This window comes from Manihot esculenta, chromosome 10, assembly GCF_001659605.2.
Source record: "Manihot esculenta cultivar AM560-2 chromosome 10, M.esculenta_v8, whole genome shotgun sequence".
NCBI lineage: Eukaryota > Viridiplantae > Streptophyta > Magnoliopsida > Malpighiales > Euphorbiaceae > Manihot > Manihot esculenta.
Window position 1 is genome coordinate 5393146 of NC_035170.2, and position 72089 is coordinate 5465234.

General features: G+C 32.8%; 5 protein-coding genes across 16 annotated transcripts in view; 1 reads left to right on the forward strand and 4 right to left on the reverse strand.

The window, feature by feature from the left end:
• The window catches only part of LOC110624911 (OVARIAN TUMOR DOMAIN-containing deubiquitinating enzyme 9), an 8970-nt gene extending 8056 nt beyond the window's left edge, over window positions 1-914 (forward strand). For 3 of the 4 annotated variants that reach the window (XM_021770345.2, XM_021770350.2, XM_021770346.2), the window contains 2 exons: window positions 265-321; window positions 512-914. In XM_021770345.2, the coding sequence (XP_021626037.1) occupies window positions 265-321; window positions 512-561 (107 nt within the window). In that variant the 3' untranslated portion in view covers window positions 562-914. Of the gene's footprint in view, window positions 1-264; window positions 322-511 lie in introns of those variants that run through there. The other variant, XR_006352325.1, reaches the window with a different exon arrangement.
• A 3965-nt stretch (window positions 915-4879) lies between these two features.
• Window positions 4880-22362, reverse strand: LOC110624694 (pumilio homolog 4). 3 transcript variants are annotated; one of them, XM_021769939.2, is made up of 12 exons: window positions 22206-22231; window positions 21933-22021; window positions 20524-21209; window positions 12708-13458; window positions 11980-12544; window positions 11755-11896; window positions 11566-11673; window positions 10595-10807; window positions 10400-10510; window positions 9075-9269; window positions 6567-6741; window positions 4880-5097 (listed from the first exon to the last, which is right to left on the reverse strand). In XM_021769939.2, the coding sequence occupies exons 1-12, from the start codon at window positions 22214-22216 to the stop codon at window positions 5060-5062; spliced, it is 3084 nt and encodes a 1027-aa protein (XP_021625631.1). In that variant the 5' UTR covers window positions 22217-22231; the 3' UTR covers window positions 4880-5059. The 3 variants fall into 3 exon arrangements, with proteins under 3 accessions (XP_021625631.1, XP_021625632.1, XP_021625633.1); XM_021769940.2 differs by lacking the exon at window positions 21933-22021 and having other exon boundaries at window positions 22206-22362; XM_021769941.2 differs by lacking the exon at window positions 6567-6741.
• Window positions 22363-25496: 3134 nt separating this feature from the next.
• Window positions 25497-29741, reverse strand: LOC110625327 (thioredoxin-like 3-2, chloroplastic). Of its 5 annotated transcripts, XR_006352393.1 has the most exons (6): window positions 29046-29740; window positions 28633-28707; window positions 27797-27863; window positions 27594-27711; window positions 26285-26302; window positions 25857-25976 (listed from the first exon to the last, which is right to left on the reverse strand). XR_006352393.1 is itself a non-coding variant. In XM_021770944.2 (5 exons), the coding sequence occupies exons 1-5, from the start codon at window positions 29399-29401 to the stop codon at window positions 25872-25874; spliced, it is 621 nt and encodes a 206-aa protein (XP_021626636.1). In that variant the 5' UTR covers window positions 29402-29738; the 3' UTR covers window positions 25497-25871. The 5 variants fall into 5 exon arrangements, 3 of the variants coding, with proteins under 3 accessions (XP_021626636.1, XP_021626637.1, XP_021626638.1); XM_021770944.2 differs by lacking the exon at window positions 27594-27711 and having other exon boundaries at window positions 25497-25976; window positions 29046-29738; XR_002489568.2 differs by lacking the exons at window positions 25857-25976; window positions 26285-26302 and adding an exon at window positions 27098-27433 and having other exon boundaries at window positions 27505-27711.
• Window positions 29742-35490: 5749 nt separating this feature from the next.
• Window positions 35491-40625, reverse strand: LOC110623898 (amino acid transporter AVT1C). 3 transcript variants are annotated; one of them, XM_021768921.2, is made up of 12 exons: window positions 40414-40625; window positions 39556-39778; window positions 38651-38973; window positions 37554-37768; window positions 37434-37457; window positions 37008-37188; window positions 36526-36745; window positions 36291-36426; window positions 36042-36207; window positions 35884-35927; window positions 35729-35791; window positions 35491-35592 (listed from the first exon to the last, which is right to left on the reverse strand). In XM_021768921.2, exons 2-12 carry the CDS (start codon window positions 39741-39743, stop codon window positions 35494-35496), a joined length of 1659 nt encoding a protein of 552 aa, XP_021624613.1. In that variant the 5' UTR covers window positions 39744-39778; window positions 40414-40625; the 3' UTR covers window positions 35491-35493. The 3 variants fall into 3 exon arrangements, with proteins under 3 accessions (XP_021624613.1, XP_021624612.1, XP_021624611.1); XM_021768920.2 differs by having other exon boundaries at window positions 40364-40625; XM_021768919.2 differs by having other exon boundaries at window positions 39928-40625.
• A 9552-nt stretch (window positions 40626-50177) lies between these two features.
• Window positions 50178-54786, reverse strand: LOC110624006 (probable protein S-acyltransferase 15). Its single transcript, XM_021769051.2, has 7 exons — window positions 54264-54786; window positions 52973-53065; window positions 52773-52874; window positions 52616-52687; window positions 51420-51518; window positions 51042-51137; window positions 50178-50826 (listed from the first exon to the last, which is right to left on the reverse strand). The coding sequence occupies exons 1-7, from the start codon at window positions 54534-54536 to the stop codon at window positions 50734-50736; spliced, it is 828 nt and encodes a 275-aa protein (XP_021624743.1). The 5' UTR covers window positions 54537-54786; the 3' UTR covers window positions 50178-50733.
• Window positions 54787-72089: the final 17303 nt, after the last annotated feature.

Here is a 72089-nt window from a genome sequence, read left to right on the forward strand (position 1 = left end):
CAAGCCCAACCCAGCAGATTTCGGTTTGAACCGAACCGAATCGAACCGAACCGATTTTATCGGTTTGATTCGGTTCGGTTATATCTTTATAATCGGTTTTTTCGGTTTTTAAAATTTTAACAATTCGATTTTCGGTTTTATCGGTTCGGTTCGGAACCGAACCGACCGATTGCACAGCCCTGGTTTTTAGAGTGTCCTTTTGTTTTTCCATATCCGGCCCAAATAAGATGCTGACTTTTATAGTTACACCTTTGTTCTGGGCAGTTATTTTCTTGAGCTTTTGGGCAGAGGTGCACTACAATTCAATATATCCAGAAGGAGGTAAGCAATCTTTTTCATCAAGTGTAATAAAGCTGAGAACATCTGAGTTCCTGCATCTGGAACAAAAGTTGTCTTCTCATATGTATTATCATACTATTGTATTGTCAGACTAACTGTTTCAAAGATTTTTGTATACAGAGGTTCTGTTTATTTCTGATAATTTGTGCTATTTCTTTCTTTGGGCATACAGAGTTACCTCATTATGAAACTAAGAAAAAGAAGAAATGGTGGATACTTTGAAGCTAAATATCTACAGTTGTAAATCTCTTATGTGGACGGATCTTTATTATTCGATGCCTCGTGGCTTGTGCAGCAACTTGGTGAACTGGGAAAGAATGAATATGGCAGATGGCATTAGAGTGCTTGTACATATCCAATTTAACACCCATTTATCAGATTGATTGTGATAGTTTCATCCAACTGCTCTAATTATTCGTTGATTCTTTTCTGACCCTTTTCTTTTATGATCATTGTACATAATAGGTCATAGACAGATCTTGATGGTTGAACTGTTGAACATACTTGATATAGTAAGGATACTACTTGCCTGCTTTTTTTGCATGGTGTCCGCCATTAATGTTCTTGCGTTTTAAGATCTATCCTGCAACTAACATATTGAAAAATGGTTAAACATCAGAGTTCTTCTTAAGGAATAATAGTTTGTTTGATAAGAACTTTTCTCTTTTTTATTTTTTATTTTTAAATTTTTTTGTAGTTTCATATGTTGAATTTATATATATGTTCATTTTTCTACTTGTTCTTTTTATGTTAGTTTCTAATATTTTCAGAGAGTTCCAATTTTTCTAAACCCGATTGGTTGGTTTTACTGTTTGAATCGGTTTTATTTCAAAATGGTTTTGGTTCAAAATGATTATGGTTCAAATTAGTTTTAGTTCAGTTCTAATTTTTGTTTTGGCCTTTGTTTGAAGACTGACAACATTAATATTCTATGTATTATAATATATAAATTTATAAAACATAACACATTATTTATTTATTTTTCATAGTAAAGAAAATTCTGGTCCGTTTATGAAACCATTTGACCAATTATGATAGCCAAGTCAATTTCCATGTGTCATCAATTTAATTTATTTTTAATTTTATTAAATTATATTTTATTAAAATATATAATTTAATTAATAATTATATATTTAGGAAAATAATAATAAAAATTGTAAGTATATATACATGCGTATATATATAATTTAATTTTAATAATTTATATTTTATTTGTATAAATTAAAATTAATTTGATTTCATTAATTTATATTTTATTTATATAAATTAAGGTTAATTAAATTATATCATTATAAATATTTAATAATTAATTAGTAGTCAAAATTAGGGATGGCAGGCGGGCGGGTTTTCACGGGTACCCGATCCGCTCAAACCCTATTAGGACGGATTTGGGTATTTACAAAACGGATTTGGGCGGATTCGGATTTGAAAAATTTTACCCGTCTCGGATTCGGGTAGGGTTCGGGATTAGGTGATCGGATACCCGTTACCCGAACCCGTTTAGCTATACTAACCCTAATTACTTATCCCTAATTTATTTTCTCATTTTACTCGAGCTTCTCTCTCTATCGGCGCCTCTCTCCCCCCTTTCCTTCCCATAATTTCCAATCGACGCCTCTCTCCCACTTCAACGACTGCCGGCAGCCCAATCGGCACCGGCGACATCTGCTTCCTCTCCCCAGTCAGCGATATCTCCTTCTCTCTCTCCAGTCGGCGATATCTCCCACTTCCCAGTCAACGCATCTCTCCCCCACTTCACTTGACGAGTGTCGGCAGCTCAGTCGGCACCGGCAACGTCTCCTTTCTCTCCCCAGTTGACGATAAATCTTCTCTCTCCGGTCAATGATATCTCCTTCTCTTCAGTGTGGCGACATCTCCCACTTCCCGATCGGAGACAACACTTCACTTACCAGGTTAATGTATTTTCCAGTTTAAATGTTATGCAGATAAACTTTACATCTTTTGGCACATTGATATATTTAGTCTCATGGATTGATTTTTTGAGCATCTTTTGTCAGGGGTTTTCCTAACCTTTCTTTTTGCTGTTGTCATCTTCTCTTGTGGTTTTTTTGGATGCTTGGCATTTGTCAATATTGTTTTGAATATTATACTGCAAACTGGGGGTTTTGGTTGACATGCTTGTTGTAGTCAGTAACTATCTATTTTCGAAACTGCTAGTTTAGTAGTAAAGTAACACATACTGGAATTATGCTAGAAACATGAAAGAAAAAATACTCTTTTCTTTTTTCAGGCACTTAAAATGGTTTTGGAAAAGGAAAATTGGCTGAAATTACAATCAGATACTGTAAAAACAATCAGTTTTGATGGGCTTGTTGGGGATGGGGCACCCTTGATCGTTCCATCAGATGGTGACTCCACTAATATCAGATTGTGTCATTCTCATAAATCATTGAATCTGGTTGACCCTACTGCTTAGAAGAATGGTTTTACAAGTCGGTCGGATCCCGGTAGTGTGCGGGTATTGCTAAACGGATTTGGAACGGGTACGGGTAGTAAAATTAAAACACTAAATGGATTTGGAACTGGTTTGGGAATTTTATATATAATCGGGTTCGGATTTGGGTACTCCCAATTTCGCGGGTACCCTACCGTTGCCATCCCTAGTCAAAATACATAATAATTTTATATTATTTTTATTATTAACAATCATAAATATGTATATACAAATATTAATATATATAATTATTTTAATAGTTTTATTAATATTAAGGTAGTATACATAATTTAACTAATTAAATTATATTTTTATAAATTATTATTTTTAAAAATTAAAGAATTAAAAGTTTAGTTTCGATTTTAACTCTCAGCAAAAACAGTATCAAAACCGAAATCCAACAGGTCCACCGAGAACTGATCATGGTAAATTTTATTCCATAGCGTCATCCTGAAAAGAAAAAATAAATTTCCAAAGAAGTTAAAAGACCTGCCAATACTCTCTTTTTTCTGCCATAAGTTTATTCTTTAGTTCTCCACTCTCAAGTAAGATAGATAGTCTTATTGGAAACATTGAGGAAACCCAAGTATGTGAATGCCTAGAGGAAGCTAAGCACAATTTAAGTTTTAATTTTTTAAAGGAAACCTCCTTTTCCCTTTTCTGCACTTCATCTTTCTTTGGCGCAGGCCTTGTGTTTAAGCTTTAGAACCCTCAGCATAAATATTTACATCTTGCCTTCAAAAACTAGTCTGATAAACATTGCTATTGAAGGTGACGTTGATAAAACTACCCTTTTTTAAAATGATATTTAATATATTGTAGTAACAAAAAACTTTTTCCAACAACATTTAAAATAATTTTTTTAAAAAAAAAAAATAGGTTTTTTAACCCTTTGACATTATTTTGCAAGAATAGTGGGAATTCTTTATGGAGTTGACTTTATTCATTGAGCGTTCAGCTGAAAGAAAAGCTTTTTTAAATTCTGAATTGCCCAGAAGTGTTGAATTTTTATGAGGCCAAGTAGGATAACAGAACTTGATTAGACTTCGAACTTTTGCATTGAAGTTGAAAATTAGAAGAGTACGTTTCCGAAAAAAAGTATCATTTTAAATGTTATTGAAATAAATAGTTTTAAAAAAACTGATTTTCTTAATAATAACTCCAACAACAATTTCATGCAATGAAAATAAAAGGGAATCAAACAGATAAAAAGTAAAGACCTCGGTACAAACAAGGGCCAAGAGAAAGGCCCCATTCTGCAATACCTTCTCAACTCTTTACTATCAAAATTATTCACGTACACAGCCAAAACAAATAATATTTCTTTCCCTTCCTTTCCTTTCCATCCACCTCTCTCAAAACAAACAAAGGATCAAAAGCATGACTTGCACTGTAATTCTAAAGGAGACGTGTGAACTAATTACAAAGCCTCCAATACTGAGCTTTTTCAATTTTTTTTTCTTTATTAGTAATGATAGTTCTTTTTTAAGCATGAAGTATATCATTGATTCAGATATGTTCAACTCCCTTTGGTGGAAATTGTTTACCAGCTATTCTCAGCTTGAAAGAACTAGTGTCTGAAGTTCTTTAGCTCGGCCTATCTGATAGGTAAGATAGCAACCCATATGAATATCAAAGAGAGCTTTTGTAATGCCACTAGTTTCACAAATGGTAGATAACATTTGAACTGAGTTCAATGATCAACACGATTCCCACTCGTCTACAACATTTACGTATGCAAAAGATAAATGTATATAAAAATAAATTCCTTTGCAAGGGATATCTATTTTCTTCTTCAAAATGTTGATGGGTATAGACACAGGAGCATATTTATGTACTTTATGAATTTTATCCCCATCTATATTCTGATTATTTGGCAGGAAAAACTCTTGAGAAATCAAAAGAAAGAAGAAAAAAAAAAATTTACACCTATCTTCTTTCCAGCTGAAAAGTGCATTTACAATTGATCCTCTTTTTACATACTATAGACATTGTGCTCATAAAAAGAGTAAGCAACGGTTAATTGTCTATCTGATCTCTACCTAATTGCTTGTTAAGTCCCAATTATAGAGAGAATCTTGAATATACAATAAGAATATTAACATTAGGATCTTATTATGTAGGCTTGAAAATAGTGTTTATTTACAATTATAATATTTGCATAAAAATAAAGATGAGACGACAAACTTTGTGAAAATCGCCTTCCATTGTTACCTGTACAGAAAGTATGTCCTCTTTTCCTTCCACGTTACTAGTTAAAGTACCTTATGAGGATAACGAGGATGAGAGTCCTATGCGTCTTTCTGCAATGATGAAAAAAGATTTAAAAGCAACCTAATTACATGTATACTTTGCATAATAAAGTTGACCAAAAAAAGAAAAATCCTTGCATAATAAAGAAGCATATATATTTACAAGTCTATTTGCATGTAAAATCTAAATTTTTTTGCTATTTTCTAATTTAATCTAAAATTTCAAAAGTTAGTAAAATTATTCAAAATTACTAACTTTACAATTATATCTAAACTTAAAATTTGAATCGGAGAGAATGTGTCTTGCAGACATGGCAAGATAATGTAAATTATTTTATTATATTCATATTCCACATAACTTTAACTTTATTTAATTTACCACTAGTTCCAACAAAAATTGCAACATGTCTCAAATTTATTAATTTCTTATTTTTTAAATATTTTATTAGATGTCCATCATAATAAATTTCAATATATTTATTATAAAAAACCATGTTAATGTAATAAAAAATAGAAATTATAGTTATACTGTTTACGGTTATGCTATTAACATTCTCTTACAGCTAAATGCCAGCACTTGGAGACACATGCAGAGTCATTGTATTAAGAGTAGATATGATTAAAACTCAAAAGAACTAAGAGAATCATAACTAAAAAAATAGAAAAAAGTCCTATTATATTTTCTTGCACCAAAGAGATAGAAATGAAATATAATAATAAAATCTTAGAGATTTGGAGATTTAATAGTGAATGAGAATAAAGTTAGGAATTTTGAATTGAATTATATTAATTTTTAAAGTTTTAAATTAAATCGTAAAATAACTAAAGATTTTAAATTTTTTTTTTATTAATAGCATTTATTTATGTGTCATATAAATATAATAAACTGTCACCTCATCAAAACACACTCTCCAAGTTTGAAGCTTGAATAAATTTGAACTTTACCGACTTTTAAAATTTTAGATTAAATTGTAAAGTAATGAAAATTTTTAAATTTTTCTGCAAATAGCCCATATTTGTACGGGCATAATTTAGTTTTTAATCTAATTTTCAAGTCTTGGTATAATAGTCCAAATGCTTAAAATTAGTTGCAAATTTATACAATTTTGAAATTCACTTTGGAGGAAGTACGCAAGATCTAACATTGCAAAACAATTGAAATTTTTTATATTTTTAAAAATATAAAACCATGGTTAACCAATTAACTAAATACGATTGTTGTAAAATTCTCAAAGAAAAAAAAAAACTAATTTTACCACAAATTCATTTATAATAAATGTCGTGTGAAATCTATGAATAATTTTTTTTTTTTAAAAAATCAGTTTTAACATGTGATTATACATACTTCCTCCGAATTGAATTTCATAAATAGATAAAACTGCATTCAATTTTAAAAATCTGGACTATTATGCTAAAATTTAAAAAAGCTGGATTAAATCACCAAAACATAAGGTTCGGCTTTCTAATTCCAATAGGCCATTTACATATATCAGCCCAAAGGAAATGCAAAAATCACTCACCTCCAGTGGTGATGAGTTTCTCAACACGAGAAACTATATGTTTACCAAAAGTGTACCGCTTCAAGGCATTTAAGTGAAGTCTGATACGAGAAAGAATTAACTCAAGATTCTGATCATCACATGTCTCCAGAACTTTTTGCACAACATAATTTCCAAATGGATCTTTCATCATGGCCTGCAGTTTCCCATTTCATAAATCATGGTGATCCAATAAGCACAAAATTGGATGCATAAAAGGAATCAAAGTTTCAAAATCAACAAGGTTACTACAATTTTAGTGAGCGTTTCAATGAAAAATGTCATTCAATTTAATAGGCGAAAGCTCACAGAACTTTGAACTCTACCAATTGTACATTCATAAAGCTCCAAATGAATCCTCGCCTAATAATATTATGTTTTGTAAATTTAAGAATTTTTTACCGTCTCTTATTCTTGTATTTTTAATGTTAATTAAAAATACCAAATTTTTTAATATTTAAAATTATAAAAAATAATAGAATAAATTACACTTTAATCCTTAAATTTTAAGGTAATCAATGAATCAATCCCTATAATTTTAGAACCGAACACATAAATCCTGTATTTTTATTTCGTCCAAACTGAAAGTCCTTCCATCCTAAAATCTGTTAAAAAGAGAAATAATTTAAATTTTATAAACACTTATTATATATCAAAAGGCTTATATAGTTCATGGTGGGTTTCTATTTTTGTTAGTTTGTTTTGCTAAATAAAGTCCAGTCATAATACAGATGCAGATCTTCGTTAAGACTCTCACTGGAAAAACCATTAACTCTTGAGGTCGAGTGCAGCGACACCATCGACAACATCAAAGCCAAAATCTAGGACAAAGAAGGAATCCCACCAGACCAGCAGCGTCTCATCTTCGCCGGAAAGCAACTTGAGGACGGCTGTACCTTGGCCAATTACAACATGCAAAAGGAGTCGACCTACACCTCGTCCTCTGTCTCCGTGGTGGCATGCAGATTTTTGTGAAAACCTTGACCGAAAAGACTATTACCCTTAAAGTCGAGAGCAACGACACCAATGATACCGTTAAGGCTAAGATTCAAGACAAGAAAGGAATTCCTCAAAATCAGCAAAAGCTGATCTTTGCTGAAAAACAACTGGAGGATAACTGCACATTGGCCAATTATAACATTCAGAAAGAATCTACCCTTCACCCCGTGCTTCGTCTGCGTGGAGGAGTGCAGATTTTCGTTAAGACCTTGACTGGAAAAACTATTACCTTGGAAGTGGAGAGCAGCGACACCATTGATAATGTCAAGGCAAAAATTCAGGACAAAGAAGGTATTCCACCAAACCAGCAGAGGCTGATCTTTGCCGGGAAGCAGCTGAAAGACAGCCAGACTTTGGCTGATCACAACATTCAGAAGGAATCCACTCTCCACCTAGCGCTCAGGCTTCGTGGAGGAATGCATCTCTTTGTCAAGACCTTGACCGGAAAGTCACTTTGGAGGTGGAGAGTAGCGACACAATCAATAATGTGAAGACGAAGTTTCAGGATAAGGAGAGCATTCCTCCAGATCAGCAGAGGCTTATCTTTGCTGAAAAGCAACTGGAGGATGGAATGACTCTTGCTGATTATAACATCGAGAAAGAGTCGACCCTTCACCTTGTCCTGCGTCTGCATTGTGAATTCTGAATGGTTTCTATGTTTCTATTATCAATTTGTTGTTTATGAGAGATCTTAATTAAAGGATCTCTCTTGTTTTAAGATGTGATGATGTGTGATTGGCCTCTTTATAGCCTAGTGAATGATGTTGATTTTTACTTAACGTTTATTAAATAAAAATTTATCTGTTTCTGTTCTGCTCATTTGTGGTAATTGATATTTTGTGATTAAGTTCATGATTTTGCTGTTGACATATCCTTACAAGTCTTTTGATTCATAGATTCATATTAAGGATGTTTTTAGAATTTAAAATATTTCTCTCTTTTTTAACAGATTTTTTTAACAGATTTTAAGACGGAAGGACCTTCCATTTGGATGGAATAACTGGAGTTTAAGTATTCAATTCTAAAAATAGAGAGACTGATATGTTAATTATACTAAAACTCAAAAACTAAAATATAATTTATCCAAAATAATATTATATTAGAGTAAATTCAGGGTATTGAGCTTATTTGGACTTTGATGAAAAGCTAAGGGCTGATTTGAATTCATATATATCAGAATCAACAAATTGTCCCTCTAGTTTTAGAACTCTAGAATTTAGTCTCTATATATCCCTCAATTTTTTTAAAAAAAAAAATTAAATGGTTTAATTCCTATATTTCGATTTACAAACTGAAAATTGAAAAGAAAAAAACAACACTATTTTCAAATATGGATAGAGGAGGGACCTTCAATTAGACAATCAAAATATAAAAACCAAATAGTGGCATGTATTGATTTTTGCATAATTTTTATATAATATAGATATGAAAAAAATGATCTATTTTAGTAATAATAATAAACATTTGCATGAAGTCAAGGGTAAAATGGACCTGCAAGGGCTCATTTTCGTCTGTGGAACCAAGCATCTCATTCACCAAAATTTGACGCTCCTCAGGACCCCCAAAAGTTAGGCACTTCTCCACAACATTAGAAGCAAATTTCTGCTGACTCATCTTTACAATTTGTCCAGCAAGCTTGCTAATAATAGCAGATCGTTCGTTTGGTTTTCCATGTTCAATTACATGCTATGAATAACATGCATAAACATCAGAACAATAACATTGCAAAATAATATATAAGAATAACTCGAGGAAAAACACAAATAACATACTCCAAAGTCTTAAAAATTAAAATTTGAGTTAACAGATGCACAGAAATATTCTTTCTTCAAGATGGATAAGCAGAATAGAATCAAGATGTATAATCTCCAATCAGTATCAAATTATAAAGCGGACATGAAAGTATGAGCTTTTGCAGAATAATCTGGTCTCAACGGAACTAAGAATTGAACTATGCAGAACTAGATATCACACCTGAACCAAATCATCAAGCATTATAGCTGGCTAATGCCTCAAGCAGCTCCATTAACAAAATGGGTGCTAGGATCCCATCCTATGGAGTGAAAAAAATTTACGTGTATATTTTTATGAGGAAACATTATATATATATATATATATATAGACACACACACATATATATATATATATATATATACATATATATATATATATATATATATATATATATATATATATATATATATATATATATATATATATATATAGACACACACATATACATATATATATATATATATATATAGACACACACATATACATATATATATACACACAATACACGTTAGATTTTATTTTGGCCCTTGTATTTCACTTCTGGCTCTGTCGTTGGGCGGCTCCACCTCACTCAGGTGGGTTTGATACCAATCATAATAGCTTAGCTTCAACTGATACAAATAACTTTTGAAACCTTTTTCTACTTAGTCTAAAATAGTTGATCCAAGTTACTTTTAGTAATTGAAACTAAGTTATAAAAACGCATCTCTTTTTCCTTCCCCACCAATGTGGGACGGTTGCACCACTTGGAGCAAGTGGGATGTTACTACTTTTGTGATAAACAGATCGTTGCTGCTTATTTTTTTTCTTATTCTTGTATTAACTTGATATTCTCATCAACTCGAGGAAATCAATTACTCCATGTTCTTAAAATGAAAAATATATGCAAGTATTGTTAAATCTTGAAAGTAAGGTAATGGCAGAATATGAAAGCCAACAGCAAAAACACCACAAGTACCAAGGACTTAATTTCCGAATCATATGCATGTGTAGGAGAAAATCTAAGAGGAGACTTCCAATACCTGAATAACATAATTCCCATACTGATCTTGTGCCAGAATGCAAACAGATTGCATAATCTCATCCATAATAAGTTGCTGGGTTTTCATGTTCTCACAGTGTTCCAGGACCCTCTGTTGGCATCAAAAAGGAAATTAATAACTCAAGAATGGCATAAATCCCCACCAGTAAGGTACACAGAAACTATATATTTCAACCTGAATGACGCGACAACCATAAGGATGAGTGGAAAGTGCCACAACTTGTCCATAGAAAGCTGAGATAATAAACTGAATTCGATCTTCAGGTACACACTCTATACACTTTTGAATAACATGATTACCATTCTGATCACGAACACATTTCATAACAGAACCGTCAAGCTCTGCTACCATCTGAGTCTGCTGATCCACATCAACCACCTCCAAGGCCTGAAATCATTTCTACAGTATTGGGTGCTTTTCCACAGCCAAAATAAATAGAAGTAACAATAATCATCTCATAAGTTTATGTGGCACATCTATACTATTACTAAATGATTATATTTTTCATTTTTCAGGTTAAGATAAAAAGCCAGACATATTGAAACTAAATAAGGATAAAGGGGTTCACAGACGTATAATAAGTTTCCTCAACCATATTAATGGAATCTGTCTACATACCAAAATACCATGCTATAAACCACATGAAAGATAGATGTACTAATAATCTGAAAATAATTTATAGAAGTTGCTTATGATGATCAAGCATAAAGCTCTAATACAAGTAACGATACATGCATAGAAGAACTACACATGAGACTAACATCATTTCATTTAGAATTCCTGATGATTAACCAAGTATTTATTAGAGTTCAGGGGAGTGGGTCCTCTGCAGCATTTAAAGAAGCTTCACCTAAAAAGGGTGGAAGGGATAAAGAATAAATGAATGAGAACAATTGTTGATTGATACTTTATGAAACAAGACATTCTTGGAACCAACTCTCCTAACCAAAGGTGGATGCTACCATATACAAGGATAGATTTTAATTATTGGGAAGCATTAAAGACATTAACAAAGTAAAGAGGAGGAAATCATCAAAGCACAAATAGGTTATCAAGCAAAACCCTTCGAGTATTATTCCAGAGAGAAAAAAGGCAGGCCTATATGCGTATGCATGTGTTAGACTTAATCGGTGTGGAAAACACACCTTCTGAATTACCCTGCACCCATACATTTGAAGGCTGAGAGGTAAAACATGACCAGTAAGCTGGCTGGCTAACTCTGTTCTTTGACATTCTGTGCCATGTTCAAAAAACTGCATTCAAACACAGGCAAATAAATAAATAATTTGAGATGTGATGAATATTGAAGAGTATTTCAAACTAAAGAGTAATACTTTCTGTATGACGTAATTTCCAAATACATCCGTCATCAAGGTCCGAGCATGTGGTACAACTTCAGGAAATATCTTGTTCTTTTCTTCCACTGTGGCAGTTTCTAGTTTCTGCTGAATAAAGCGACTTCCATACTGATCCATACTGCATCATTCGAGGACATTAGGCTGAACACTGCAATTTCTTCATGAGTGAAACAAACACAAAAGGCAAGCACATGAAAATACCTGAATTCAACAACATGATCAACAATGTCTGACAGATCAAAAGACCTGGTCTTGTTGTTCTTGAACTCATCTAATACTGATGAGACATATCTTCTTTCCACATTGTTCCCAACATCAGAGTGCCAGGGCCCAATAGATCCTCCCATTGAGTTTCTCACCATAGAAGTTAAGTGTGCAACTCGCTCATCCTGAAAACTTCCAGATCCAACAGAAGGAATAAGCATAGAGTTTGCCATTGAATTCCCCAAATGTGGCATGCCAAGACCATATGATGAATTCATGTGGTGCTCCTGATTCAAATTGCCAGACTTAACTACTGCAGTCTCGTATAGTTGGTTTTGTTGAGCAAGCAACGCTTCAAGGTATGCTTTCTGAATCCCATCTAGGTCTCCATGTGAAGTTGGAAAACAGTTTCTAACCTGAGGACCATTTGCATGTGTTGCATAGTCAGAAGTTCTTTGCAAGTACTGAATATAGCGTGCGTCCATAACAGGAAAATGAAAATCAGTCCCTGTTTGATTTCCTTCTCTATTCAAACTGTGTCTGATTCCACTACCACCTAAAGCTGAACATGAAGCAAAAAGAAAATGTCAAACAGTGGACACAAGTTTCTGCAAAGCTTCACAAAGAAAAATACAGCTAATCTGCATCAACATGGTCTTTCAGCACTGAATCCAGCTTCTGATTGATGGCATAGGCACCAGGTACATGAACATCAAAATCCATACCTGGAACTTTTGCATTTTGATTATGACCATCTGATCTTTCCAAACCTCCAAAGCCAGAGGATTTTGAGTGAAGGTTTGCAAAAGTAGTTCTTTTGGGAATACTAACTTCCCCATGAGAAATAAATTCAGAAGCATTAAGGTTTGGCAAGCCCCCATTTTTTCTTGCTACATCAATGTAGTTGGAAGAGAATGAGAGATTTTCTGCATTGGACATTTGTATGAGTTGTTGCTGCAGATGATTATGACCGTTGGACGTGTTGAAGAGGAAATCTGGCTGCTTGTTCAGATGTACATGACCATCCTGCTCAGCATGCCTAATATTTGACAGGTTTAAACCAGACAATGTAGCTGCAATTTCACCAAGTTCATTTATGCCAGAAGAATGACCATTTTGGTTAGTCGAACCAACAACATTCCTTTTCTCAAGTGGGGCAACTCTGCTCCCCAAAGGGGGAAGACCAGGACTAGGAGACCTCCCAACTAGCTTCTGTTCAGGTGTTGTACTTCTTGACAGCGATGAACCGAGCGCAGATGAGAAAGAATGAGAAACAGCTGATCCATGGCTTTGAACTCTTACCATTCCAAGAGAAGCAGATCCAGAACCCAAGCCCTCTAAGGAATCCAGTCCCCCACATAAACCAGGTTGATATGGATCACACATCCCCATTGTGCCCACAAGATCACCAAAGGCATTATGACTAGCTGGGCTTGATAGATGGCCTGATAAAGATGCGGGTCTATCACTTCCTTCCTGCAAACCATATTAATGTCAGTTCTCAACCATCACAGTAAAGAAAGAACAAAAGTACCTAATAAAATATTCACAACAGAAATAAGCAACACTCAAGCGCTCGTAAGGATAATGACAAGAAAAAATGATGTGAATGAATTCTACGAAAGCCATACATTCATTACTTGATTGAACAACCTGAAATTCAGAAATATGAACTGCACTAAATGAAAATTACAGGCACAAGGTGCAGCAAGGCACAAGGAGTCTTAGAGCCCAGACACAAATCTAGTGGTGGACAGAAATTTTATTTAGGAGGAATTCACTTTAAAAAAAGTTATTGGATGAAAAAGTTTAAATCAATGACTATTTTATTAATTAAACAAAACCTCAGGAATTACATTGTAATCTATCAGTAATTTTTTCCAATTTTAATTAGGAAAATTTAATATTTAGTCCCTATGTCATGGAAAACTCATCAATTGATCCCTTTATTTTGAAGACATTTTAAAAAGTCTACTTATTAGTTCTTCCATTAATTTTAGTCCTTCCATTAATTAGTCCTTCAATTTTGTAAAAAGTTTATTAATTAGTCTCTCCATATCGATGTCATTTTGGACCTTTTTGCAATACTTAACAATTAAAATTAATACAGAGACTAATTAGTAAACTTTTTAAGACATCAAGAACATTTTAATGTATTTTCAAAATCAAGAGACCAACTAATGAGTTTTCTTATAATAAAGAAACTAAATAGTAATTTTCCCATTTAATTACTCTGTGGCTAAAATTGTGACTAATTGAAAAGCCTCAACTTATTGTCCAAAATTTATCATTATTTTTTTTGCTATAAAAATTAAGCAATGCAAAAGTTGGGACTTTTTAAGTGCAACATGCCTTTAAATAAAATAAATAAATATATTTCATATATAGATAGATAGATATATAAATTGAGACTATAATTTTTTCAATTAATAAAAAAATTCTAATTTTAATATATTGATAAATTTGTTATTGGCTTAAATTCTGAGGATTGCCTATTCTTTCAATTACCTCAACTTTAATATTACTATAAAAAAGTGAGAAATTAGAGAATTTTGCATAAAACTGTATATCCAATTCTCTAAACTTTTTTACCAATTCACTGAATTATATAATTTAAAAAATTCACTAAACCTAGTAAAATATTACAATGATTGAATCAGAGAGATTATGTACCACAATCGATATTTTCTTATTCATTTACCAAAAACATTAAGGATTGGATTGAAAGTTCTATTTCAGTTGCTTTATAATATGTTTAGTGGAATACAAACTTTGAAAATATATGACATGTTAAAATGACAAATCCCATAATTTTTAGTGTAGATTTCTTTATTTATTTTTCAAATATTTCAGTTAAAAACTCTAAATATATCATTTTATCCAAAGAGAAATGGATTCTCTTTTATTAGGGAAAATAGTTAAACTTATTAAAAACTATTTAGATTCACACTTGCATCTCAAATTTTAAGAATTCTTTTATTACATTTTAATCCCTTATTCTTTAAGTTGAATAACTTTGTAGTCTATTTTTAAAGATAAAATAACATTTTTATCTCTTATATTTTATTTTTCTTCAAAAGTAAGAATTAGTTTTATCAAAAAATTTAAGAACTAAAATGTTACCTAAATGTGCCTTAAGATTTAAAAGTTGAGCAGTAATTCATGTCCAAAATAAAAAGGCTTAAATGTGATTTTATTAAAAGTTAGAGGCCTTCGTGTAATTTAATATTTCTATTGTTTAGAAGACTATGCATTTGATAGAGGTGAGGCACAGATTGAAAAAAAAAATCCTAAAAATTAGTTAAGAGTAAATATTCATACAACAATAATGACTAAACCTTAATCCCAAATTTATTGGGATCCGGTATATGGATCTTTTTTTTCGCTTTTCAACTCCAACAAAGACTAGTTTAGCATCAAAATAAAGAGTAAATATTCATAATACAATCAATATGTTATAGTCATGGTAACAAATATTTAAAGTCTATAAGTAGAATAAAAAAAAGGACTAGAGATTCAAAAAATTCATAATACAATCAACATGCGTAAACCTTCTCACTTTGCTTAGATGAGGAAAAAAAATTCGCATAGGCATTTATTGACTTTTGTTCAAGGCCCAAGTAGGAATTTTATGCTCTTCAAATTGGTTTGTAAATACGGTCTAGCATCAAGTTTCCCGCCCCTCCCCCCCCCTTCTCTCTTTTTAGGGAGAATCTATCATGTTCTTTGAGCCCCATTCTAGGGTAGTGAGAATATATTTTAATAATCAATTTGCTATTTAAAAAAGAGAGAGAAACTGTAATATGGCAGGAGGACAGAGAAATGAAGTAGGAGAACAATGAAAAGAGGAATATTGGCAGCTAGTACAGAGCATTGTTTGGTTTAGGCAGGTATGGAGAACCAAATAAACTAAATCTAAAAGCTCAAACAAAACTGAACCAAACCACATCAAACAAAATTAAAAACCGAACTAAATTTGTTTGGTTTGGCTCAGTTCCTCATTTTTGTGTTTCATATGTAGTTGCAAGAAAGAACGTGAGTACTGATGCCCCTACACAATTTCTGTATTGCAGTTTCTTTTCTTGTATCGTTCTCACGTGTTTACACTTATTTCATGTACCACTATTAAAAAAAAGGGCGCATCAAATCATGAATTACAAGCTTCTCTCTATTATCCTATGGCTATACTTACAAATATGAAAATTTTAAAAAGTTCCCAACAGGAAAAATGGAAATAGAACAAAGTTGAAGGTATAAGACGAGATTAAAAAGATAACTGAACAATATCACAACAACAATTCACAATGAAAGAGAAGAAGAATCAATTTTATGAACATATAGAGCTTCAGTCTCATATTTGTTCTATGACAAAATTTAAAATAGCTGGCAACATATAGGAAACTCCCTATTTATTAACAGTAACACTATTCTCACATTTGCTTAATTCCAAGAGATCCTCATTCATATACGTAAGAAAAAGGCCCACATTTGCACTGCAATGTACAGGGCTCACCATGAGCTACCATATAAACCATAATAAACTGAATTTTCATCCACAAACAATGCAAAAGTGTGAGGAGAGAGAATTACTTCCATTTACTCATTGAGAGGCAATAGCTCAGAAATGTTTCAATACCTTAGAGCTTAGAACTAGTGCTTAAAAATTGAGACTCGAGAAGGGTGAGATGAGTCTATGCCCAACCAACAAGTCTGTGTTTCACAATCAAGGGCGACAACAAATGAGAACAGAGGGGCGAGGATGAAGAAATTGAGAGCAATGGCCAACAAGAACAGATAGGATAGAGGAAAGAAATCAATGATGACTGTCAATAAGGAGGAGCAATGGGGAAAGTAATCCAGGGGCCAAAAAGCAAAAGTCTAAGGCTAATGGGTCTGGGGTCAGGCAGTGTTTTTGCAAGAAGAGATAACAAAAAACCTAAACCCCATATCACAAAACACAACTTCAACACATTTTGATCCAATTTGGTTTCTCCAAAAAAATATTCCTTTAATAACCGAACTGAATAAACCACACTTTTCATATTTAAAACTGAACCAAACCAAATTTCCAAGTTAAAGCATTTCAGTGCAAAATTTTGGTTCAAATCAATTAATAACCCTAACGATAGTTGCACAAATTGCTATTTATAGGTTCTTTTAGCTTGTGAAACCTATTTTTTAAAGGGAAAAAATGTAGCTGTAATGGCCATTAAGCAACAGTAATGATCCCTCACCTCCTTTTTCCTTTCCAGATGGGCAGCAACTCTTCTTCATAATTTGCTTTTGGTTAAGAGATTTAAACAGATGTGTCTCACTTTCTCCCTCTACTTTCCATCTAGAATTTTCTATCTTTCTACAGATCTTTTACTACTTGTTTCTTGAACTAAGATCGTAAACTACCTTTCAAGTTCTACACAACCATAAGTTGCAAAAACTGAGTTGCTTTTTCTAAATTTTGGTGCTTTTTGCTTATTTATTAATGAAATTACATTTGATGCTAGATTTTTGTTGAATTTATAGCATGAAGCATTAGTTTCCCTAATCTATAGAACTTTTTTTTTTTTAATTTTAAAATATTTTCAACATTAAGTTTAGTAAAATATACAGGTAATTAGAAAATAACATCAGAGAAACTTTCAGACTTTATTAATGTTTGTTGAGTATCAGATTAGTTTTGTACTATCTACATAGTTATTTTAGCCTTTTAAATTGATTACTTCTGATAATGTCCAAGAATGATGGTTTCAATGTTTTTATTTGATGTATTTATTTTTATTAGTCTTTTTTAACGTGCCTTGTACATTATTTGTAATCGTTATACATATTAATTATTTATTTTTTATGTATATATCATTATCATCTTGAATAGCAAATTAAATTTGGTCTTCCATTATCATAATACAAAATTATTATCAATGTAATTTATATAAAATTAAAGTTAGCTAAAAAGATTATAATAAAATAAAATTAAGAAGATATGTTACTGAATTTTATTATTATAAATAAAATATTATAAATACGATAGTAGAATACAAATTCTTTTATTTTATTCACAAATTTTTTATTTTTGATAAAATTATTACTGACATATATTTTTCAAAAAAACTATTATAGTTCAATTATAATAAAGATTTTAGTTTTAAAAAAAAACTTTATCCTATTGCAAATGAATTTCAAGATTAATAATTTTTCTTTTTATTTTACTTAAAATTATTGATTTTCAATAATAGGTTATACTTAGTCCTTTATAATTTAAAAAAACATGACTATTTTTTTCACTTTTCAGCATTTATAATTTTTTATTGTTAATTATTTGATTTTAATATAATAAGTATCATGTACAAAGTTTTATTATTATTAAAAAAATTTAAAAATCTTCTATTTTGATATTTTATTTTAATAGCATTAAAATTTTAATTATCATAAATAAAAATTAATATATTAAAATTATTTAAAAATAATAAAATTTCAAATGGTTAAATTAACTAAATATATTTTGCATGTTCAATTTTAATTGTTTTTTGTTTTATTATTATTAGTATTAACAAAAATTGAAAATACATAAAAAAATTTTGTATGTATTTAATAGACATTATATTAGATTACAACTTATAAGTACTATATTATTTTCGCTCTATTAAAAGTAAAAAAATTTTATTATTACATTATTTTTGCTCTATTAAAAGTAAAAAAATTTTATTATTATATTATTTTTGCTCTATTAAAAGTAAAAATATAATTGAATAATAACATTTTCATTTTTATATTTTTATCATAATATTAAAAAACAAATTTTATACCTATTATATTTGCAAAACAAATATTTGTTGCCAAAAATTATTAGCAATAGATTATTTGTCACTAAATATTTTCACAACGAACCTAATATGTATAACTAACATTCTTGTCATCGCTAAACCTTATTATTAGCAATGAATTCATATATCTGTCACTAAAAATACTACTTCTGTAGTTATTTAAAATATGAAATTTAAATTTCAGTTAGTTATTTTTTATAAAATTTTGTTATGGACTATAATAAGATTTAATTGCATAGAATTTAAATGTTAAAATAGTTTTTCAACCAATTTGAATTTAAATAGAACACCAATATAATTAACTAATTAAATTAAAGATTTTTAAATAAAAATAAAATAAAATAAATTTGTAATTATATGTAGGTATATATTTAGAAATCTCAATATACCCCTCCTCTTCCTACTTTTACATAATATATTGTTTATTTATGTATACTATACATATTTATATTTTTAAATATCAATTTGATTAGAGAACTTTGCAAATCTTTCAAAAAAAAATAGAAATTTACCAATAGGTCATTTCTATTATGTTAGAGCTATTACAAGCCTATTCCCCTCATCCTCGAGGGTGACCTCGATTTTAGTCCATGTAGCAGTGCTACTTGGTGTTGGTGTTTAAGCGTTGGCACTAGACTCTAGCATATTACGAAGCTATTTTTCAGGTGGCAATGGTCTTCACCGGCAAAGGACCTAGATAGCAAAAGAGGCCAGGGAGATGCTCAAACCTTGCACCTCAAAAAGGCATTCACCTAGAGCAACACGGTGCCCGCCACTATGACGGCCGACAAAAGCAATGACCTAGGTCCTAGTGCACCATTAACAACTTCTAAATTGGTCAAGAACCTCCAATCTATGCCCCCCTCTATAATATGAATTGTTGATCTACTGATTTTGCCTCGATAATAGGCTCACAATTTAATTATGTGCCATTATATACAAGCAACAAGATCTAATAGATGGGCCCATCTGATTTTGACAATCAGCATAGCTTCGTTTGGAAGTATAGCCCTTTCACATGGATCATAATGCCACCAATTTTTATGGAAAACAAGATGCTCCATTAGAAAAAGGCTCCATTAAACATTCATTACAAAAAGGGACCCGGTAGCAACGCAGGGAACAAGGCTGGGCTTTAATTCAAGGCAGCAATAAGGAAACTAGAAAGCATACAACACCACCACCATGCATGTGATAGCAACCAACCTTAAAAACAATGATGCAAAACCACCTCTACTCCTCCCTCAAAATAGTTTGAATAACTTCATCGAATCGAATTGCCATACAGGAAACCAACAATGCATCCACGCAACTTCAGCAACTTTATAAGGGCTACAATCTCAGGGAAACCTTATACAATTCACAGGAGCATTAACTTAAGGTATAAATGGATTTCTTCAAATTAAGAATTTTTTTATTGAAATTGCTTGTGATTTGCACTCTGGCTGGGGTACTACCATGTGATTTTACACTCAATTAATTTGGACTTTTTAGAGAAGCACATAGAGCATGCATCCTTCAAGAGAAGTAGACAGTACAAATTTAAGTTCACAAGAAATCACCCAGAGTAGTAGAATTATCAAGATTCCAGCACATACAAAGAGGACACAATATACAAATATAGTGACAACAAATCCATCAAAAAGAATCTCACACCATGCATCAAAAGCTGTTACATTACATGTTAACAGGTAATGAACACAGGAAGAGCAAGATATGTTACCTGAACAATGTCAGCAAAACTCTTCCTCCTCCCACCAATCCCAGCACCCTGCAATCCAGTTAAACCACCTGAGCCCCTATCAAGCCACTCAGCTGAGTTCTGCATAGAGAAATTACTTCTATTGGGATTCCTTAATTCCATCAAATCAGTCTCCAGCTTCTGTACAGAAAGCCCTGGCTGCATTGAAAAAAGTGATGAACCATTGCCCTCATCAACCAACTTCTTCTTCCTCAAGTCCCCACTGCCTCCTCTCAAAGCCCCACCAGCCTGAAACCTTTGGGCAACACGCCAGTCCTCCTTCGACAACAATGGTGGAGGTAGTCTCGGATTTATGTTATCATGAGAATAATAATAGGAAAGGTATGCTGGATGCGAGCGAATCTCATCATCAGAAAGAACTAAATTATTACCGCTGTTATTACTAATGCTATTAATGTCACTAAAATTGGAGTTCCTCAAAAGACTACCCACAGCACTTAATGATCCCTCAACAGTTGGTGGAGCGCTTCCACTCCTAAATATATTGAGATTCCTATCTCGATCAATTACGCGCTGATTTTGCTGCGATTGCAGTATTAATTCTAGCTCATTCTGCAAATTATCCTCTAAATTGCCACTGGGCCCTTGCAGACGATCATCTAGGCTCAGTAGCATCTCTATGTTGCTCCCAGTGACCATCTCTGAAACTGCATTTAGTCCAAGCAAATAAATAAACAAATAAAAGAATACACCACATACCAAATAGAAAATAAAAATAATAATAACTTTGGCAATAATTTTCTGCTTGATTTAGGATTACTTCCAAGAAATGATGAAGTAATCTCTCATTCATGTACTGCTAGTTCCCACAAAGTTGAAAATCTAACTAGCAGAACTACCAAAATTAAACAAAGTCAAGTATCGGCATAAAACTTTAGGCTCCAAATAACTGATAATTAAAAAATAAGATAAATTGCACTACATATTGACATGCTTGTGCAAATCCATACATAATAAAATCGAACCCATAGGAAATTAACCAAACTTTTTTCCTTGAAAAATAAATAAATAAACTCAAATTATCTCTTGTAGAAAATTATATACAAAATAAAAAATAAATTAAAAAAAAAAAAGCGAAACACACACATGCACACCCACACAATAGTTCAATTAGGGCACAACTGAGACTTCACAATTCTCGTATTATACATATGCTCTCTTATTTTCTTGCATTTTCTTAGCAGCCAAACAGTGGTTAAACCAAATCATCAAAAATCAAACCACCAAATCACAAAATCACGTAGACAAAGATTATTTACCTTTTAACCAATCTCAATATGAACTCGACCAAAGTACAAAATAAACCAATCCTTATCAAGAAACTGAAAATCTCCAAAAAAAAAAAAAAATTAAAAACTATATCTACATACGCGCACAAAAATTCCTGAGAATTAAGCGATGCTCAATGAAAGATTGATAAAACCACGCCGTATAAACAATGGCGAAAAGCTGCTTCCAACTGAAATCAATGCACGAAAAGTTTATAATGATTTGTTCAATTGTGAAATCCTTGAACCACAATCAACAAAGAGAGAGAGAGAGAAGGAAAGTTAAGATCGTAGATATAGGGAGAATTCAGAACAGATTTCGAACAATCGAAGGGGAGAGAGAGAGAGAGAGATAGAGAGAGAGAGAGAGCTTACAGAGCAAACATGGAGAACGGAGATTTTGCGAAACGGTCACTGCTTGCCTTTTCTTTTAGTTAATATTAATTTTAATTTTCGGAGAGAAAATGTTTGTTTATACATGTAGAGACATATGTATGTATTCACACACAAAACAGTGAAATTAAAGGAAATCTGGACTGTTGGATGGAGAATTCGTAGGTGATGGACGGTAGTTTTTCTGAACTGCGTGATGGACGGTAGTTGCTTTCGTCAGCGTTATTACAGTACATATTCGTATGGTACTGTTATACGGTACTGGAAGTTTTATTTATTTACTATATTTATTTTGAAAATATTTATTTATTCTTTCCAACAAGATATCTATTTTTTTTTTCCAAAGGATGATTTTTTTAAATAAATAAATAAAGTTTCGTTAAGAGGCCTATGTCCAAATAGATACATTCCAATTACAATAAGTAAAACAATAAGCATAGGGTACAAAGTTTCAGAAGCCTAAGAAAATACAGCTCCAGAAAACTGAAGGTCCAAAGCCCAATAAGCAAATCTTAAACCATCGACGCTTGATTTGGCTTTTCACGAACAGAGGGCATGAAAAAATAGTCTCCTCCCAAAACCATCCTAGAAATAAAAACTAATCACAAATGGAATAGAGAAATTAAACAAATGTCATATAATTTAAAGTATTTAGATTTAATATTTACTGTAATCCTACTTTAAATCAAGATTTTATATAATGAAAGAATTTTAATGCTTGATAATTTAAGATCATGAAAGTAATTACAAGAATATATGGGATATAATTTAGGAGTATGAAAGTAATTATTCATTTATATTATCTTTTTTTTACATATTGATTAGTATGTAATAATCCTATGAACACAAGTGTTGTGCTGATGGTTGAGTGTTGATTCTTGAGTGCTTGTTGGATGAGGTTTAACAAAAAAAATTAGATAGATTGTAAGGATAAATTTTAAAATTGGTGATTTTGTCAAAACCATGAAATTGCTTTGGCTGTCTGTATTGGGCAAGGTTACTGGGACCTTTGAAGACAACCTTCAGCCGCTCCTCAAATTCTCCTCTATAATTTGTGCCCTCTAAAGCACCCATATCTAATGCAATAAGTCTCACATCAGCGAGGTCACTTGGTACATCTTCTCACACAATCTTTTGAGCCAAATCGTCTACCAGAATAGGCTTAATTGACTCCAGGCTCAATAATTAGAACTAGTTGTTCTTGATCCTCTGTGATAAGATTCTTACAACTCTCCTAATCTGTTCATCTCTTCCAATGAGAGGGTCAAGAACAACTGATTCTACTCCTTGAATCTAATTATATAAATTCCAACATTTACAATTGAATCAGTTGCAATTGACTGTGATAAGATTTTTACACTTAAATCTAATTTTATATATATATATATATATATATTTAAAGCTGTATTTTAAAATAGGTTATGAAAAGATTGACCAGTAGCATATTTAGATTTATATAATTATGTCATGTGATATTTTTAAACTTGTATATTTGTATCAAGTGGAATACTATGTTTTATTTTTATTTTTATTTTTAATAATAAATAAATTACAAAAATAATAATAATGTTAGTTTATTGATTTGATAATTTTTTAATCATATTTAATATAATTTAATTAATAAATGTTATATATTTTTATTATTCATATAAATAATTATATAGAATAAATATATATAATTAATTAAAATTATTATAAAAATTATTAATTATGATAAAGTATAAAAATTAATAAAACTAATTATATAAAATATTATCAAACTAAAATTTTATTTAATTTAAATAAATTATAAAAAATAAATAATTAAAATCTAATAAAAAGTGAAATAGTTTTATATTTTAAAATTTTCTTTTATTATTTTTTTTATATTTAGTATGAAATGCGTAGTTATATAATACTTCCTAGTTAACTCAATTCTCATCAATAAAAATTGATTGAGAGTTATTCAAATGTTGAAATTCTTTTATTCAAATGAAGTTTACTCCACTGCCGCCACCAATGCTATCACTATCACTGCTATTCATAATTAAAGTTTAGTAAATTTTAATTTTTCTAAAAATATAACTTCAAAATGAAATCAATATTAATAATATATGATAATAAATACTAAAATTTTTAATTTTTTTTATACAGTTAAATATGTTGATGCATGATTTTATATTTAATTAATATTTTAAAATTTTAAAATTTTTATTTTAAAATTAAAAATTATGCATATTAGTTGGATTTTTAATTCTCTAATTATTTTATTTATTTTATGAAAATAAATTATATATAAAATATTTTTAATATCCACATACTATGCGGACAAACGATTAATTTACAGACAAACGATTAGTTTAATTAATAAAAATCAAAACCCTTTTAAACCTATGTGAATACTCAAGGCCAACTTATATCAATTATTTTAGTTCATTTAAACTTATGACATATGAAATAAATAGTAAATAAGGTCGAATTTGAATAATTATAAATAGTAAATAAGGTCGAATTTGAATAATTATAGACCAAAGGAGGATTAAAAAACCAAGTGAAGGGCACATGATAGATAGATATTTATATGTTGTTCCTTTCAACACACTCAAAACTCATTATTCTCTCTCTAAATCTCTCAAAACTCTATGTTGTCTTGTGGCTCGAGGAAAATAGCTTCATACTCTTCAACTAGTCGTTCAACAAGCTATTTCAGAGGCAACTCAAGAAGAAGTTTTATGAAAGAGAATTTACCCTAATGATGTGTTTTTTGCAGTATTCATGCTAGGATTTGGACATCTTAGCAAGAATCGAATTCAGGGAGAAGATTTTGTACTAGGTATATGTTTAATATGTAATTGTATTTTAGAAGATTGATAAGTTTTCTGTGTTAGTATTGTGGTTTTGTAATCGATGGTTTATTATGACTTGCAGAATATACAGAAAAGGGGTTGTAGGTTCTTTGAATGGATAAATTGCGATGCGCCAGAATGGGCAAGGGAAATTATAATTGAACTTGTTAAGCAAAAGAAAGTATTGCAGATTGAGAATATTGAGCTAAGAAATCTGAATACGATGGAACAATTCTTGATGAGATAAACAATGTTGGGAAGGAGTTAAGTACTTTGAAGGAAGAGCAAGACAAAGTTATTAATGAAGCACATTCCAAGCAAAGAATAAGATCTATACGCCTTTACTTTTGGATTTTTTCTCAATTGGTTTAGCTTCTGCAATTGCTTTTATTTGTTATCAGCTTGTTATTTGACCTAGAACATGAAAAGTTAAATAACATTTGGGATGTAGCTTGAAAATTTACAATAACCCATCAAGAACTAAATAAATCAATCCAAAAAAGCTCAAGATTCTATTTGGACAAAAGTTAGAACTTGAACTTGCAAAGACAAAGATCAAAAGAACACTTGTTCAATCGTTAGTTTCCTTGCAGCAATAAGCTCATCCAACAAGCTGTTAGTGACTTAACAAGGAAAAGGGATGGAAACCATAAACAGGCAGCCAAAAATAAATGTTTTTCACTGTATAATTCTGCATGTGAGGTTACATGAAGAAAGGAGATGGATGGCAAAATAGGAGTGATATTTATTCTCTATGCTGAAAATTTTTGCAGGTTTAATTTTTCGATGAAAAAAAAAGGAAGTTGAGATAGGATTGGATAATTCACAAGGTAGACTCATTTTCAATCATTTCACGAACTTCATTAATGACTATATGTGCTTTGTGGCCGCCGATCACCTCTGCCTGTTTCTTGCTATCCTTCCATAGCTGCAAGTAACCCAGGAATTGTATTAGTATTTTTCCTCCAAATTATTTTAGATAAATGGGAGACAGAAACAGAGGTCTAATAGCCCAGTTAGGGATTTGTCTATAATAATAAACAAGCCGATCAAACCAGCTGCTTGATTAAATATCCTACTCTTTAATAAATTCTGTAACTAAAGTTTAACATGGGATGGTTTAATCTCTAATATGGCAGCAAGAGTTTTGAGCTTGCATAGACTATTTTCAGTTGTTGGTTCATTTATAAGCCCAAAAACAGTATCTTTAACCCATCCAATGGAGATGAGAATTACCTGTATAGTAGGCATTTTCTGCAGAAGTTTTGTAGCCCACATTCAAATACATGAAAAGAGATAATTGAGTGTTAATCAGAAACGGTGAGATATGCATTACTCAAGCAAGAAGTATTATATATGACTCCCATATCAGTAAAGACAATATAACCAAAAAAGATAAAAGAGGAAAGGGTTAAGAATTTATAGTAAAGTATCTTTTAACAAGATTGAAGTTATAAATCCTTCATGTTTGTTCAATGGTTCATACAAGCTACAAAGACTGGAGAGATTATATTAAACCAGTAATGAGCTGATATTGGAAAGGTTACAGTGACCAACCATCAACATACATGGAATCCAACATATTTCAATAGAAATTAGCTAGTCTTATTAAATATATACCTAGTGAATTATGCTTTATGGAGAACCAGAGGCCAATAGGCCATTAACTTCAAGAAAGAAAAATTTCTGTAAGGCGGCATTGATTAAGCAAGACATACCAAGAAACCTCATGCATCAAAAAGGGCATTTAAAAGTGCGTGTGCTTGGAAAAGAGAGAGAGAGTGAGAGAGAGAGAGAGAGAGAGATGTGAGATCATGACTTGAATAAGCTACCCATTTTATGTACTAGAACCAAAACGCAATCGAGTTGTATGTTCCATATTGTTTGCCAGTAATCCTACATGTAATATTCTACTGACGATTCATCTAAAATTCTTTTCAAAACCTAACTTAGCAGTATGTTTATTTAACAACCAAAAATTAGGATTTTAGCAGAGCATATGAATTTCAAACAACAATTCATCCAAACCAACACAATAGTGCTTGTGAATATCAGGATATATACATATATTCATTCAAGTACCCTTGTTAGTAACTATGAATACATTGAGTAGATTTATGAATTCTTTGGTTTCACCAGTGGATGTCTTTATCTAACATGTTCAAGTTAGCCAAATTAATCTTAACCCCAAATTCCCTCTCTAATTGGAGTTGGTCACATGGATCCTTGTTTAGAGCTTCTTCTTTACAAAGTTCTACTGCCGTTCAAATCCTTCTTTACTACCTTATCCCTTATCTTCCTTCCTCCGTGTTCAATATGCTTGACCTTTTTCCCTCTGGCTGTCATTTATATCGGCCCCCTTCCTTTCTCCATGCTTGCAATTAGCTATGCATGACCTTACTAAAGTTAGAATCACTGATAGGTGCGGAGTTGGAAAATTTGCAAATGCAACTTACATATTTAAACTGTAACCTTAGATGAGAGTTTTTGCACTAGCAATTACTCCAACAATGGAATCTGCAACTAGGAATAGAGAAGAGTGTACCCCGAACAATACTAGATTATTCAGCAAGAAGTTGGAGTTCTATGCAATTAAGTAGGCTCCAAGAAGGAATAATTCGCTCTTCTGTCCCTCTCAAAAGATTGCCTTTTCAACTATTAAGCTATAACCAAATATTAGAGGTTTTGACAGTATTAGACGGCAAGATAATTGCACAAAACATAAGTTATATGGAACTGTGAACTTACAGTGATTCCTGCATAAGCAACGAGCTTATGGGGAACATTATTGACGTCAGCACAATAGAATCGCAATCTGCAAGACATAATTGAATGAAAAGAAAGGCATTATAATTCCAAAGAAACTAGCCCAACATCAAGTGTTGAAATCCATCAATAGCTGGCTGATACTTATTTTTATTTCTCTTATTTATTCCGTTAACACTTAACATTGCTTCTTTTATGTAATTACAAAAGCAGAAGCTTATCTGCATGTATGTACATGTGTGTGTGTGCGCGTGAGAGAGAGAGAGAGAGAGAGAGAGAGAGAGAGAGAGAGAGAGAGAGCCATTCTAGTGGTCATTGAACAAGTAAAGAATTCAGGAATGATAAAATGGAAATGAAATGAGGCCCCAAAAGCGAATATAGAAGATGAAGCAAGGAGGCAAGAGGACAACTGATAAAGAAATGCATCATGTATAAAGATACCAAAACACAAGGACGCCTATGATAAACACTTTCAACATACCAGTTTTGCCTACTACTAATGCCAGAAGGGATCAAATTTTCCTAAGGCAGACTTCCATTTTTGTAGCGCAAATGTTACTAGAAATTCTATAACACCAGTTCATTTGATGCCTTCAAGCTAGTATATGGAATTCCAAGTCTATGAAAGAGGGGAAAAAACTAAGAATCCTCTGAGTTAAAAGCCCCATCTATACTTGGTAGAACATACAATTAGTTACAAATTTCAACTCTTTAAAAGAATTTGGCATTAAGTTTTCAAATGTTCAATTAACCAATATCTCTTAATGATGCTAGAGATGAAAAAATGAAAATAAAAAAGCAAAAAAGAAGGAGAGTACCTTGGATAGTAATCAGCTGCTAACTTTTCCAATTTCGGTTTCAAATATATACATTTTCTGCACCAACTCGCCATCCTACAATTACAAATTACTTTGCTAAGCTGAGAAAGAGATAGAGAGTTTTGGGGTGGGGGGTTGTTTATTATTAGCAGCGTTTGCCAAAATCATACAAAATCCACCAAGGATTAGAGACTGCAGTTTGGCAAATAGCCCATTGACACCAAAAAGGAATTAGAAAACATCCTATCAAGACTGTAGGACTAAAATCTAATGACTGCATTCCATTTCCCACAAATTTTCATCAAACAGAGGAAAACACAGATGCAGAAATAGGCCAAACACAACTAAAATTTCACCAATTTAAACAAAACCCTGAAGAAAATCACCATCCAGAAGAAAAGAGACTAAAATACCAAACAACAATAATCGATTCCTCAAGTTGTTGTGCTTCTGCTATGACCCGATCGAACTGGCTCTCGCTACAAATGGGTTCCAGCTCAACAGAAACAGGCGAGTCATCCAGCTCCTGCAAAGACCCTTCTCCGTTCCAAGCACTAATCACCTCGATTTTCTCCCCAAACACATGAAAATTCCCGGGAAAATGAAAACCCACTAATTTTCTAGGTAAAGAAAGTGTTCTGAAGATTGGCGATGAGAGATTTTGACATAAATTGAACTGTGAAAAGTCGCGGGACAGATGAAAACTAAATGGGGTTGTTCTTGACGGTAAAATTTTGAAAGAGAAAGAGAACCGGATGGTTTCGGCCATGTTTGCTTGAAAAGTGAAGGGTAAAGAAACGGAGGTGAAGAAACAGGGAAGCTCGTTAAACCCAGGAAGCAGCCAAAAATGGCTGTGAGGTGGGTCCAAAAGATATTTAGCTGACAAAAATTTCTAGGACCAACACAACTGATTGGTCTCCCTTATGCGTCCAAATACAAACATTGAGTTCATCTTGTACGAGGATATGTCTTGCGGTTGCTGATCTTGCTGTGGAATCTGCAAGCAAGTTCCATTTTCAACGAAATGATTTTGTTACCTCCGTGGAAGAGCTCCATTTCTATAATGGAAAGGGCAAAAAGCATAACCCATTTTTCAAGTTATTTTCTTCCGTCGCTGATCTTATTTTCTCCCCATTATATTTTTTTTTGCTAAATATATACTTGAACAGCTGAATTTTAATGACTTAATAAATATTTAAATTTTAAAAAAATATTATTTTTAATTACAATTTAATTAATTCATAATTTTAATATTGTATTTAATAGTAAGTTTTTAAAAATTTAAAAATAATATTTTATAAAATTTAAATATTTGAAAATAATATTTTTTAAATTTAGATTTTTATTAAATCATAATTAAAATTAAAGTATCTAATTAAAATTATAGAATTTAATACGTACAAAATATTAAGATATAAATATTCAAATATATATTTAATCATACATTTTTTTTATAATATAAAATATAATACTGATTATTAATTATTTTATTTTTACCGTTTTCATGTATTAACATCTATATATTAAATTTTTAATTTTAGACTACTAAAATAAATCTTTAATTTATCATAATTTTAATTATAGTTAAAATAAATTTTGATCAAGACTGTGATTGGACATTTCATATGATTTTTTTTAATTAATTATATTTTTTAATTCGTTAGATAAAATAATTTAAATTTTTTTATAAATTTATATTTATATTTCAATTTTTTAATATATTAAATAAAATAACTTAAATTTTTTTATAAATTTATATTTATATCTCAATATTTTAATTTTGTATATAATTATTGAGATATCTAAAAAATCAATAATTATATCATTATCAAACCACGAAGAAAAAATCAAATTAGTTAGCAGCTTAAATAAAGGAAATAATAATAACTAAACAAATAAAGTGTCCATAAAAAAAATAAATAAAAGAAGGAAAAAATAATTATTTATTTCTTACAAATTATCCAACTAAAAATTAGAGTGAGAGTAACATTCAATGCTAAATCCATCGTACCACCTTCACAAACCCTCCTGACATGAGCAAATAGATATTAACGACGATTTAAAATTAAATTAAATTAAATTGAATAAAATAAAATTTTAAAATTTATAAAAGTTAATTGAATTAAAAAACGTCTATTTGAATTGAAATGATTCTATTCAAATCAATTGATTTAATTTTTTAATAAAATTTTTAATTTTTACGCTTAATTTAATATTTTAAAATTTAATTTAGTATTTTAATCTTGTTTAAGATATCATCTCCATATATTATTAAAATAACATATTATTATTAACTAATTAATTCAATTTAATTCTATAAAAAATTTATTATTAAAATTAAATCGAACTGAATAAAAATAATCAATTTTTTAAAAATTAAAAACAAATTAAAAAAATATAAAATTAAATTGAACTTTTAAATTGATTCGACTGATCAGAATACTCTCACCTCTAATTATTAATTATTATTAATTATTTTAGTCGTTATTCTTATAGCAGTTAGTAATATATTATAAAAATTAACTTTCATAATCCATCCTAAATTCGAAATATTAGTATTTTGATTAAATTTCAATATTAAATATTATTTTAAGAGAAGAGTATAAAGAAATTTTTAGAGTATCTCATTCTTATTTTAAAATTTGTGGTTAAATTTATATTAAAATAATATCTCATAGTATTATATAATTAAAAAATAACGATAATTTTTAAATACGGCTAGAAATATTAATTTCATAAAAAAATATAATTATTTATTAAAAAATATAAAAAATATCTTATAATTTCATTTATTTTCACTAAAAAATTTATAGTTGACTTTATTTTTGTTTAATAATAGTATAATAGCATAAAATACTATTTGGATACATATTAAACCATTGAACCTAAAGTGAAAAGCTAATAGGATTCCATAGTATCCTTATCGGCCACTAGCTAGTAAATCAAAATAGAGGCTAGCATGAGTTGCGCTTTTCAAGGTTTCATGCCATATAAAGCAGTGTAATTTTTCTAATTAGATTGTATTACATAAAACCCCCCTTCTAATTCCCTGAACACAATGGAGAATACCCTCTAAAGGGGGAAACAAGTGCCACCACCCAGTCCACCAAATACAAATTTTAGAAAAAGCTTATTGCCACTGCTTGGTGGGATTGTTAAAACTGCTATTGAAAGAATTATTTTTTAAAATATATCAATTAAAAATATATATAATTAACTGAGTTGCATTATTTTTAAGTGCTATTTTATAATTATGTTTTATTATATTCAATAGTTTAGCTTGTTCTCTTTTAAGGACTCTGTGTTTTTTTTTCTTTTGAACTGTGACTTGCACACGAGGTGCGCTTAGTATAAATAGTTCGACATTTCTTGTACAGAAGTAATTTTTAATATCAGAGGTATTTTTCATGAGAGCTTTTCTCTCTCTTCATATGGGATCATCCAAGGCCATTGAGTGGAGCATCCAAGATCATTGATGATATGAACAATAAGAATACACTTATGCAGTTCTTGAAAGGACTGAATGAGAATTTTAATTTTGTGAGAGATTAAATCTTAGTTCTTGGTCATTTGCCTTCAATAAACAGGGCATATTCTGTGGCCCTTAAACATGAGTCTCAAAAAGAGGTAATGAGTAAAAGAAATCCAAAATATATTGAAATCTTGGTGCTATTTAATTAGACACAGGGACAATCACAGAGAGGCAAATAAAAGAAATATAATCCCAATAAGGGATACTATAATTATTGTAATATGGATGATCATGTTAAAGATGCCTATAGCCGGTTTTAATTGGAAAAGTTCTTATGAAAGGTTATTTAAAAGAAAATCTTATTACACTCGCTGAAGAAAATTTGGTTGCTTATGCTTTGTAATTAAAGTTGGTCCCCATAAGGACAAATTTGACTCAAGATAGGATATGCAGGGGCACATAAAGCATATAAACTATATGATTTACAAATTGGTACCATCCTAATTAGCATGGATGTCCTTTTCTTTTCTGTGAAGACATATTTGCTTATGCAAACACTAAAATCTCATAATATTCTACTGTACTTCCTATTTTTGTTTCTAAGCCTGACATGAATGATAGGTTCACTGAAATTTCTAATCCTATTATAGCAAGAAACCAAAGTACCCATTCCACCTCACCTTCTCACACATCACAACCACCTTCTATTGTACAGGTCAAGAGATCCACTAAAGTTAGAAATAAGTCCGCTTGGTTGCAGGACTTTATTAGTTTTGCTTTTACTACATCACAGTCCACCTCAAATATACGTTTTAATTCACATCATCAATTTTTTGTCTATAATGTAGCAACTATTCTTAAGCCATCCACTTATGCACAAGTATCACTTGATGCATAGTGGATTGCAGCTATGCAGCAAGAGCTGCTAGCTCTAGAAAAGAATGATACTTAGGTGATTACTGATTTACCTAAGGGAAAAAAGGCCATTAGGAGTAAATGGATTTATAAAGTAAAATACAAATCCAATGGTAAAGTTGAAAGATTTAAGATACGTTTAGTTGCCAAAGGTTATAATCAAATTGAGGGTTTGGAATATAAAGACAGGATTTCACCTTACCACTGTTAGAATTCTTATTGCCTTAGCTACTACAAAACAGTGGCTTATTTTTCAACTTGATATTAATAATGCTTTCCTTCATGGTTATTTAAATGAGGAGGTTTACCTGTTACCCCCTCAAGGTTATCATAAGGCCCTTCTTGGGCAAGTTTGCTTGCCTAAAAAATCCCTTTATGGTTTGAAACAAGTCTTAAAACAATAGAATATAGAGTTTACTAGTTTTCTCATATCTTTGGAATTTTCACAATCCTCCTATGATCATTGTTTATTTGTCAAAACTTGTACAGATTCTTTCATGGCTCTCTTGATTTACATAAATGATGTCATCATTACTAGTACTTCAATTAATGACATCTCTCATGTTAAAACTTCTTTACATAATAAATCCACCATTAATGACTTGGGGCATCTCAAATACTTTCTTGGGCTTGAGGTGGCCAAATCTGATCAGGCTATTGTTCTTAGTCAATCTAAATTTATTACAGATTTATTCAATAAAGTTGGTATATTGCATTGTAAACCAACATTTTTTCCTCTACTTAGAGGATTGCATTTATCACTTGATCTTGTTGACCCATTACCTGAGCTAGATGTCTATCGAAGATTGATTGGCAGACTCTTATATCAGTTAATGATATCTCTCATGTTAAAACTTCTTTACATGATAAATCCACCATCAATGACTTGGGGCATCTTAAATACTTTCTTGGGCTTGAGGTGGCCAAATCTGATCAGGCTACTGTTCTTAGTCAATCTAAATTGATTACAGATTTGTTGAATGGTGTTGGTATATTGCATTGTAAACCAACATATTTTCCTCTACTTAGATGATTGCATTTATCACTTGATCTTGGTGACCCATTACCTGAGCTAGATGTCTTTCGAAGATTGATTGGCAGACTCTTATATGTTAATCTCAATAGGACCTAACATAAGTTATGTTGTCTAACATCTTAGTCAGTTTATATCTACTCCAAAAAAGTCTCATTGGAAGGTAGCTATGCATGTTTTGATATACTTGAAAACCACTGTTGGTCTTTATTTTCCTGTCTAGTGTAATTTTCAAATTACAACATATTGTAAGTTAGATTAGACATCCTGTTATTTCTCCAGAAACTCTCTTACAGAGTTTGGCATCTTTCTTGATTCCTCATTGGTCTCCTGAAAAATCAAAAAATAGCCAACATTATCTAAGTCCTTTGCTGAAATTGAGTGTAGAGCCATGGCTGCTATTGTTTGTGAATTACTTTGGATTTCATATATTTTGCAAGATTTAAAGGTTCCACTTGTTTTTCTAGTCCAGCTTTACTGTGACAATAAAGCAGCTCTCTAAATTGCAGTAAATTTTATTTTTTATGAGAGGATTAAACACATCGACATTGACTGCCATATTGTTTAAGAGCAACTTCATAAAGGTTTTCTATCCATTGCACATATCTCCAGTCAAGACCAGCTGGCTGATCTTTTCACCAAACCCTTGTCAGCTACACAACACCAATATTTTTGTTTCAAGTTATCTCTGATTTCTCTCCCAGCTTCAACTTGAAGGGGAGGGCTGTAGAAGAATATGCATAATTAACTGAGTTGTATTATTTTAAGTGTTATTTTGTAATTATGCTTTAAGATCTGATAGTTTAACTTATTCTCTTTTAAGGACACTTGTGTTATTTTTTCTTATAAATAGTTTGACATGTCTGGCAAAAAATAATTTTAATATCTGAGATATTTTTCACAAGAGCTTTTCTCTCTGTTATTTAAAATGTTTTACCCATAATAATAATAATAACAGTACAAGAAAAGAAAAAGGTTTTCAAACTATTTTTAAAATTTTTTAAATAACATTTAAAATGATAGTTTTTCTTAAAAGTATTATTCTAATTATGAAACTTAATGCCAAATGTACCATTAGAAATTAAAATTTATGCTAAAATAATAAAACTAACATTGATTAGGTTAGCACATCTTTAAAGTATTAATTATATATTTTCTGCAACAATTTATCCACATGTAAGTTTCTGATTGGAAGATATATTGCAAGATCAAAGAAATATACTAAAGATTCTGTAATTGCGAGAGATCATTGAAACCCTTTGGATTTAGTGATCATAGATTCAATCCTCAAATTTATTTAAGTAGTGTCAATAGACATAAAAAAATTGCAGAAAATTGGGAACTGAGGATGCAATGTCTCCAAAGAATTTGGAAATGGAAAACATAAGAACGTGGTCTGATTATTAAGACATGACAATTTTTTTTTTTTTTTTTTTTAAAATCAGCTTCTCAAATTCTCAATAATTTTGGAGAGGGCTGAGTAGGTTCCAAAGACTGATGATATCACCCCTATTACAATGATCATTACACAAAGTATAGCCTGCAAAAGGAAAATATGGAAATGCAACAATGAGATTAAGCATTAATAAACATGCAGACGTTGTCACGTTTTAAATTGCTATTCCTTCTTTTTCCTTTATTAATAAGTTAATCTTGTCAAAATTACAGATAAGTACCTGAAATCTTGTTACTTTACCCCTTAAGATGCTGAGGAAACAAGCACAAGGAAGTATCAAGGTCTGCCAAAGAAATTAATTGTTAGTATGATACAGATAAAGTCCTCTAATATTTTTTGTTTTATTTTGTAACTGGACACCATGAGAAAACTTACTACTAGCATTGTCAACAAAGATCCAATCAAAGACATCACCAGTCCTGATATGAAACAATTACAATTAAATGGAATACAAGATTGAAAGTCTAGTCTTCTTATGCTAAAAAAATGAAGAAAACCAATGAAAAGTAAGAACCAAATCCAGTGAGACTAACCGAAAAAGGGAATCAAGAGACCGACGATCAAAGTGGAGATGACCAGTGCTGTCCTGATGCAGATGGCATAAATGTGAGACTTCAAATGGGTTGATGGTATCAATTCCTCAAGACTCATTGCCACTGGAGACATGGTTAATGCATATTTGGTAAATGGGTTCACTACCTGCAAAATGATAAATGAATCAGTGCACATTGAGCAGGAAAATGAAATAGAAAACAGCTGAGATTCAGAAAAAGGAAGCCAACCGTAGTCCACACGGCAATCTTTGAGGCTAGTAGATCTTGTGGCATGTTAAGAGTGAACTGAGATTGTGTTGATTCTCCAAACATTGTGTACCCCATAACAGCAACTCCAGCATACATGACAGTACAGATACCGAAGCTGAAGGAATAACATAATCAAGCTAGAGTCCATTAGAAAAGTCAAACTTTTGAGTTTCTTGGGGCAAGCAAGATGGAGTTGTTGAGCATATTAAGTTACCATGTCAAGAGAGCCATAGGGAATTTGTTAGGTTGTGCCATTGAGGTGTAGATATTTGGGAAAACAGCATGTCCTGAGTAACAATAACCATAGAGACCGATGGCGACAGGAAGAGTCCCAAGGTTCAGTACAGTTCCTTTACTGTGGATCCCAACATGATCAACCAAGCCAACCCAGAATAAGCAGATGACCACCACAACTGATGCAATAACTCCACCAGCTGCAAGAAAAATGCAGGAAGCAAGAAATTCTTAAAAACAAGGTGATAATGCTTCTGGATATGCTGCTTCAGTTTCAAAGAAATTCCCAGATGCCAGTTTCAGAAATTGCCATGTTACTTGGACTGGGATACTGAGTGTCAGAAATGGGTGCATTTCCCTATGTAGTGGAAGGAAGTGCACACAAACTTGTGACATCCAAATGTATAATTTAAACATAAATGTTTCAAATACAAAAGATAGCTTAAAGTTAAGAACACTCACCAGAGATATAGCTAAGCACACTAAGGTCTCGAAGCCAGACGGTTGGGAGAACAGCAAGGGTGGTCAGAAGAGCAAAGACGTGGTGTGAATTTAGCTCTAATCCACCCAAACTTAAATGTGCATTCGGAAATAAAGAGGATAAGTTATCGCTCTCAAGAATTATATGTTCAACACAACAAGCCTGCACACGAAGAAGATTTAAATCAGATCGAACTAAGTCCTAATGAATATTCTCAAAATGTCTAGAGCATACTGAATCATTGGAAGTGAGGTAGGCATCATGAGAACAAAGGCCTCTGGGCTTTGCCTTTTGTCGCAGACAAAAGTGGATGGCTCAGTCAAGCAAGATCCAAAATATATATCTTCTGTAGACAACTATGCTTGGTTGGTTAAAGCACAAAAAATGTGGGTCAGATATGTACTTACATATAATTCTACGTATAAGATTATCTGCAAAAAAAAAAAGGAAAAAAGACGAAGAAATATTAGTGGCTAGTCAAATTTGTAGACAAGTAACAAAATGTTAGAAGTAAGAACTAGACTTACAGAGATGGCAGTCCGACCAACAGTGCCAAATGCAGCTTGGCCAATGTCAGGGTAAGTTTCAATCCCAGGTTCACTATCCAAACAGTAACGCAAAAGCATCCCAGTGTAAAAGGAAAGCACTGCAAATATGAGCAATATAGAGAGCCCAAGCCATCCTCCTTCTTTAGCAGCATAAGGAGTGGACAAAATCCCAACTCCACATAGAACATTCAAGCCTGCATTATAGAACACAATCATCCCATTTCAAAGAATAATGAGGTGAATGTGATTTAAGTTGATTATTTACAGTCAGCAAATATCTGGCACGAAAAGATGACTTGTAATTAGTGAAAATGAAAATCTGAGGTAACATAAATTTTTTACTTATAGTGGCAGAAAGTACAAGAACAATCAGACAAACATTTTTGTTGTTTAGTTTGTCATTTTCATGTGTAGCATGTGAAATTGGAAGTATGCAAAATCAGATCAAAGCTCATGAATATCCATTAAGGTAAAATAACAATGAGCATAAGACAAACACCAACTCAGATGACCTGTATTTTATTATTACAATATAAAAGAACGTGTTTTTCAATTTGCAAAAAAAAAATATTACTTAAATTGACTTGCAGAAAAATATGTCACTTTTGCTGATGAATCAAGATGCTGTAGCGGACGGCCAATGCTAAATTTTGCAGCAAGAGAATGATGTTCTTAGGAAAAGGATATTTTATCATATTCTACGTGATTGGTATATGTGGTCCCTACAGTTGAAAGGCTTACAAAGGATTAGGATTAGAAGTTGTACTAATCCTAAAGCAGCAAGTGTCACATTGAGCACATGTTGGATTGCTGCTAAGGACAATCACAAATCTTTTGTGATTTCAGGTAGAACAGGTTTTGTGGTGAAATTTTTGTACCTATTCCGCAATAGTAGCTATTGTAGTAGTTGTTAGCTGTTTAGCGGTGAATAACTGTTCAGGTAGTGGTTAATCAAACGTTACCAGAAATAACTTCTCATAATCCACTTAGACCACTAAGTCCAAATACCGAATTCATGTGAAGTAACGAAAAATGATCAATCTCAGTGATCAATGTTTCAGTTTTCTCAAACTTACCATTAAGCACAGCCTGTCCAAACGAGCTTTGGCGAGAAGTGGCGAATTCATGTGAAGTCTTAGTTGGTTTCTCATCCTTTTTAATCGAAGATCTTCTCGAGAGAACTGAAGGAAGTAGTGAATGAGAACTGCGCCTTTGTGTTGGCAACTGCTCATCTTCTGCTGCCTTTGATATTAAAGGTTTTGCCACAGAAGGTAGTGATTCGGGTGTGTGTCTTCTTGTTAGGGAAGAAGATAAAAATGAACTGCTAAATCTTGACAGTGTAGGAGTTCCCAGAATAATACTTGGAGATGGCACACTACTATAAAGATCAATGGACTGCCTACAAAATCAATGAACAATGATGATTAAGCACTCCATTAATTAAGCTAATAATGGTAAAGCTCATCTCAGAAAATAAAACTTAGCATCTTCTAAATCAATCATTTTCAAACTTCAAGTGATTCAAAAGGTCAAGAAAATTGCCCTTGTAATTTTCCTTAAGCCTTTTATGGTGCTATGAGCTATGCATGTTCTGGCCCTACCAAATTGGTTTCTTTATTTTGTGCTTGTCAACAAGGAAATATCAAATCATAAGCTTTATTATTACACAACCAAACACAGTAATAAAAATCATTTCCCTGTTTTAGGTCTCAAAAAAAATTGTATTATTAAGCACTAAATTGAACAAAATATCATATTTCTTTCTGTATGATTCCAAAATCCCCTAATTTTTTTCATTGAATAGATTTTTGGTATAGCTTTCTTTGACTATAACTCAAACTTGCAACAGCTTTTGATAGAAGGAAAGATTGAACTTGAAATGGGAGGATAAAGAAAAACACAAAATTAATTGAGACATAAAATAACAGAGAACAAAACAGAGCACAAGAAGACAAAGGGAGAGAGAAAGAGAAAGAGAGACCTGTAACTCTGAGGCCAAGAAGTGTTGTAAGAACCAGTTTTGTTCTGTTGCTGATTATCAGCTACAGAATCATCGGAATCAGATTGATACCCATAGTCTTCACCTTGTCCATCTCTGTTAAGCACCTTCTCTTCATCTTCCTCATCACTCTCTATGTAAAAACTCTGTTCTGAAGCAGACTTCTTCATTTTCTCTTCTTCTTCTTCTTCTTCCAAATACTTCCCTGCAAAACAAGTACCCCAAAGAAAAACCAAACTCAAATTATTGTTTCGGTGCTAAATGGATGTAAATATGAGAATCAAAATCAATTGTAAGGAAACAAAGAAAATATAAGCAGAAGTTTTCTGCCAAGAAAGGAAAGAAAAGAAATACCAGTCCGTCTGATACTGCAATGACTTGGAAAAAATCAATAATGAATTACAGAAAATCTGAAGTTGTAAGTCAGTATGAATGAGAAAGAAGATGAAAATTTTGCATGGCAGCTAAGATAACTTCACAAGATTTGAAACTGATAAGACCGTTGAATACAAGAAAAACGAGTCAGTGAAGCATGGATTCGAAGGTTTTCAAGGGGAAATAAGTTTGAATTATTCAAAATGGACCTTCATACTCTCTGTTTGGTTGCTAGGAAAAAACAAGAAAAGGAAAACAATTAAAGCAATTCCCACTAATGCAAAACGAAAGAACGTAATAACCAGAAGAAGGGTTTAAAAGCAGAACTGGAAACATTTTTTTTTCCCTCAACTTTCTTAGCAACCAAATAGAAAGGTCGAATTGCTAATAACAGAGTGAGCAAGTTAGAAAATACTTGTTTCTGTTATGTTATCTTGCTGTAAAATCTATGCAAATCCCACGTACGTGAAGGAGAGAGAGAGACAGCGAAAGACGTAGGAGAGGAGGTGGTGGAGAGGAGAATCTAAAGCCTTGTTTCTCGTCAACTGAGAGACTGGTAGAATCTGGGATCTGGAGAAGCCTGTGAAAAGGAAGAAAAAGGTGGGCTAACAGGGAAAGAACTAGGCAGAAACTTTTTGTGTTTTTGTCTGTTGCTTGTCTTCGTACAAGTTATTGGGTGTCTGCTCTTTCTCCCTTTTGTCCTCTATTTAATGTACTCGAATCTAAAAAAAATTACAATTTAATCCCTAACTATAATTTCAATTTTAAAATTACATCAAACATATCCGAAATTTTAAAAAAATTATTAATTAATTTTTTTAATAATTTTAATCATTCAATATTATTTCATTTATTTTTTATAATTTGAAAAAACTCTTAATTCATCGTCTTTATAAAAAAATATATTAATTAATTTTTTTATATTAAAAATATTTTAATATATACGATGACCTGAGATTCTGATAGAATTCATCTTCTTTATCTGCCAGTGACGTGCAATGACTTTGCTCTTATTGGACTATCTGTCTCTATTATTCAAATTCATACATATCAAGACATCGGATGTCTGATCCACGTTGAACGACCATTTAATTCTCCTTGACACGTTTGCGAATGGACCCACTAGGCGAATAGGCTAGTCATCTCTTCCTCTCTTGACTGGACTAGAAGGAGAGATTGGGAGTGAGATTCAAGAGAGATCTTAATATTAGGGCCGAACGGACTGAATCGGTCTATTCAGGAGACTTAGAGGCCCTCGAAAGAGAGCCGTCATTGTGAGTTCGGTCTTGTGACGAAAAAAAAATCCAGCGATCGTCATCTACCAATTAAAATTAACAGAAAAATTAATAATAGACTTTTAAAATATATAAAATATTTTAATATAAAATTAAAAAATAGTTAATGAATTTTTTTAAAGACTAAATAATAATTTTTTAATTTTTATTTACAAATTAAATTTGTTAAGTCTATACAGGTAGTTATAGACATGGTCTGGTTTATACAGTAAACTAGATTCAAACCTTATTCTAGAGAGTTTAGTTACGAGTCTCTCTCCGAATCAGAGCTAAAATTGTTCAGTTTCAACTGAGGGTTTAATTTGATATTTTAATTTTTTAAAATAAATCATTTAATAAAATTGTATCATACATTTAAGTTATTTTTTAACTTATAAAAAATATTATTTCCATTTAAAAATAATATTATCTTATTTTTTTATGTTATGCAAATGTACCTTTTGTATAATTTACTTGTTTATTTGATTATCAATTCAATAGTATTTGATATTTACATTTATTTATTTATTTATTTATTACTATTTAGAATTTAAATTTAATTAAAATTAAAACCTTATATCTGTAAATATAAAATATTAAATTTAATAAATATTGAGATTAATTTTAAAAAAATAAAAGTATTTTTTTATAAATAATTATAATATTTAGGGATTAATTTGTGAGAATATAGAAATGAATTATGATTAAAGGAGCTAATTTATTATAAAAAAAATTTATAACTAAATTTATAAATATATAAACTATATTATATGTTTTATAAAATTTTAAAGAATAAAATGTAATTTATTTTAATTAAAAAAATTTTAATTAATTTTTAAATGACATCTTAATATTTATTACGTGTCAGGGAGAAAAAGTTTTATTTCGCTAAGCAGAGTGGAATTATGTAAATTTTTTTATCACAAATTAAATTATAGGATTTTACTTAAAAAAGTATGAAGCCATATATATAAATGAACCGAGCTGAACTGATTTTTAAATAGTTTAAATTTGATTCATTAAAATTTTTTTGAGTTTGAACTGAATTTGAATTTTATCCATTTCGAACTCAAACAAAGTATTAAGAAAATCAAACTTGGTTCGTTTAATAAACGAGTTTATATGATTCAAGTTTGAGTTTAATTTTAAATAGTTCATAAATAGTTTAATTAATTTACATGTATAATGAGTTTTAATTTAAAATTAATAAGTTAAAATTAAATAATTTTAATTAAATAAATATATTTATAAATTAGCTCGTAAGCTTATAAAAATGAGTTTTTAAAGATCCAAATATATGTAAGTTTTAAAAGCGTAATTAAACTATATAAAATTAAACTTTAAAAAATTTAGATTTAATTCATGAAAATATATATGGTGTTAGTTTATTTTTCTTATGATAATAATCTTAATTTGTTTAACAAAATTATTTATGAGCCTGCTCATAAATTCGAAAACGAGTCAAACTCATAAGTTTTAGCAAGCCGAATGCTATAAATCTTAAGTTTAATTCGTTTACCAAACGAGTCTAAAAATTAAGTTCAAACTTAACTCGTTTAGAAATCGAATCGATCTCAATTAAGTTTTTATTGATTTGAATATCGAACAACTCACGATCAGTTTAATTTGTTTATTTCTCTAGCTAAATACATTTAATTTGATGACTTGTATATTAATTAATAAAGAGTTAACTATATATTAGATGGTATAAGATAGAGAGATGCTTTAACCTATAATTGAATTGGATGGACAATATATAATTAAAAGAAAAAATTTAAGAATAAATAATAGCTAGAAGAAATTAAACTTTTTGTAAGGATAAAAATAGTCACTAAGTTGCCGTAAAACGGCAAAAGTTTTAGCAGTGATTTTTAATATTTAGCGTAAAAATTTTATTAAATTTTTATAAATTTTAGTGCTGGCGTTTTTTTTTTTTCACTAAAACTTTATTACAAAAGACTCAATTTGTTGTAATAAGTAGATATTCATATAATATATTTATTTACAACCACATCCATAATATATTTATTTAATATGACTATCATACTTTATATCTCTCTTCCAGAGTTATAGCCATTGAGAAAATCACATCAATCTATTGCTTTACGTATTAATAAATAATGAATTTATATTCACAAACATAAATAAATAAATTAAATTTGATAGTTTTTATCACCATTAGCTCCTTTACGAATCTAAATTACCCATTTCTCGAGAAATTTCATAAAACTTTTACTTAAACATACATATTTCATAAATGTTATGATATAAACCGGTAATTTACTTGTACTAGAGATATAGAATGAGTCTCACCTTATCTTGCACATTAATAACATAATTATTATATGGGAGATTTATAATTTAATCACTGAGTATTGTCATTATTAACAAGTCAGTCCCTATATTTTTAAAAATCTATTAAAACGTCTTTATCTTTTCTCTCCGTCAACAAAATAGTCCTTCTGTCTATTTTTACCGTTAAAAATATAGTAAAATACTAAATTATCCCCCATTATTTTCCTCCTCCTTCCTTTTCTTCTTCATCAATTCTTTCTCCTTCTTCTGCTTTTGCTTCTTCTTCTTCTTCTTCTTCTCCTTCTTCTCCTCCTTCTTCTTCTTCTTCTTCTTCTTCTTCTTTTGCTTCTTTTTCTTCTTTCTCTTCTTCTTCTTCTCCTTCTTCTCCTTCTTCTTCTTCTTCTTCTTCTTCTTCTTTTTCTTCTTTTTTTTCTTCTTTGTCTCCTTATTCTCCTTCTTCTTCTTCTTTTTCTTCTTTTTCTTCTTTCTCTTCTTTTTCAGAGGAGGAGGAGGAGGAGGAGGAGGAGGAGGAGGAGGAGGAGGAGGAGGAGGAGGAGGAGGAGGAGGAGAAAAGAAAAGATAGGGACTATTTCGTTGACAAAAAGAAACGATAAGGATATTTTAATAGATGTGAGAAAAGATAGAGACTATTTTGTTGACAAACAGAAACGATAAGGACGTTTTAATAGATTTCTAAAAATATAGGGAGGGACGATTTCGTTGACGGAAAGAAACGATGAGGAAGAACTATTTCGTTGATGGAAAAAAACAATAAGGACGTTTTAATAGATATGAGAAAAGATAGGGACTATTTTATTGACGAAAAGAAATGATAAGAACGTTTTAATAGATATGAAAAAAGATAAAAACGTTTTAATAGATTTTTAAAAATGTAAGTACTAACTTGTTAATAATAACAATATCCAATGACTAAATAAAGGATTTTATTTGAGGGTAAAATTGGATTTAAAAATTTTTCATTCTCCTCCTTTATCTAATTTTAACGGAAAAGAGGACGGAATGACTATTTCGTTGACGGAAAGAAAACATAAGAATGTTTTAATAGGTTTCTAAAAATACAGGGACTGACTTGTTAATAATGACAATACCTAGAGACTAAATTGTAAATCCCCCTTATTATATTTGTATCTCTCTTTAGAAGCCATAAATCATTCATGGATCACTTTGCATTATAGATATAAATGTATTAATAATATCACATGAATCTAAATAATTATTTTTTAAATTATTTAAATTTTCGATGAATTTATTAGCAGATACGATTCGTTGATAATTTCTTAATAAATTTACCAATAAATTTTACATTTATTAGTATATAAAATATTAATTGTTCTGTAAATAAATTTTATATTTGCCAAATAGTTTTTAGAGTGAACCTTATATTTCTTAATCTTCTAGTTTCATTGATTCTTATATCGGCACAACCCTTAGGATCGAGAGGTAGAGCTTGCAACTCCTCAATTTCACATAGCCATTGGTTGCATAGAATGTTCATGAAGTGTTAAGACATGAAGTTGGTCTTATCGCGTCTCCTAATAATACAATGCAAAATAAAAGGATTCAATTATTATAAAAAGTAAAATTTAAAAAACTAAATTATTACAATTTAATAATGAATGAAAATTATTTTATTAATAAAATAAAATTTTAGAGATTAAATATATTCACTATTTTATTAAAATTAAATAATTTATTATTAAAATGATAAAGGCTAAAATATAAATTTTAATAAATTTTAAGTACTATATTGTAAATTACCCTATTTTTATGTAAAAATTGACTTCACCAACTAGCATTTGTCCATATCACGTGTGTGTTCTGTCACCTTGTTGAATAATTATTTGTGGGACCCTCACCAATTTTTACGTATTTCTTGCCAACTTTTTTTTTTATATATATAGAAACGTAGCTTTTATTTTTTTAACAATAAAAATATTTATTTTTGTTGCATGCAAAATTTTAAAAATTAATCAGTTAAATATTTGTTATTATAAAATAAAAACTCAATGATTTTTCAAAGTTTAATTACCCTTGCATAATTTATCACAAGCTATAAAAGAAATTAATTACTTGTTTTTTTTATTTGTAATTTAAAATATATATATTCTTAAATTTATATTCTAAGAGCAATTATATTTCTAAATGATACAAAGAGAAACATTATTAATTTCCATTTAAACTTAAATTATAAACAAATAATTTAGCTCCTATTTTATTTTATTAATAAAATAATAATTTTATTATTATTAGTTAATAGTTAAATAAAAAATAATTTAAATTAAATAGAATAAATTATTATAAATATTAAAATTATAATAACTAAATTATTAAAATTAAAAACATTAAATTATTATAATTTAACCGTAAATCATTTAAAATTTTTTGTATTTTACCATTTAATTTAAAATTTTAAAATTAATAAATCATTTAAAATAATAAATTTTATTATAATTATATCTAATTTTAAAAGAAAAAAAAATATTCTTTCTGATGTGATAATGTGATAGTAAATTATTTTATTATATTTATATAATATATAAATAAAGTTATTGTTATAAAAAAATTTAAAATTTGTTTTTATTTTATAATTTAATTTAAATTTTTAAAATTTAATATAATACAATTTAAAATCTCTAATTTATTCTATTTCACCCATAATTTTCTAAAATTCTATTATCATCCTTCATTTCCATTTATCATGATGTAAGGGATCACAAAGATTTCTTTCTATTTCTGATTTTTAAATCTATTTTAATTATATATAATCTCGATTCAGTGTGTGAATTTAGTTTATATTATTGAGTAGCAATAAAAGAATTGAAATTTATAAGATTAATAGTATAATTATAAACAGCGAAATTATTAAGAGCGAAATTTTTATATATTTATATGAATTTATAATATAAAATAAAAATAAAATTCATGTAAAACTTATACATTGTATATTTATATAAATTTCTAATGTAAAATGAAAGTGAAATTCACGTAAAACTCATATATTTATAATGTAAAATTAAAGTGGAATCCATACAAAATTTTTCCCAAGCTCTGGATTTTCTACATCACTTTTTTTTTTTTTTTTTTTTTTGTGATCAAAGCTCCATCACTGGGGAAAGCAAGTGACTCGTGACTTCAAAATCTCAAGCAATCTCATAGGCCTTGTAGGGGTAGGTAGTATTCAATTTAAACCGAAAAATATCGATCGAACTGAATCGAATTAAAAATTTAATTCAGTTTTTTATATATTTCGATTTGGTTCAATTTTTAATTTTAGAAATTTTGATAATTTCGATTCGATTCGGTTTTAATAAAAAAAAATTGAAAAAATTGAACCGAACCGATTAGTTATAATAATATGTTTTTTATAATATAGAGAAATTAAATTATATTAAGATTAAAATATTTTAATTAAATTTTAAAATATTAAAAATAAAGAGCAAAAAATAAAAAAATTATTAAAAATCGAAACCGATCAAATCAAACCGAATCAGACCGGTTCGGTTCGATTCGGTTTCTGACCAAAATCAGTTCGGTTCGGTTTTCATAAACACTAAAATTTTGATTTTTAATTTATTCGATTTGATTCGATTTTAAACCGAACCGACCGAATGCTCACCGCTAATGCCTTGCCATTTGTATTATATTCAATGCTATTATATGTATTTGCAAATCAAAGTAGCAAGCAACCCAAAACGTCATCTCCACTATCCATGCCCTAAGGATAAAATTGCATTCAAACGTCACTTTTCTTGCATGGAATGAAAATGCCATCCATTACATTATAAAAATTTGTAATAAAAAACGACCATGGAAAAGTCTTGGTCATTAAAATCGCCAACCACCATTTTTTAAAAAACAATTATAATATAAATACATTCATGTATGCGAGTCAATAATAAAATTAAAATACTGTTAAAATCATGATGATTTTAATAAAATTTTTATTTATTTATATATATGCACACTATTTACAATAGATATGAAATTTTCAAAAATTTATTAAATTTCACCTTAACAATTTCATGAGCTCGCTCCTCTTAAAAAAAGAAAGTAATTTTTTTTAATTTGATACACATATAAATCGAGCCAAAGTGATTTTTTTTAATTTGATACATATATAAATCGAATCGAAAAATAAGTTAAAATCCACACGATTTTAATTGGACCCTTTTGTTTTTATACCGCCTACACACACTCACTATTTCCGATCAATATGAAATCCCAAATGCCTACAGGCACTCACTGATTACAATCAATATGGAATTCCAAAGGAACCAATGGCCAACCCCTTTGACAGATAGGTACTCTCTCAAATCATATATTATGTACTTGTTAAAAAGCTAGCCATAGAGTAAAATAACACAGGAAAACAGCAGATGAAAATGATTCATTGAAAATGGATAGACATCACTTGTATTCTTTAATGGAATCTTGTATCAATCATTACAAATTTTACCTACATGAATCTTCTTTGATTATTTTCTTGATCTGTGTCACAATCAACCCATCTGTTTGTAATGCACTCCGCGTGGATATCACAAGGAAAATTTACCAAAAATATCATGCTGGGGTGGGGTAGCAGGTGTTTCTCTCCAAATTCTGAACAGTCGGGAACTTCTCTCAATCACCATGAAAACCAGAATCACAATCACAACATCAGAGTAGGCAGTCAAAGCACCAACTATTAACCATGCATACTGCTCAATGAATATGCACAGAAGAAAACACAAACTTCCTCTCAATTATTTTTTAGGGACAAATTTTGATACTCAAGAGTTTTCATTTTGTCGTATCGTATCTGTGTTGTTGACACGACACTTCATGGAATAGGATAACATACTTTCGACACATATTCATACACTTGCACACTTGAATAGTGATGACCGTCAAGCTTTTTCTACCCGACGAGGCCGGATCTAAGAGGAGAATAATGGCCCAAAACCCATTAAGCCCTCTTAGCCCTCCTTAAACTAACCAACTCAACATCTCAGGGCTCAACCTAGACAGACTGGGCCGGATGGGTTACCCGCGGATCCAGACCCAGCAGGAAGAAGCCAAGCTCAGTGATGTGATGTGAGGGAGAGGAGCTGGTCCAGTCACTTCGCAGCTCTGTCCGCACGCGCGCCGGGATAATAAATGGTAGTCTGGCGTGAAGAGAGGGTCTGACGCATCCGTACGTACGGGCCTAAGTGACATAAACAGATAGCACAATAGTAGGAACAGGAGGGGCAGGTAAAAAGGGAGGGGGTCTTCTCTTTTCTTCTTTCTTTTCTGCTTCTTCCTTGGCTCCATATTTTTACTTTATTTTTCTCTGTAACTCTTGCCTATCCATACTACCCTAATTTATGAATCTGACTTGAAAGTCGGAGGGTCTTCACCGGGGACATTTCCGGTAGACTCTTGACCATTTTTTTTTATTTTGCAGCAAACCGAACATTAAGAGACTCATATGATGGATCCATATGATGGAATAAGAAGAAAATCAGATATATTATAGAGTAAGAGGAAAATCAGATTTATCAAATAATATATTTATACATGTGCATATAATAAAGCATTTTATTTTTTTAAAACGAAGAAAACAAATTTTTAGATAAAAAATAATTATTTAGTTATATTACTGTTATATTTAACTATTTTTTTAAATTATTATTATTATTATTATATAGCTTTATATTTCTTAATTCTAGTTTATTCCGTAATGTACCCAAGCACCCTATTTATAAAGTTGACAAGTTAAATATGGAGATATGCATTCATTTTGACACCCATATTCGAGTCCAAGTAACGTAGTTGAGCGAATTAGAATTATCCACATGGCTCATACAAAATAGAAACCCAATTTAGACAGAGAAGTTAGTTATTTCAATCTAGAATGATCGTGAATAATCATAGAGGAGAGGGAACAGAATTGTCCAGAACTGAAAATGTCCATTTGCAGGATGATTCCATATGATCTTCAAGTTCTCATAATGGCTTCTTCTTCCTTAAGTTCTATTAACCCATAGTGACTCTTTGTAGTATTAACTGCAAAATCAGCAGAAACCTCCATGGCTTCATCATTCAGAATATAGAAACTAATCTATCAAAATCTTCTTTTGCACATAACAAATTCTTGTTGTCATTCAAAACTCAATCATTTAGTGGTTGATTATGGACCATGAATTCAGACAAAGCATAATACCGATTAACACATCAAGTCTTGTCATGCACAGAATCAGAAAGACACATGAGTCAAGTGCTCAAAACTCTGATCTTTCCTAGGAACAAACTCATGGTTCAAACAGTTTGTGGTAACCCTTTCACAGATTATTTTTTATATTAATAATATTATTATTTTAATATTAGTATTACTATTTTTATTATTGTAGTTATAAATTAAAACTTTTCACTATTTTAAAATAAGCATTAGAATGTTGGAATTTTTGTCTAAAAATAAGATTTGGACTGAGATTGAAACCAAAATTAGAATTAAAATCATATCACAATTATTTAGAATTTAACTGGAACCAAAACCGTAATTTGGTTCCAAGTATGTATCAAGTTCTTAGCTAGAAGCCTACCAGCACTGAATCAAAACCGAACACCCCTACATCTTATATGGTAGTCCACAGCATTATGAAGGAATAAAAGCAATGCTTGAATCAAATAGAATAATTTCAACAACTGTGATTAATAATTTCAATCCACAATCCATAGTTCGTCTAAATATATATACTTCACAAGGGTTTTATCAATAACCAAAGTGAAAGTAACACACTGAAAGCACTGATAAAGCATAGACACAGAATCTTGGCTCCATATGCTGGCCTGAAAATTTTGCTCACAATAAAACCCAAAACTTGTATATACCAGGCCTTCCACAAGAAAAGCTTTAATATACAATTTTTACATCCATTACGTTACATTCCACCAAGGTATAAAAGAAAACTTGTATATCTCCAACTAAACAGATCCTATAGTTACAGTGTCCTTGAAAAACTTACAACTGATTTTATTTAGGCTTAATACTTGCCCAAGCCTATTCAGATAGCAATGTAGTTACTGCCAGTCAGTATACGCTCTTCTTCGCTTCTTAACTCGAGAAACTTGAACAATAGAATAAACCAATTCTGGAATCTTAATTCCTTGTGTGCTGAATAAGTTGCATAAAATGTCACTAAATCTGAGAGCTGAGCAGAAAGAAAAATGTGCATCAACTATCATGCGAAGTAGGATAGTTCATTCCATCTTTTAGATGGCTTGTTGCTGTGGGACATAGCCATTTCAGCATGTTTGGACCCAATACCTGATCAAAAGAAGACGAATTACAATTTTAATTGAATAAAACTATATAAACAAATGAGCACCAAATTAACGGAGTAAATATATCAAAAATTATAAGATCTGCGCATTGAAACTTAGAATTGAGTACAGACACACATTTGTGGGAGGTGTGCACACGTGCAGCCACACACACACAGACAGAGAGAGAGAGAGAGAGAGAGAGAGAGAGAGAGAGACCATGGTGATATTTTTGTAAGCACTAAGGTCAAAAGGATGTCGATAAATCTGCCCAGATTTCCTAGCCAACCATGAAGCACGAATTCCTTCATAATACTGCAAAAAGCCATAAGGATTACTAATGTGGAAACCCCTCCCACATCATTTGAGGATAAGAAATATTTAATGTATATAATAAATAGCTAGCTCAAAACTACTTGAGAAAAAAAATGATCAGAAGTTACTTCAGATGCCACATAGCAATAATGCATAAAGTTCAAGCTAAAAATTAAACTTGTCATCCATGAGCTATGTCCAACTTATGAAATATGGAAACCTACCTCTATAGTTTTCACATTGCGAGTAATAAGGTAAATCTGCCAAAATTTGGAAACCTACCTCTATAGTTGTCATATTATGAGTGATAAGGTAGATGTGCCAACCCAAGAGAGTTCCAAGTGTTCCACTCAAGGCTACCATCAATGCTCCAGAGACAGCCTACAATAATAACTCTATCAATATCAAAACAGCATGCTTGCATACACAGAAAAGGAGCATGTACTAAGTAAAAGGATAACTTATAAAGCTAAAACAACCATGGTCAATCAAATATGAAGTATGCAAGAGCATATAACATGAAGTGTAATTAGCTAGGTAAAAGAATCAGCAACAAGGAGTCTAGGACCCCTGGATTCAATTTGTTACAGTGATGACAAGCATGGCCAACATCTTTAATGGACACACGTTATGACCTCATCTTTGACATCTGTCCACATCAGAATAAGCTTTGAACTACATTAAGAAGTTGAAGCCATGTAAACAATTAACACCTTCATTCTTCCTAGTATCTTAAGCAAGTCTGAACATAATAACATCTACATAATTTAACCACAATTATGTTTAAACAGAGGCCTAGGAGCTGAAGTAATCAGGTATAAATATCACCAGAAAATATGAATAATGCCTCCTGTCAAGTGAAAAAACAGCAGCTAATCAGAATGTATGGAGCTATTAGAACTCCATTGGCACTCCTGCTATTAGAGATGTGGAAAGACAATGACACTCAGGTTTAGAGTTCCAACTTGAACTTCAGAGCTTATGCCATGTTTGCTAATAGAGCCAATCAAGAAAAAAAAAAAGAAGCAACAGAAAAGATGAAAGCCCATCTTTCTATCTTGCTGTTTAATAACAAAACGAGGGAAGATGAAGAAATTGCTCTTTTCCTTCAAGTGTGTTGTCAAAATAAAAAGTAAATAAAGGTCTCCTCTTCCTTTCTTGCACTCCCACCATTCTAGAGTGACCAAGTTTTCCAGGCCCAAGGCCAGGAGGAAGAAGAGATATTCTACTTTTCAATCAAAGTAAATGCTAGTCTTTCCATCCATTTCTTTCTTCCTTCCAGCAAACATAACATTTTGTTGGGATTTGTCTTTATAAAACCTGGGTATTGGGTAAATTGCACAGCCCTTCAATGTTCTTTTAACAAATATTATCTTTTGCAAGAAGAATGAGAGAGAAGAAGCATTTGATGAAACCATTTCAATAAAATTAAAGTAGGTATTTGTAAGACTGTCAAATGAGATTGAATATGCACTTACATAAAAGATCTTTAGGGGAATTCTTCCACCAAAATCCCAGTTCTTCTGAAATGCACAGCAGATTATAATGACCTAAGCATTCCAAGAACATCTATCATAACCTGAGGATCTTCAATTTATATTTGAACAAGTGGGCAGGGAAATAAATTAGGCCTACCATAGAATAGACGCTTGCTACTGTTGCATGGAGAACTAATATGAAAAAGGCCTTATAGTTCCAATAACCAACACAATTATTTATCCACAGACAATGATGATCCTGCATCCAAATTGGAAAGAAATCATAATCAATAGTCTATTCAAGTCATTTTCAAACTCATGAAACTGATACAACAAAAGAAATGTAACCTAACCTACCATCCTCAAAACACACCTTCTGCAGATCCGGCAATGATGAGCCCTGGGAGGTTTGTGTGCGCAACATTTGTCACATTGCCTCAGCTGTGAACTCTATCAAAAACCAAGTATTTATAAGGTTGGAAGTCACGCTACAGAGTAAAGGTTTCACTTAAAATAACAGCAATCAGTTGTGAACTCTACTTAAAACTATTTATTTATTAGGTCTAAAGTCATGTTACAATGTAAAGATTTCTCTTACAAGTACCAGCATTCACAACATTTTCTTCTTCTGCTATATAGAATACTGGTGCCGCATTAAAATTATTAGAAATTTGGGTACTAAGATTTCAACCTTATTAGTTAATGCATAGCATATGACCATTGATGGCTGTTACAGTAAGAATTTTTAACCTAGATAATCAATATGACACAAACCATTGGTATGTACTAGCTGTAGATATAGATGAGGACCATACTTTGATTTTATATGATTGAACTCAATGAAAGGCCATTATTGCCAAGATTCGTTTGTAAATTTAGCGATTCAAGGCAGAATTCTGAATCATCAAATAGATATCCTTGTTTAGGCTGTCTTAATTGTCTACAAGCAGATAATTCAAGATACTCCATATTCAACCATCCAGACGGCTCATTGCCCAAAAGACACTTGCAACAGCCAATAATTGAATTCTATGGATTGAAACAGTTAAAATATATGCATTTATATTAATTTCCCGTTCTTGTCCCCTTTACAAATTGATAATGTAAACAGTGACACTTCATCTTGATGCATTGATTCATGTTATTAGCCCATATTTCAGGGCTTAAGCCATAAGAATCTACCACCACTACAGGCAAGCTTCATGCATCTGTTTCAACAAGGATGAGTTACATTATACTTGAATTCCAAACAAATATCACATCTATTACAAAAATCAGAACATCAAATATAGACCTAAAATCTATTTTAGAACAGTAGAAAAGAAATAAACAGATGTCAGAATCTTTCCTAGTTTTTGTTACTGCAGAAACATATAATCCATCCAGAACACTTTAATAGTCTCCCTAAATATTTTCTAGGAAAATACTCTTCAATAGGACCATGTAATTAGATAATTCATGATGAATCAATTGACACTTAAATTAAGTAAAAGCCAATCCCAAGCCTCCAAAAGGGCAGAAAGAAAGAGAATTAACATTTCAGCACATATTCTTCCAAAGTTTCCCATAAACCACATAGAAATACTCATAAATAAAACGAAACATCATTATAATCAAATCTAAAATATGAATGCACGCATTAGCTTACATTATTTAGGGATTCTTGATCTGAGGCATCATTCCCTTCAACGTCAGGGACATAAGAGTAAGGAACATGACCAGGGTCAGTGAGAACACAAGCAGAAAAAGAGAAAAGGCATAAAGAAGCTATCAAAGTGAAGATCAAAGCATTTAGAGTCCCAGCCGAGCTCTGCAAACCAACCCAATCCTCAATGAAAATGAAGAGTGTAAAATAATAAATAAAACCCATTAACAGAAACACAGAACAGACTGGAATCGATAGAAATTTGAGGCATTTCATAGTGGATTATCGGATTTCTATGGTCGAGGGGTAGAACAGAGAACTCGAATTGATGTGTTCTACAACTATTCTGTTCGCGTGTTTGCTAGAAAAGTTCTCGCGACGGTAACGAGGAATCAACTAGGCTGCTAAGATTGGAGTTGGATCAAAAAGACAATTACAGATTTATGGTGCAATCATCTTCAAGCTTTAACCCAAAATATAGAGTATGTACTGAGCTTTGGGCCTCCAAGATGGAGGAATTGGGCATCGACATTCTTCCCGTTCTATTAACCCGAAATCAAAATAATTTATATTTTGATTATTATTATTATTATTTTATTTAAATTTTTTTCATTTGGATGGTTATTTATGTTGGTTTTTCGTTTAAATTTAAATTATTTGAAGATCAAATTTTATTTAATTAAATTTTAAAAACAAATTATGTGTGCTACATTTTTCCTGTTCTATGTTTGTGTAATTTGATAATTTTTAAAATTAAAATAATAATAATAATTATTTTATAACATATTTATTATTTAATTTAAAATAGCAACATATATAAATAATTAATAATAATATATTTATTATAAAATTTTATAACTATTATAGTAAATCAAAATTTCTATTAATTGTGATTAGATTAAATTAAATATATAAATTAAGTAAAGTTAATATTTTTTATATTGAATTAATTTATATTTAAAAAATAATAAAATATTATATTTTAGCAAGCCATTTGAATTATTTTTAAAAAATAACTAAAATTATATGTAAAAGTAAATATTGGCCTACTTCATTAAATTTTTTTTTCAATGCAAAATGGTATAAATATTGAGATTTTTTCAATTGGTTGCTCTAAATTTTATTATAATTTAACATAAATTTTTAAAAAATAATTAACTAAAATTTAAAAATTCATTTACAATATAAAAATACGTGATTAATATCTTTTAGCAACAAAGATGAATTTTGTAACGACCCGAAAATCGGACCGCTACCGGCGCTAGAATCCGGGTCGACTTAAGGCCGCCGGGACCCGTAGCAAGCCTAACATGCATCCTGTGAACCTGCTTAATCCCATACATGATCAACAATATACATAAAAATTAAAACTTTTCTTTCCATTTAACATCAACCAAACTCAACCTGTGCATAACATTAACATAACTTTGATCCCTCTGTGGGACCTCATCTATGCCCTCAATGGGTAACATACATCTGTTGAGTTGGTTTACATAAACATCATAAAAATCTCTAAGATCATGTAATAAAAAGGGATACAACATTCTATGGTCAAGCACACACTGATCATCAATAAATCTCATTACATAACTATACTGTACTTTCACATTACAAATTTGATCATGTCCATTTCTATCTATTACATAAGCATGACTTCTTCACTCTATCCGAACTCCCGCACTATATCCTGTACCTGTAAGCCTGGGGGAAAAGGGAGAGGGGTGAGCTAAAAGCCCAGTGAGTAGAGCTAGTAAAAACACATTAACACTATGCTCAAATGGAATGCATCATAACACAGACAATTCACATAAGGGTTGGGTGAACTTGTCACCAAATAGTCCAAGTTAACTCTGTGCCAGGCCGTAGCATGGGGTCCTGGTCTTCCTGTCATACATACATTACTTACCATTTTCCAGGGCCTCCTCTGGGCTCCTGGTCTTCGAGTCCCATAACTGTGTTTTACTCTGTGCCAGGCCTGTAGACTGGGGCCTGGTCTTTCGTACTCTGTGCCAGGCCGTAGCATGGGGTCCTGGTCTTCTTGTCTTGGACTAATTGGGTCATCCAACATTCACCCTCAACAACAACAATTTATGCAATGCGGCATATTCGTGAAAACTAATGCAATCATCCTATTGCATAATCATGATGCATGAAACATGATAAAACATTTAATTTAAAAGATTGAGTTTAGTTCCACTCACCTCTGGCTGACTCTGACAACACCGAAGCAGCTGAATTCACTGCTGGGGTCCTCGGTTCCTCGGGTCCGAACCTACACAGGTGGACTCAAATGAGGGACCAAACATACCTGAACATAACTCTAAAATATCCCCCAAAAACCCCCTAAAACATCCTGAAAATATCACAGAAAACATGCATGAAATGGCTGAACAGGGCACTTTCGGCGGCACCTTCGGCGGCCGAAAGTCCTGGACAGAGACGAAACTCAGCTAGGTTCGGCGGCACCTTCGGCGGCCGAAAGTGCCAGACAGAGACGAAAGTCTCTTTTCGGGGGCAACTTCGGCAGCCGAAAGGCCTGCCTCCCCAGCCATGTTCGGCGGCCGAAAGTACCTTCGGCTGCCGAACCTGGTTTCTGCAAAAGGGCAGAAACTTGGCTCCCTTTGCCCATTTCGCCTCCAAACCTACCCATCATGCATATTTTTCAACCAAAGCATGCATACAAGTTCCTAGGGGCCTCAAACATGCATATACCCCATCTACAACACTTCAAACATACTCAAACAACACACATTGTTCAAAACATCAATATATACCCATAACTCAACATATACCCTAGCATGCATTTCTACCCTTAGATCTTGCATAAAACTTATTTAGAACACATAAGGAGCTTAAGATCGGCTCTTACCTCTTGAAGATCGAGAGGGAGACGACCTAAACTTGGAGATCCACGAAAATGAGCTCCTGAGTTCCCAAAGCTCCAAAACTTGTTTTAAAAGCTTAAATCTTCCAAACCAAGTGAAAACAAGTGAAAATCTCGAAAGATTTAGAGGAAGAACATCAGAAATGGGTGAGAGACGGCGGAAAGCTCACCTTGGCCGAAATGGGGAGAAAAAGCTCGCCCATTTTCGGCTAAGGGACCCTTTTATAGTGGCTGGCCAGACCACGTTCGGGGGCCGAATGTGCCTCCGCATCCATGCAAATGTTCGGCGGCCGAACTTGACCTTCGGCGGCCGAACCTGAACTTCCCCAACTCATGCTTTCGGGGGCCTAACGTGCCTCCAAAACGCATGCATGTTCGGCGGCCGAACCTGACTTTCGGCGGCCGAACCTGGGTTTTCCTCCAAAGCTATTTTCATGCAAAAACTCATTTAATTTCATACTTAAAATCATAAAACACCTTAAAACATTTTTATAAAACATAATTCTACCCTTCTAGAGGTCTCCGACATCCGAGATTCCACCGGACGGTAGGAATTCCGATACCGGAGTCTAGCCGGGTATTACATTCTCCCCCCCTTAAGAACATTCGTCCCCGAATGTTCCTCAACTAGTACATGCATAGCAATCAACATAACATACATACATAAACACATAAAGATCTAACCTTAAAAGAGATGGGGATACTGTTGGAGCATGGACTCCCGTGTCTCCCAGGTACACTCCTCAATATTGTGGTGGTTCCAAAGGACTTTCACCATCGGGATTTCCTTGTTCCTTAGCTTTCTGATCTGGGTGTCTAGGATCCGTACTGGCTGCTCAACATAGGTGAGATCCTCTTGGATCTCCACATCAGGCTCACTAAGAACCTTGCCCGGATCTGACACGAACTTTCTTAACATAGAAACATGGAAAACCGGATGGATTCTCTCCATTGAAGCAGGTAAATCCAGCTTGTACGATACATTCCCAATCTTTTGCAAGACTTCGAAGGGTCCGATGTACCGCGGAGCCAGCTTACCCTTTTTCCCGAACCGAACCACTCCTTTCATTGGAGACACCCTGAGCAAAACCAGATCCCCCTCCTGAAACTCTACTAGTCTTCTGCGGATGTCTGCATAACTCTTCTGTCTGCTTGCAGCTGTCTTGATTCTTTCTCTGATCATGGGCACCACCCTGCTGGTGATCTCTACTAGCTCGGGTCCTGCTAAGGACCTCTCTCCTACCTCTTCCCAGCAAACAGGTGATCTGCACTTCCTTCCATATAAAGCTTCATATGGAGCCATCCCGATGCTAGCATGATGGCTGTTATTGTAGGCAAACTCCACCAAAGGTAGATGCTGCCTCCAAGAACCGCCAAAGTCCAGCACACACATTCTGAGCATATCTTCGATGGTCTGGATGGTCCTCTCTGACTGTCCATCAGTCTGGGGGTGGAAGGCAGTACTGAAGTCCAACCTATTACCCATGGCGTTCTGCAGACTCCGCCAAAACCTGGAGGTGAACTGGGGCCCTCTATCTGACACGATGGAAATAGGAACCCCATGCAGTCTGACTATCTCATCAACGTATACCTGCGCCAACTTATCCACAGAATAGCCACTCCTGACAGGGATAAAGTGAGCAGATTTGGTGAGTCTGTCCACAATCACCCATATGGAGTCCAATCTGTTGGACGTCGCCGGTAACCCCACTACGAAGTCCATAGCTATATTTTCCCATTTCCACTCTGGAATAGGTAGCGGGTTAAGCATTCCAGCCGGCTTCTGATGTTCCAGCTTCACCCTCTGACATACTTCGCAGGCTGACACAAACTGTGCCACTTCCCTCTTCATCGCTGGCCACCAATAAACCTTTTTCAGATCTTGATACATCTTGGTGGCTCCGGGGTGAATGCTGTATCTTGCATTATGAGCCTCTCTCATAATGTCTCCTTTTAGCCCAATGTCATCTGGTACACAAAGTCGACTCCCATAGCGGAGGATCCCCTTATTGTCGAATCTGAACTCACTGTCCTTGCCTGACTGAACAGTCCTGGCAATCTTCACTAACTCTGGGTCCTCATGCTGTTTCTGAGCCACCTGCTCCAGAAACACGGGTGTCACTTTCATCTGAGCGACCAAGGCACCTGTACCAGACAACTCCAACTGTAGACCTTCCTCAATGAGCTTGAAAAACTCCTTCACTACTGGTCTTCTTTCTGCCGTGATGTGGGATAGACTGCCTAGTGACTTCCGGCTTAGGGCGTCTGCCACGACATTCGCCTTACCCGGATGATACTGAATCTTGCAATCATAGTCACTCAGCAACTCTACCCATCTCCTCTGTCTCAAATTTAAATCTCTTTGACTCAGGATGTACTGCAGGCTTTTATGATCTGTGAAGATCTCACATTTTACCCCATAGAGGTAGTGCCTCCACATCTTGAGTGCAAAGATTACTGCTGCCATCTCGAGGTCATGTGTGGGGTAATTCAACTCATGCTTCTTTAGCTGCCTAGAAGCATAAGCAATCACCCTCTCATTCTGCATAAGCACACAATCCAGTCCCACACGGGACGCATCACAAAAGACTGTAAAGTCCTCACCACTAGATGGCAGAGCTAAAACTGGTGCTGAAGTCAACCTTTTCTTGAGCTCTTCAAAACTCTCCTCGCACTGGTCGGTCCACAGAAACTTCTGATTCTTCCTGGTCAGTCTGGTCAGAGGAGCTGCAATTTTTGAGAAGTCCTGAACGAACCTCCTGTAGTAACCTGCCAAACCCAAGAAACTCCTGATCTCTGTTACTGAAGTGGGTCTAGGCCAGTTAGCCACAGTTTCTGTCTTCTTGGGGTCTACCTCTATACCATTCTCTGACACTACATGCCCCAAGAACGAAATGCTCCTTAGCCAGAACTCACACTTGGAGAACTTGGCATACAAGCCATGTTCCCTCAAGGTCTGTAGAACCAACCTCAGATGATGGGCATGCTCCTCTGCATTCCTGGAATACACTAAGATATCATCTATGAAGACAATAACAAAGTGGTCCAAGTACTGACTAAACACTCTATTCATGAGATCCATGAATGCTGCAGGGGCGTTAGTCAACCCGAACGGCATCACAAGGAACTCAAAATGCCCATATCTGGTCCTGAAAGCTGTCTTTGGTACGTCCTCTTCCCTGATCCTCAACTGATGGTACCCCGATCTCAGATCTATTTTGGAGAAACAACCCGCTCCTGCTAGCTGGTCAAATAGATCGTCGATCCTTGGCAATGGGTACTTGTTCTTGGTAGTGACTTTGTTCAACTGCCTGTAGTCGATACAAAGTCTAAGGGATCCATCCTTCTTTCTCACAAACAAAACTGGAGCGCCCCAAGGTGAGGTACTCGGTCGGATGAAGCCCTTGTCTACCAGCTCCTGTAACTGCTCCTTCAACTCTTTCAATTCTGCTGGCGCCATCCTGTAGGGAGGGATAGAGATCGGTCGGGTTCCAGGCATCAGTTCTATCTCGAACTCTATCTCCCTAGCAGGTGGTAAACCTGGCAGTTCATCTGGGAACACATCTAAGAACTCTCTAACCACTGGCACCGAGGCGGGCTCTCTAACCTGACTATTTAGCTCTCTCACATGAGCCAAATACCCCTGACATCCTTTCCTAAGCAACCTACGAGCCTGAAGAGCTGAGATCATACCTCTAGGTGTACCCCTCCTGTCTCCTCTGAAGACAACCTCTGATCCATCCTGACCTCTGAACCTGACTACCTTGTCCCTGCAGTCCAAGGTAGCACCATGGGTAGATAACCAGTCCATCCCTAGAATGACGTCAAAGTCTGTCAAATCTAGAACCACAAGGTCGGCGGACATGCATCTCCCCTCAACAAAAACTGGACTACACTGACAGACTGACTCTGCCACTGATGGATCACACTTGGGTCCACTGACCCAGAGAGGACACTCTAACTCAGAGATCATCAACCCCAACCTCTGGACGGCTCTCGGAGCAATAAATGAATGAGATGCACCAGGGTCCATCAAGGCATATACATCTGAACAACCAATAATTAAGTTACCTGCCACCACGGTGTTAGATGCATCTGCCTCTTGCTGTGTCATTGTGAAGATCCGTGCCGGAGCTGATGGACCTTCACCTCTGAAACCCGCTGAAGAAGAGGCTGCCCCTCTCCCTCTGCCTCTGCCACTGGCCTGAGTCATGGCTGGAGCTGCTGGCTGCGCTACACTGCCTGAAGCTGTCTGCTGGGACTGAGCCATTGGGGCCACTCTTGGACAATCTCGAGCTATATGCCCCTCCTGACCACATCTGAAGCAGGTGTTCGTCCCAAACCGACATACTCCCTTGTGTGGCCTACCACACCTTGCACAAATTGCATTATCCGCACCAGAGCTTGAGCCACTCCCAAATCCCAGACTGGACTTGACTTTACTCCAGAACTTGTTCTTCTTACCCTTGGGTTTACTCCATCTTTTACTGCCTGAAGCTGCTGCACTCAGGGTAGAGGGATCTAACCTTCCCCCACCCGGAGTTTTAGAACCAGAAGCTTGTGCCACTGTCTGCTTAACTGTCCCCTGAATGATGGCACTAGCCTCCATTCTCCTAGCCATGTCTACTATGGCGTGAAAACTCTCTCTATCTGCTGACTGTACCAAGGAGGAATACCTGGGATGGAGTTTCATGATATACCTCCTCGACTTCTTCTGGTTTGTGCTAAGGTCTTGCCCTGCAAATGGCAGCAACTCCATAAACCTGTCAGTATATTCGTCTACACTCATGTCATCAGTCTGCCTCAACTGCTCGAATTCTATCATCTTCAATTCCCTTGAACTATCAGGGAATGCCCATCCTGCAAACTCATTTGCAAACTCTTCCCAAGTCATGCTGTCCACTCTCGGGTTCACATAATTCTTGAACCACTCTCGTGCCTTCTTGCACTTTAGTGTGAACCCAGCCATTTGAATGGCTCTACTGTCATCAGCCCCTATCTCGTCTGTAATTGCCTTGACCCGCTCCAAGTACACGAACGGATCATTACCGGTTTCAAACTGGGGAGCACCCAGCTTCATATAGTCTGTCATCTTAACCTTGCTCCCACTGACTGAGCTAGGTCTAGGTGGTTGAGCAACTGGGGCTGCTGGTTCTGCAGGTGGTGGAGATGGTGCAACATTTTCTGAGGTAGGGTTTGCTGGATTTGGATAGTAGGGTGGAGGTGGATACATGGGGTACTGAGAGTATGGTGGGTAGTAAGGTGGGTATGGCATATGTGAAGGATAAGGGCTAAAACTAGGGTTATCCGATGTACCTCCCATCGAATACCCTGGATGGTGTGAATAGGGTGGGTAATGATGTGGCTGGACATAACTCGAGGCCTGAATGCCTCCTTCTGATTCTCCCATGCCCTCTTCCGGCATGCTCACACCGAGACTGCCATCCCTCCTCTGATCTACTTCCATATCCTCAGACACTCCTCCCTGCACTGTTCCTCTGACTGATCTGCTTCTACCCAGATCCAGAGACCTTCTAGGGTCTCTTGTTACTCTGTCCCTGTTGGACCTGCTAGACATTGCCCTAGGCAATGCTGGAGGACGGGCGCTCATGCCCTCATCCTCAGGTGGTACTCCAGTCAATCTTGCTGATCGACGAGTTCCTCTCATCCTGTTTTCTGAAAAACAGTACACATCAAGCAAGCATTAGCATCATATGGTTCATGTGGGCACACATGAACCCTCATCACATACATCACATATCATAGCATATCATTAATGCACATGCATAAAGTCATGGCATTTCACATCATCATGCAAGACAGGACTCCACATCCTATCCTAGTGGACATGATCTTTTCCTATTGTGCTTGACCTTCTATAACACCTATGAGCCCGACACTCTAGGTCCGACCATATGAACCTAGGGCTCTGATACCATTCTGTAACGACCCGAAAATCGGACCGCTACCGGCGCTAGGATCCGGGTCGACTTAAGGCCGCCGGGACCCGTAGCAAGCCTAACATGCATCCTGTGAACCTGCTTAATCCCATACATGATCAACAATATACATAAAAATTAAAACTTTTCTTTCCATTTAACATCAACCAAACTCAACCTGTGCATAACATTAACATAACTTTGATCCCTCTGTGGGACCTCATCTATGCCCTCAATGGGTAACATACATCTGTTGAGTTGGTTTACATAAACATCATAAAAATCTCTAAGATCATGTAATAAAAAGGGATACAACATTCTATGGTCAAGCACACACTGATCATCAATAAACCTCATTACATAACTATACTGTACTTTCACATTACAAATTTGATCATGTCCATTTCTATCTATTACATAAGCATGACTTCTTCACTCTATCCGAACTCCCGCACTATATCCTGTACCTGTAAGCCTGGGGGAAAAGGGAGAGGGGTGAGCTAAAAGCCCAGTGAGTAGAGCTAGTAAAAACACATTAACACTATGCTCAAATGGAATGCATCATAACACAGACAATTCACATAAGGGTTGGGTGAACTTGTCACCAAATAGTCCAAGTTAACTCTGTGCCAGGCCGTAGCATGGGGTCCTGGTCTTCCTGTCATACATACATTACTTACCATTTTCCAGGGCCTCCTCTGGGCTCCTGGTCTTCGAGTCCCATAACTGTGTTTTACTCTGTGCCAGGCCTGTAGACTGGGGCCTGGTCTTTCTTACTCTGTGCCAGGCCGTAGCATGGGGTCCTGGTCTTCCTGTCTTGGACTAATTGGGTCATCCAACATTCACCCTCAACAACAACAATTTATGCAATGCGGCATATTCGTGAAAACTAATGCAATCATCCTATTGCATAATCATGATGCATGAAACATGATAAAACATTTAATTTAAAAGATTGAGTTTAGTTCCACTCACCTCTGGCTGACTCTGACAACACCGAAGCAGCTGAATTCACTGCTGGGGTCCTCGGTTCCTCGGGTCCGAACCTACACAGGTGGACTCAAATGAGGGACCAAACATACCTGAACATAACTCTAAAATATCCCCCAAAAACCCCCTAAAACATCCTGAAAATATCACAGAAAACATGCATGAAATGGCTGAACAGGGCACTTTCGGCGGCACCTTCGGCGGCCGAAAGTCCTGGACAGAGACGAAACTCAGCTAGGTTCGGCGGCACCTTCGGCGGCCGAAAGTCCCAGACAGAGACGAAAGTCTCTTTTCGGGGGCAACTTCGGCAGCCGAAAGGCCTGCCTCCCCAGCCATGTTCGGCGGCCGAAAGTACCTTCGGCTGCCGAACCTGGTTTCTGCAAAAGGGCAGAAACTTGGCTCCCTTTGCCCATTTCGCCTCCAAACCTACCCATCATGCATATTTTTCAACCAAAGCATGCATACAAGTTCCTAGGGGCCTCAAACATGCATATACCCCATCTACAACACTTCAAACATACTCAAACAACACACATTGTTCAAAACATCAATATATACCCATAACTCAACATATACCCTAGCATGCATTTCTACCCTTAGATCTTGCATAAAACTTATTTAGAACACATAAGGAGCTTAAGATCGGATCTTACCTCTTGAATTGAAGAAGAATCCAAAACAGAATTACTACAGCCTCATGATACCCACCTTATATCCCATTCAATCTCAGCTTCAGACCTACAACACCATACGACCTCACCTTCAGACCTACAACAGAATATCACTACTAACACACAGATTCAAAGGAGTTCAAGGACTCATCAGAAACCAAGTTGGTTAAATGACTTTGTGGTAACAGCTCAAAATACAACCTGTGTCCCACATAATCGCTCTGACAGTCCAAGTCTACCTTTAGATATATCATTAATCTAGATTTCTTCAAACCACCGTTATTTTACACCTGCACACAAAGAGTTTGTAGCATTACTATCTTTGACACATGAACCATATTCTTATGAACAAACAAAGATAAATGAAAATTGGGTTAGAGCCAGGAATATTGAATTGGAAGCTCTCAAGAAAAATTCTACTTGGAAACCTATCTCATTCCCTATACACAAAAAGCCTATCACTTCTAAGTGGGTGTACAAAATCAAAAGAAAAGTCAATGGCTCAATTGACATATATAAAGTCAGGTTAGTGGCCAAGGGGTTCAACCAGCTTGAAGGAATTGATTACACTGGGAGCTTCTCTCCTATAGCAAAAATGGTCGCCATTCGCCTATTTCTGGCTATAGTAGCTGCCAAACACTGGCCGATCCACCAACTGGATATCAATAACGCCTACCTCAATGACTCCATTAGCAAAGAACTATATATGCTTCCCCCATAAGGTTACTCTAAGGCGCAACCAAATCAAGTGTGTAAACTAAGAAAATCACTTTACGGACTCAAGCAGGCTGGCTGCCAATGTAATAAAGAATTCACCCTTAAACTCAAGTAATATGGCTTTACTCAATGTCCACATGATCACTATTCCTTCACAAATTCTTCATCTTCTTTCTTCCGAGCCTTAATTGTCTATGTTGACGATGTATTGATTACTGGAGATGCTAAAGAAGAGATGCTGACCACCAAATGCTACCTTGACTCTCAGTTCACAATCAAGGACTTGGGACATGCAAAATTTTTTCTTGGCTTGGAAATTTTTGACTTTGCATCTGGAGTACATTAATTTGAGAAAATACATCATAAACATTATGATCATTATTTCTTCACAAAATCTTCATCTTCTTTCTTCCAAGCCCTAATTGTCTATGTTGACGATGTATTGATTACTGGAGATGCTAAAGAAGAGATCCTGACCACTAAATGTTACCTTGACTCTCAGTTCACAATTAAGGACTTGGGACATGCGAAATTTTTTCTTGGCTTGGAAATTTTTGACTTTGCATCTGGAGTGTACATTAATTTGAGAAAATACATTATAAACATTATTCTTGACAATGGTCTCTCAAAGGCCAAAACGGCATAAGTACCTCTACCTCGAGGACTCAAGCTCACAAACTGTTCAGGAGCTCTCCTCCTTAACCCATCGCGTTATAGAAGACTAGTGGAATGACTTTTACACCTCAATCTTTCACGACTAGATATTACTTTTTCCGTATAATAATTAAGCCAATTTATGCAGGAACCACGTCAAACACACTAGGATGCTGCAACACGTGCTACATTATCTCAAAGGCACCACTAAGCGAGGCCTGTTTTATCCATCTCAGACATCGCTTAACCTTCACACATACTGTGACGCTGACTTGACCTCCTGCACTGATACTTGCTGATCCATATTTGAGTTTTATATATTTATAAGGCAAGCTCTCATTTCATGAAAAATAAAAAAACAAAGCACTATCGCTCCTCTATTGAAGTCGAATATAGAAGTATGGCCTCCACCGTCTGTGAGTTACAATGTGTTTAATGTTATTTTCTGTTGGATATAGAGCTGCTCTTCTTGTTGGTCCCTTCTAAGAGATGTTCTAAAAAAATCCACAAAATTTATTAAATTTTATTAGATTTGTTGAGTTTGAATTTTCAATATATTGAAATTTTCATTTATTTGTAGAGGTTGAGATTTCAACGGTCGTTTTGATTCTTTAATAGAGAGAATCTAATCTTGATAAAATTAAATTTTAGAGGCTAAAGTATTTAAATTCTAAAAGAATAGTTTAATTATTTTTATTTTCACTAACGGTATTTTTTACGGAGAAACTTTTAATTTTGACAGAATCAAATTTTAAAAACTAAAGTATTGAGTTTTAAAAATAGAAAGACAAATCAATTAATTAATTATGTTACACTTCAGAAAAAAAATTTTTTTTCCTTTAAAAAGTTACAAATTTATTAATTTATCTGATTTAATAAAACTAATCGTAATTAATCTTTTTATATTAAAAAATACAAGTTAATTCATGTATTTTTAGTTGGTTAACTATTCAGTTTCTTTTATAAATTCAATCCTTTTGACCGATTGTTAAATGAATATTTTTTATAAGTTCAAATTCCCTTTACACTAAATAATTTTATCTTAATTTTTTTAAATTAAATAGACTCACAACTTTATATTTAAAGTTAAATATAATAAAATATTAATTTTTAATAATAAAATATTATTTTTTATAATGTTTAAATATTAAAGCTTATGGATTATTTTTAATTAAAATAAAAATGAAAAATAAAAAATAGGGAAAATTACTTTTTAGTCCCTCAGGTTTAACGTAATTAACACTTCTGTCCCTCTATTTTGGCGACCCAACACTTAAGTCCCTCACTTTTTCTTCCGTCCAAATTTGTAGTCCTTCCGTCCATTTAAACCGTTTGGTCAAAGAATCAAAAGTGAGAGGTGATAATTTTTTCCAGAAATACCCTTCTCTTAATGTGAAATTCCTTTTTTTTTTTTCTCTTTCATGCTTTCTTCCGTTGCAGAAGAAGAAGAAATGCACCAAGATGGAGAGAGCGTACCCAATAAGAATAAATTCTCAAGATTACAACTTTCTCTGAAATCAGATGGAACAAAACAGAATAAATAAATAAATCAATCAAGAAAACAAAAAATGGGAAATTAATGGACCAATAATCAACAATATCTGCACATCTTCTGCAGCCTTTGTTTTAAAAATCCCACAACCCAGAAAGCTCGAAACAAGGAAGACGTCTCTACCCATTTGAATGTTGCAGACCATCAAAGCAAAGAATCTAGTTGCAGAAATGAATCATAAAAATAAATGCTTCAAGAGTATGAAAGTGGGCAAGAAGAAGAAGAAGAAGAAGAAGAAGAAGAAGAAGAAGAAGAAGAAGAAGAAGAAGAAGAAGAAGAAGAAGAAGAAGTTGCAGAAAAGAGGGTAGGAAGAAGAAGGAGAAGAAGAAGGAGAAGAAGGAGAAGAAGAAGAAGGGTTATTTGGGTTTGGGTTTAGTGAGGGTTAATTTTGTCAATTTACGTGTCCCAAACGGCTATTTTGGACGGAAGGACTGCGAATTTGGACGGAAGAGAAAGTGAGGGACTTAAGTGTTGGGTCGCTAAAATAGAGGGACAAAAGTGTTAATTACGTTAAACCTCAGGGACTAAAAAGTAATTTTCCCTAAAAAATAAAATACAAAAAATAAGAACCAGAACCTAAATTTCATAAACAACGTATTTGGCTCTACATCTAAAACAGTGGGTTTATTTAGCTCAACAAATTAAAATAAAATTATTTGGCTTCAATAAAAAATATGGAGACTAATTTGAACTTATTTTCATTATAAAATTATAATAGCTAAAAATATTTATTTAAATTGAAAAAAATTAATAGAATTAATTTAAAATTTTAATTTAAATTTTAATTTATTTTAAAATTTTCAGTTATTTTAATTTGATTTAATTTTAATTAAAAAATAAAAAAATTAAATCAAACCGATTAGTAATTAATAATAGTATATTATATTTGATAATATAGAGAGATTATACCATAATCTAGAATAAAATATTTTAATTAAATTTTAGAATACTATAAAAAATAAAAAATTTATTAAAAAATTTAATTAATAAAATCGAATGGAATTGAATTAAATTGATTCGATTCAAATTAAATTTTATTTAAAATAAATTCAATTCGATTTTTATAAATATTAAAATTTTAATTTTTAATTTATTTAATTTTAAAATGAACCGATTAAATATTTACTTATAATTAGAAATAAAATCATTTTTAATCATTAATGGCTTAAAATTTATAAAATTTAATAACTAAGATGATTTTAAAAACCAAAGAATGAGGTCATTAATGTTAATAAATTAAAGAAAATAAAAAGAGAAAAAGGTAATGTATAATGGTGTGGACTGAAATCAAACGTACAAGTCTGATTGCCAGGAATAGAACCATTCAATTTAGGTATCATTTGCATTCCCATTATTTCACTCTGCTGTGGTGGGGACTACCTGTTTCCGCCTCCTGTCCTTCCCCATATCATAATGCTTATTGTGGGACCCTTTAATTTCTTATATATTCTTTTTAAATTTTCTTATAAATTAATCAATAAAAATACTAAAATCGTTTTCAAAACTAATTATGCATTAATATAAGGTTAAAATTATAAATTGAATATTATTGTTATATATATTTTAAGCGAGTAATTATTATGGGTAAATAAATAAATATTAAAAAAATAATTAATAAACATATATTTTTTTATTAATTATAATTTTTTACATTTATATATGGACAACTGGAAAAAATAATATTGATAAATATATAAAATATATAACTTAATGTAGATATTATTTTCAATAAGGGTAAACTGTAATTTAGTCCTTCTGATTTAGTGAAATGTAACCTTTCATCCCTCTGTTTTAAAAAACCTTTAATTTAGTCACTGTGATTTTTAAAAACTATACCATTAGTCCCTTCCATTAGATTTTCAGTTAAATCACCGTTAATTTTAGTTAAAAAAGACTAAAATACCCATTCTCTCTCATTCCTCTTCCTCTTCTCTTTTTCTTCTTCTCCTTCCCGATCTCCTTCTTCTTCTTCCCATTCTCTCTCCTTCCTCTTCCTCTTCTCTTCTTCTTCTTCTTATTCCCGATCTCCTCCTCCTTCTTCTTCTTCTCTTTTCCGATTTCCTGTGATTTTTTAGCTGACCCTCGTATTTATTCCTTGCATTTCTTGAATTTCTCTGCCGGATTGTTGATATTTTGAAGTGGTAATGAGGATTGTGTATACTTCTGTTTTTATTGCCTTCTATGCTTGTAAATATTCCTTCTCAGGTTAGTAAAAAAGTTTGCAGAGTTCTTTTACAATTGGGCATTATTTTCTGCTAGTTAGCTTTCTTTTGATTCCTCTGTAGTTCTAGCTGGCCATTTACGTTTGTCTCTTGTCAAACTCTCAGCTTTGAGCTAATCTGGGTTTCATAGCTTCTGAATTTTTATTTTGTAATCTGGGTTTCGATTCTTAAAATTTAACCATTCTTCTCTCTTTGTTCTTCTGGTCATGGTGAATAATTGGGGCTCTGTGTTGTTCATCTGGATTTCATCCATAATGTGTTTGATATGTGTTTCCTTAGGATATAATCCTGTAGACGACTACTTGATAGATTGTGGATCCTCCACCAATAAATCAGTGGGAGACCATGTATTTGTAGCTGATCAATTTTTTTCCAATCTGCTTTCAACCCCACACATCACTTTTGCAAATGCTAGTTCAAGTCCCAACTCATCAGCCTATGACCCTTCTCTTTTCCAAACTGCAAGAATATTCAATGAGACTTCTTATTACTCTTTTTCAGTAAATAAACCTGGAAGACATTGGATTCGCCTTTATTTCTTTCCATTTATGTTTAGAAACTACAATCTCAGCACTGCCAAATTCTTTGTTTCTGCTCAAAATTTCACCCTTATTCATCCCCTGACGGAGGCAAAGGCCAGGAGAAATGGCTGAGGCTCCGAGAGCGGCGGTGAGCCGAGGAGCTCCGATTGGAAGAAGAGGAGTCATTAGTGGACGAAGCAGAGGAGGATTTCGCAATGGGGTTCGATTGGTGGTGGACCTGAATGCGGAAGCGGCCATTTGGGAGGAAGCAGCCATTTGGGAGGAAGCAGGTGAGGTGAAGAAGCTGTTATGGGTATTTTAGTCTTTTAATTAAAATTAACGGTGATTTAACTGAATATCTAACGGGAGGGACCAATGGCATAGTTTTTAAAAATCACAGTGACTAAATTAAAGGTTTTTTTAAAACAGAGGGACGAAATATTACATTTCACTAAACCAGAGGGACTAAATTACAATTTACCCTTTCAATAATTTAGGCTATTTATTTTGATTTGTTTATTTGTTGAATTACTTATGTTTGCTTCACCTTTACAGGGTTTTATAATTGATGCTTGATTTACAAAGTTTAATGGTTATTTCAGCTCTGTAAAACTTTTTTTTGGTAAAAAAAATTTAAATAAATTTCTATAAATTATGCATAATTTTTAAACTTTTTAAAATAAAATTTTTAAATTAAAAAAATTAAATTTTATCATTTTAAACATAAAAAATTAAAAAAAAACTATACATTAATTGGCTAATCTATAAAAAAGAGAATGTGAGATAATTGGTGGCTACAACGACGGCCACTCCAATATTCAAGTTAATAAGTTTAAAAAGAAAAGCGAGCGTAATATATAATACTGTAAAATTAAGAGTAATTATATAAGAATTACGTATTTTTATCGCTTTGATCATTATTTTTTGTATAGTAATAAGATAAAATTAATTATAATGTTTTTTAAAAATTCACTTTGTGCCAAGTAATTAATAAGAATTCTACCGACTGATTGGGAATCAATAATTTTATGCTTGGTAATCAATAATTTTATGTAAAATTTCGTTCTTAGAATGTGAATTTCAATAAAAAATCAGGTGCTGCGGTGTCCAACTTATTTTTTTCACAGATATGCCTGCGTATTGACTTATCAATTTTTTTTATCACGTAACCATATTTTATGATTACAGCTCATATTTTATTTTGAATGATTATTGTATTATATCATTTATAAAAAAAAATTAAATTGAATCGTTATGAAATTCTAAATATAAACTAGATTTCACGTTTTAAGTCCCTAAAAATTAGTGTATTTGCTTATCTTAAATATTTTTTATTAATTGGGTTTTTAATTCTTCGCTGCACTTTGTTTATCAAAATAGAGGGACAAAAGTGTTAATTATGTTAAATTTTAAAAATTAAAAAGTAATTTTTCTTTTTATTAATTGGGTTTTTAATTCTTCGCTGCACTTACATAGTTCAGTTTTTAAATACACAGTTATTTTTCGATTAGGCTCAAAACTAAACTCAGTTATTCTATTATTGTTTATTATATATTGAATCCATATAAACTAAAAATAGATAATTTTTTTTTTATTTTATGTATTTTTAAATTAGGGTCTGAAATTAACCTGAACATAAAAAGGACCATATATTTTTTTTTATCATAATACCGGTAAAA

Bases quoted from the DNA above. Each gene is read 5' to 3' on its own strand.
- LOC110624694 (XM_021769939.2), bottom strand. The intron at 13,459-20,523 runs GTAACATATCTT...TATGGTTTGCAG, and splicing joins GTTTTGCTGACATTGTTCAG to GAAGGAAGTGATAGACCCGC. The intron at 5,098-6,566 runs GTGAGTGATTTT...TCATCATTGCAG, and splicing joins GAAACTCATCACCACTGGAG to AAAGACGCATAGGACTCTCA.
- LOC110625327 (XM_021770944.2), bottom strand. From the start codon at position 29,401: ATGGCCGAAACCATCCGGTTCTCTTTCTCTTTCAAAATTTTACCGTCA. The intron at 28,708-29,045 runs GTATTTTAGTCT...TTGTAATTGTAG, and splicing joins GAATCGATTATTGTTGTTTG to GATGGCGAGTTGGTGCAGAA. The intron at 27,864-28,632 runs GTACTCTCCTTC...TATGTCTTGCAG, and splicing joins GCAGCTGATTACTATCCAAG to ATTGCGATTCTATTGTGCTG.
- LOC110623898 (XM_021768921.2), bottom strand. From the start codon at position 39,743: ATGAAGAAGTCTGCTTCAGAACAGAGTTTTTACATAGAGAGTGATGAG. The intron at 37,769-38,650 runs GTAAGTTTGAGA...TCTATAATGCAG, and splicing joins TGGACAGGCTGTGCTTAATG to GCTTGAATGTTCTATGTGGA. The intron at 37,189-37,433 runs GTAAGTACATAT...CTTCGTGTGCAG, and splicing joins TCTTATACGTAGAATTATAT to GCTTGTTGTGTTGAACATAT.
- LOC110624006 (XM_021769051.2), bottom strand. From the start codon at position 54,536: ATGAAATGCCTCAAATTTCTATCGATTCCAGTCTGTTCTGTGTTTCTG. The intron at 53,066-54,263 runs GTAAGCTAATGC...GGTTTTTGATAG, and splicing joins ATCAAGAATCCCTAAATAAT to AGTTCACAGCTGAGGCAATG. The intron at 51,519-52,615 runs GTAAGTGCATAT...TTATTATTGTAG, and splicing joins TTCCCCTAAAGATCTTTTAT to GCTGTCTCTGGAGCATTGAT.